The sequence below is a fragment of the Gossypium raimondii genome, chromosome 13 (assembly GCF_025698545.1).
Source record: "Gossypium raimondii isolate GPD5lz chromosome 13, ASM2569854v1, whole genome shotgun sequence".
NCBI classification, from domain to species: domain Eukaryota; kingdom Viridiplantae; phylum Streptophyta; class Magnoliopsida; order Malvales; family Malvaceae; genus Gossypium; species Gossypium raimondii.
The window spans coordinates 24328946-24401034 of record NC_068577.1 but is presented as its reverse complement, the minus strand read 5'-3'; the positions used below and the strand labels follow the sequence as shown (position 1 = coordinate 24401034).

Here is a 72089-nt window from a genome sequence, read left to right as displayed (position 1 = left end):
TTCAAGTTTTCAATAATTTCAAATTAAAAGTAAAATTAAACCATAAAGCTCAAAATATATTTAAACTTGAACTTGTCAAATTTATATCTAAAATAAAATCCAAAATGAGAATCCGAGTTAATTTAAAGAATGGAATGTGAAATTGACTCAAAAATCAAGCTTAATCCAAACAAAAATGGATCACAACAGTAGCAAACAAAAAAAAGGAGTCCAGTAATTTGGCCTTTCTTAGGTGCGAGAGGAAGGTTACCCTTGACAACCAGTTTGATTCGTAGGAGCTTGTAAATGTATAGAGCAATCCGCCCAATGAGTGGAATATTGAGGTAGAGCCTTAGTAGAGAAAAGATGAAGCCAATAGGAAGCCAAAGCAAAGTGGAGAGGGCAGCCAAGAGAGTACGTATTTGGACTAGGTGTTCTTCGAAAAATATGATGGGGATTAGAAGCTTGTTTCTTGGTAATGTATTGCATTTGGTTATTGGCACCATGTATCCTTCCTGAACATACAAACAATGAAATCAATGTAAAAATTGCAAGCAACTCTTCATCTGGTTTTTATCTACAGTGTCAGGTATTGGTGGATGCATGTACGAATTTCCATGCAGGCAAAATTCAAGCTGGTAAAACTTTTTAGTTATTTTCATGGAAACTTTTTTTCTTTTACTAGTCAAGGCATTTAAATTGGAAGCTGAGGGCCCATTGGGCAACGTACGGTACCTAATATCACGAGGACGGTGCTGCTAGAACAAATGGTCAGAAATGTTTAGAGGAAGTGTAATACGTAGATAGGGCATGAAAATATTGTGGTTGAGTGTAACAAAATCAAACAAAAAACATTATGGATCCCCAAATGCTTTCACCTACCCTATTGCCAAACCAAAATTAGTTTTATGGTCGAGGTATTCGTAACAGAAATCCCCTGCCCCCAACGAATGCCTCTCTATGCCCCACGTTTTTTAAGAGCATTTTTCTTTTATAAAAAAATGTTTTTTTCCTACCTCATTTTTCAGATTATACATTAATTCTAAAGGAATTTAAATTTAAAAAACATAAAAATTGTAATAACAAATTAGGAAAATTTAAATTAATACATCATAATATTTTTAATTTATAAAAAAATGAAAAAAATATTTGAAGATGGCCTCATATCAATTTAGTATGTCGAGTTTTGACAAATTAATTATTCAATTAAATCTAAACTATTAAACCAAATAATTATTTTTTATCAATTGAATTTTTTATTTATTTTTATGTATAAATTACATAATAAATATAATAAGTATTGTACAACTAAAAAAAATTAGATTTAAATAGACTTGTTCAAGGATTGGGCTAGTTGTCCAAACTCAAAAGCCCGTCTAAAATTTGAGAAGGTTTGAACAAAAATGTAATGACCAAAAAAAGAGTTTAAACAATAAGAATTAGGGTCCCTTTTGATGTGCGAGTTTACCTGCGATTAGTGTAAAAATAACGGTGGCGATAAGATTAGATACTGTAGCAATATTGTAGAGTGAGACAAAAAGAAAACTAAACGTACCATACTGAAAGTAAACACCCATCCAAAGGAGCCCTTATACTTGTTTAAAATATGAACCAAGCCTGATACGACTTGGCCTGACTTCAAATTTATAATATATTATTTTTCATTTAGGTTATATATTATATTACTTATATCATATAAAACATATATATTTAGAAATTTACTAAAAGTATCGACTAACTCTTAATTTGGTTGGTATTGGTATTATTGTCAATGCAATAAAACATGAGTTTGAACATGCTAAAGAACATTTATCTTCTTATTTAAGGATTGAGGGGTTATATGCAATTCTAGGCATTATATAAAAATAAAATTACTCAAAGAAAAATATATTTAATGGTAGTACAATATATAATTAATTAATCTTAGTAAAATTATTTATTTTAAAATAAAAAATTTTATAGACCAACCTAAATGAACTTGCGTTAATAATCTAAAAATATGAATGAGTTTGAACAAAATTGAGAATTATATTCGAGCCGAGCCAAATTTATATATGTTATTAACATCATGCATAGGCCTAACCTAAATCTGATTTAACTCAAGCGTTTCAAAACTTAAAACAAATCTCAACTCATTTTTTTTAAAAACATTTTTGAATTCAATATTTTTTGTCATTAATAAAAATTAAATTACATTTTAATGGAGAGAAAATATTGAATTCATATATATATATATATATATATATATATATATATATATTAAAAGCAGACTAGGTTTCATAGGGGCAAGAGATTTGCGTTCGGAACCTATATCTACATAGCGAAGAAACAACTTGTATAGTTGGACCATAACAGTAAGGAAGGAAACATCAGAAAACGAAAAGAGAAAGGAACGAGTGTTTGGTTAACCTTGCATAATGACATGAAATCATGGTCAGTTTCTCTGTCTCCCAGTCCTAAATCTGGAAAATGTGTGCCAAATTCCTTCAAGATGGCAGCCCTTTTGTGTTCCCCTACCAGAATTCCAGGGTTCAAGGTAAATCCAGTTGCCCTGCCTGATTTTGTCAATTGCAGCTCTGTTCCAATCACCTTGTCAGCGACTAAAATTGACTTGACAAATGGTTCCACCATAATTCTAGGAGTTGCAGTAACAATATATCTTTTGCCAAAGGAGCTGAAAACTCTCCAGGTCTCTGGATGAATGTCCTTGGCATAAAGCTTTGGCAAGACAGACTTGGAAACAAGCTCAATATTTCTTATTTTTAACCCAACAAAGGAGATGAAAATGAAGGCATTATTGGCTGCAGATTCAGAGATGAACAAGTAGGTCAAATACACAAATGGAAGGGATGCTAAGAGTACAAATGCTCGTATAAGGCTTCCGGCTTCAAGAGCAATAAGCATGAAATACGGGAAAGGATTACGTGATACAAGAAGGGTCCCGTTTAAATCTGCAACCACAGTCTGATTTGATCTTCCCTCGCCGCTACATTTCCAAATTGGTTCGAAAGAACGGTGAGCCCCCATCACCATGAATGGAAGAGATGTTAATTAATGTAACTAAAACTTATGAAGGTAGAAGGGAAAGAGAGAGAGAGAGAGAGAGAGAGAGAATATTTGAGAGGAATGAGTAAGATGGCAATGATATTGTTGAAAGCAATAGCTTGCAAGTGATTATCGTTTATAAAGACAAGTCAGTTTCTCTTTTCTTTAAATTTGGGCAATTGTGAAGAAGGTTCCCAATAGTTTGGAGGTCGATAGCGACCCCTACATTTCATTCAAGTAGCTCACTTTTTAGTTTCAACCCCTCGTTAAATTTCTTTTTGGCTCGAGTTGAAGTGAAAAGTCAGGCTTATTCGTGTATTTTTGCTTCTCTGTGCAAGGGAAATAGATATTAATTCTTAGTTATTAATAATTACACGGACTTCAACTTTTTATAAATAGCCTAAAGTTTAAGTGATTGGACAAAACTCTTCCACCCCTTTTGCCCTGCCTATAATATTTTGACATGTGTTTTTTTTAATCATATTAACTTTTCAACTTTCAATTTACTAGTCTTCTTTTAAATTTCTTCCGTATTGAAGCATTGGCATGTTTATCGGTTCTCCAATTTGTTGCGAATCTCATTCTTATTTAATAATATTAGGAGATGGAACAAATATAAAAAGAATTTTAGAATTTATTGGTATGATTTCTATTCATAGAAATTTTCATATTTCTTCATAGACATCTTTTTATTGGTGTCTTTTATGAATCATAATATCTTTAAAAGACACATAATTATTTATCTAATATTATAATTATTCAAGTAATATTGTTTGAATAGTTATAATTTTTGTTGAAAATCAAGTGATATAACTTTTGAGCAATAACCAAAATATTTAACTTTTGATTAATTACACATTTTCATTATAGTTATTGGAACACAATCAATATTTGAAAATGTTCCAACAATCTCCCCCCATTACAAAATATTTTAGATTTTTCTATTCTTGGAAATCAATTTGCATAAATGAAGGTGTCTTACGACTGAACATTCACTTAGTGAAAACATGTTAACATTAATCAAAATTGCATGGTAGACTAAGCTTTGAACCATTTGATTAACTCTCACACAATGATTTCAACATTAGGCAATGCATAGTATCTAGGGACACTATTATGGCCATGAGTGTTTTCAGAGTCAAGCCCTTAAAAGCGACCACACTTCCACTCACATAGGTAAATCCCATCAATAGTGTTCCCGTAAACATATTTATGTTAAGTGTCCATTAAATGTACATTACTCATCCTTCCCTTATCATTACGGGTACCTAACACTTTAATCTTAGTATGGATTTATTTACAGTGCTATCAGTCACATGCTAATGATGTACTTTGTCTCATTGAACTTAAAACATGACGTTATACCAAGCGTTGAGTCGAGTTTCCATCATGGGTGACTCTAATTAATGGCTTGAGCCTCATCCCTTTTGAGGTCTTGTTGAGTACATCTCTAGCAAGACTTTTTGTCAAAGGATCCGCCAAATTTCACTTGACCTCACATAATTAATAGTGATCACTCCATCAGAGATTAATTGTCGAACATAGCTATGTCTTAATCCAATGTGTCTAAACTTTCTATTATATACTTGGCTGTATGCCTTTTTGGGAGTAGCCTCACTATCACAATAGATAGAAATAAGTGAAATTGGTTTAGGCCATAGAGCCACTAATTAATTACAATTTAATTAAGCTAAAAGAGAAACAATGTTCAACCAAAAATCCATTGTATGTCTTCAATTGATCAGCCGTTCATTGAGGTGATCGAATGTGCCTTAATGCTTAAGCTGAATGATTAGGTTAATGTAGCTAAAACTTGAATTGAAAGCTGTCTTGAGGATGTTGAATGCATGTACAGCACATGTATGTGGATGAATCAACCGAACGGTCTAGGGTGTGAACATTAAGCATGGAATTGCTACTTGAATATTGAATGATCAGCTCACAACTATTGGCTCTTTGTTTTCATGAAAAGTCAGCTGGAGGATGCACCAAGCAGCTCTTAAGGTACATGCACAATCGGGTGCATGAATCCTTCATTAATTAGCTACAATGTATCGGCAAGATACATGAACATCCAGCTGAATAATAACTCCCTTCATTCATGCATATTCAGGCACGTTGCTCTTTATTTAATTGGCTTCAATGTATCAGCTAAGTACATGGATGTTCAGCTAAATTCAGCTCCCCAACATTCATGCACAATTCAGGTGCATGCTCCATATTTAATGAGCTCTAATGAATCAACAAGATTCATGTATATTTAGCCGCATAGATGGATGTGAGCTGCTCCTTTCCAGCAACTTGTAAGAAACAATTAAACACACACACGGTTAAGCTTCAATAGGACAAATTAAACACAAATAAATATGTATTTGACTAGGACAAAATTAAATAAGCTGATTAGCTACTCATGCATTAAATCGGTCCAAAAATGAGACACATTAATAAATCTGAAATAAACATGCTTTAGATGTCGTCCTAACTAGTACACATTTAATTAACTAAAGCAAACATTCAAAACTGGTAATTAAAACTGTAGGAAAATAAACTAAATAATTAAAAATGTCTAAGTTTAGCTAGCTGAGTTAACTAGCTAATTTCGAATTCAGCCTTAAACAAATTGTAGATGTTCCTTGTGGAATCATCTAACACTTGATTAGCAAACTCCTTTGCAGCTTTCTCCCACACTCGATCCACTAAAGTTGAGATTGACTCTTTAAACCGTTTAGCTCGAGCTCGAGTGATTGGTCCAATAAGAAGTTCGATAGAATCTTGATTGGAGTCAGCTGAGTCCTTGGGCGATTCAGTATCATACATCATAAAGAAAATTTATTAACCATTCTGCTTCTTTAAATGCATCAGCTAATGCAATAAATTCGACTTCCATGGTGGAATCAATAATCCATGTTTGTTGCTTGGAACCCCAAGAAATGACTCATCTGCCAACAATGAAGATCCTTTTTACTAGTAGAAGCATGATCTTCCAAACTTGTAATCCAACTAGCATCCGAATACCCTTCTAAAGCTAAAGGATATCCATTATAGCACAACTCATAGTTAATAGTTTTCTTTAAGTACCTAAGTACTCTATTCAAATCTTACCAATGCAAACTACTTGGATTACTTGTGTACCTACTCAATTTTCCAATGGTATATGCAATATATGGTCTTGTACAAGTCATTATGTACATAAGACAACCAATTAGACTTGCATATTTCAATTGATCAATTTTCCTACCAGCATTAGATACTAATTTTATTTGAGGACCCATGGGTATAGATGTTGGTATAGAATTGAAAAGATCAAACTTTTTAAACACCTTTTCAATGTAATGTGATTGTGATAAAACTATAGTGCTTTCCTTTAGGGTTATTTTAATCCCAAGAATAACATCTGGTACACCCATATCCTTCATAGCAAATTTGTTTGACAAGAATTTCTTTGTGTTTTATATTTGTTTCAAATCCATGCCAAATATGAGCATGTCATCTACATATAAGCAAATTATGACACCTTTTCCATTTTCAAATTTGCTATATATGCACTTATTAGATTCATTTATTTTATAGCTATTAACTAGAAAAACCTTGTCAAACTTTTAGTTCCATTGCTTTGGTACTTTTTTAAGTCCATATAGAGATGTAACAAGATTACATACCTTATGCTCTTATCATGAAACAACAAATCCTTCCGGTTGTTCCATGTACACTTCCTCTTCCAATTCACCATTTAAAAATACAGTTTTAACATCCATTTGGTGAACAACCAAATTATACATTGAGGTAAGTGATATTAAGAGTATATCGTAGCAATTCTTGCTACTAGATCATAGGTATCAAAGTAATAAATACCTTGTTTTTATGTAAAACATTTGGCTACCAGCCTTGTTTTCAATTTATCAATGGTTCCGTTGACCTTCATTTTCTTTTTAAAGATCTATTACAACTTATTAGTTTGGAACCCGGTGAAAGATCAACTAAGATCCAAGTTTGATTTCCCATTATTGATCCAATCACATCATTTATTGCTTCTTTCCAAAAAAGTAAAGTCTTGAGATATCATTACCTCTTCAAATGTAATAGGATCGATTTTGTATTATAACAATAATGTATCTTATTGCCTATACTTTCACTTTTTCCTTCTATAAGGAACATAATGAAATATGGTATAAAATCTTGGACCTTTTAATCTTTTTACTTTTTAATTCGTGGCAAGATTCATCATTATTATCAAATTGTTCCAATGGAATCTCATTCTTATTTGAAGAATGAATTAATTGTTGTGGTTATAATTGTCTTGAAATAGAATTAAATCTATTTTTATAAAAAATAACATCTCTTGGTTCACTAATAGTATTAATTGAAATTGAATCTGTAACACCCCTAACCTGTATCTATCATCGGGACAGGGTTACGGAGCATTATCAAAATTTACAGAACATGTAACAGGCATTTCATATCATTTAACGTTCATTTTAGAAATCAATCATAATGTCCCTTATATGAGCCCTCGAGGCCCAAAACATTCATTAGAAACAAGTCAGAACTAAACCGGGTACTCAAAATTTTTTCTGAAAAATATCAAAATTTTTCAAATGTGCAGGGTACACACGCCCGTGTGGTCAGGCCGTGTGTCTCACATGGTCAAGAGACAAGCCCGTGTCTCAGGCCATGTCGGTATTTGAAATAGGGACACACGGCCGTGTCCAGTCTGTGTCCATACCCATGTAACTCTCTGACTTGGGCCACACGGCCAAGTTGTGCTAGGCCGTGTGAACATAATAACTTGCATTAAATAGGTGCAGGGGTCACATGGCTGAGTCACACGCCTGTGTCCTAGGCAGTGTAAATACCTGGGCATTCTATTTTGAAATTTTAAAGATGTATGGGACACACGGCCAAACCACACACCCATGTGCTAGGCCGTGTGTCACAAACGGTTATGACACACACTCGTGTCTCTGCCCGTGTGGACGAAAATAGGTTATTTTCCAAGCCACATTTCTCACTCAATTTGCCTTCCACCTACATTAACACTTTAACACACTCACAAGCCAATACAAGATCCTCAATTCAAGCCAAAATCAAGTTTTATACTTAATATTTCATAACTTATATTCAAATATCCAAACTTACCAAATTAACCATATGCACATATATGCACATTTTACCAATTTCACTAACTCAAACCATGCTTCAATATACCTATTTTTTAATCATCATTTAGCTATTTCAAACACATATCAAGCATAATAATGACACACATGCACAAGCTATTTTTATAGCTATTTACAACAAAATACTTCAAATTTATGGGCTCGGTCAACCAGTACCACAAATTTTTTTAATTCAAGAATCCCAACTAACAACATTATGTATTTATTTAAACATTCTTCAAAACGTTTGCACATGGCGATTTCATTCAGGATAAATTCTCCGGCATTTTACTCAGTCAGACAAATTCTTGTTCATACTCAGATACAGTCATGTGACCCTGTTTAAGCTCTAAAAATTCCTTTCGTTTCTAATTAAGGAATCTCTGACTGATATATTTCTTTTTAAACTAAGTTTGGATAAATTCCCATGTGACCCTCTCTTTAGGTACAATAGAAATTAAGGTATTCCACCACTGGTAAGCTGAGTCTTTTAACAGAGATATAACACATTTTAGACATTCAACCGGTGTACAAGATAATTCATCCAAAACTCTGATAGTATTTTCCAACCAGAGTTCAGCTATTTCAGGATCATTTTCAGCGGTAGCTCTGAATTCTTCTGCCTTATATTTAAGAATTTTGTCTACAAGAGGCTTACCAGTTCTAACAAGTTCTATACCTTATGGCATATCAGGAACCAGTTGAGAAGCATGAGGGGATGGAGGTTGTTGTACAGTCGAATTTGTTCTTACAAATTTAGTAAACCATTCGTTCATCGTTTGAAAGAAGGCTTCTTTAGCCTCCCCTTCTCGGCCCTCAAATATGGGCTTTCTACTACTTGAGGTTGCTCCTTGTACAGAAGCTTTAGCATTACTTTCAGCTGTTTCAGATTTAGCTCGGTTGGATGACATTGCTATATGAAAAATATGTTTTAAAATGGTTAGGAGATATCACACTATCACAGGTTATATAATGGCATGTATAGCTAGACATGTAAATGCTACATTAGTCTGAGAATCAACTAAATCGTAGCTTTGATACCAATAAATGTAACACCCCTAACCCGTATATGTCATTGTAGTAGGGTTACAAAGCATTACCGAAATTTACAGAACATGTAACATGTATTTCATATCATTTAGCGTTCATTTTAGAAATCAATCATAATGTCCCTTATACGAGCCCTCGAGGCCCAAAACATACATTAGAAACAAGTCGGGACTAAACCGGGTACTCAAATTTTTTTTTGAAAAATATCAAAATTTTTCGAAGGTGCAGGGTACACACCCATATCTCAGGCCGTGTGGGTATTTAAAATAAGGACACACGGCCGTGTCCAACCGTGTAACTCTCTAACTTAGGTCACACGGCCAAGTCACACACTCGTGTGCTAGGCCGTGTGAACATAATAACTTGTATTAAATAGTTGCAGGGGTCACATGGCCAAGTTACACGCCCGTGTGCTAGGTCATGTAAAAATACCTAGGCATTCTATTTTGAAATTTTAAAGATGCATGGGACACATGGCCAAACCACACGCCTATTGACTAGGCCATATGTCGCACACAGTTGTGATACACGCTCATGTCTCTGCCCTTGTAGAAGAAAATAGGCTATTTTTCAAGCCACATTTCTCACTCAGTTTGCCTTCCACATACATTAACACTTTAACACACTCACAAGCAAATACAAGATCTTCAATTTAAGCTAAAATCAAGTTTTATACTTAACATTTCATAACTTATATTAAAATTTCCAAACTTACAAAATTAACCATATGCACATACGTGCACATTTTATCAATTTCACTAATTCAAACCATGCTTTGATATACCTATTGTTTAATCATTATTTAACCATTTCAAACACATATCAAACATGATAATGACACATATATATCAAAATGCACTGTGCACAAGCCATTTTAATGGCTATTTCCAACAAAATACTTATAAGCCAACACTGGCCAATTTACCCTATACATGTCATTATAACCAAATTTAGTTCTTTATATGTACCAAAATGCACCAATGGATAATGTGGTGATATCTCCGCCAAGCTTCCAACCAACGAGCTTCCGATTTACTATAAAACAGGGGAAATAAAACAAGGAAAGCTTTAAAGCTTTGTAAGTTTGTATAACAGGAAATTAACTTACCATTTAATTCACATTTAAGGTAAGCTAAATAAACATGCTCAAACCAATTTGGCCAAATGCCTAATTACATATCCTCATCAAGCATGTTAGTCATGTAATTCACATATAACTCATAGTCACAAATGTACAGAGTCATAGGCAAGTTTCGTACACATGTATCTTATATTTCATTTTTCAACACATCAAGTAAAATCATTTTTATGTATTACAGACATATATGGATAATATTTCATATCGGATTCACTTTTTCTTATTCAGAACATTGCCCGTTGAATTATTTTTAATATCGATTGATACACAGGTGGTACAGACGAAGTGTACAAATCTGTAATCCATCAATTCTTGTATTATCCGTCAATTCATATTCGGGAATGCTCATAAAAGCACATAAATAGGAAGCTCTCTCTCGAGCCATATAACGGAAAGCTCATGTGAGCCATGTAATGGGAAGCTCATGAGAGCTGTAATCAAGGAGTTCAAGCGAGACAATATCGGGAAGCTCCGGAGAGCCATGAATATGGAAGCTCATAAGAGCTGCGTTGTGTCCACAACACATGCAGGATCACAACCAATCGGGATGCCCTAGAAGAGCTATTAATGGGAAGCTCGCAAGAACCATATAATGGGAAGCTCGTGAGAGCCAAAATTGGGATGCTCATGAGAGCTAATAACGGGACGCTCTTTCAAGCTATGGTGTGTCCGCAACATATGCAGTACCAATTCGGGAACCCTATATCCATCGAATTTTATTTGTTCAAACGCGATTTCATACTTGTCGGACTTTGGCGGATATTATTGATTTTCATACATGGTAATTATATAATACACATACACAATTGTTCAGTTCAAACAAATAAATATACAATTTAGTTACACAAACTTACCTCGACAATGTTCGTGAACTTGTAAGCTACTAATCCGATACTTATTCTTTACCTCGATCTAGCTCCGCATTAAGTCTATCTGGATCTATACGAATGAATTTAACATCAATTTATATTCAACTCAATTCAATTCACATCTTTGGCAAAATTGCCCTATACTTTTAATTACTTACGATTTTATCCCTAGGCTGAAAAAATGAAATTCATGCAATTTAATCCTTATTCCAAGCCTAGCCAATTTTCACATATAACAATAGCAACCCATGTATTTCATAAAATTTATAATTTTTCCATAAATTTTACATTTTTTTCAATTTAGTCCCTCAATCTTAATTTCATCAAAATTCTCTTTACAATAGTTTTTTTTATCTATCAACAACCTTACATGTTCTACCATAAAACTTCATAATTCATGCATAATCATCCATCGCAAAACCCTAGTACTTTGATAACTTTGCAAATTAATCCCTGAGATAGCTATATTAAGCCATTACGATCTTGGAAACATGAAAATTATTAAAAACGGGATAAAAATACTTACCAAATTAAGCCAAATAAGCTTGCTACCTTAAACCTCTTCTAACTAGGGTTTTTATGTATTTAGTTTGGGAAAGATGATATAAAATGATGATATTTTTATTTTTAATTAATTTATCATCTTTTATTATTTCATCTTTCCAATTTATTCATTTTCTTTATTTAATTTTCCATTGATGAATCATCATACTTATCTACTAACACTTCCAAATGGTCTATTTTCCATATAAGAACCTCTAATTTTGAATTCCATAGCTATTTGATCCCTTTAGATACTAGAATTCAACTTTTGTATTTTATGCAATTTGATCATTTCCATCTAATTAGACATGTAACTGATAAAATTTCTTTACGAAATTTTCATACGACATTTCTACCATAATGCAGACCATGAAATAATATTAAAATAATTTTCTTCCAGACTCGAATTTGTGCTCCCAAAACTACTATTCTGATTTCATAGAAAACGGGCTGTTACAACTCTTCCCGTTAAGAAATTTTCGTCCTCGAAAATCTTACAAGTAAAGAGGTCTAGATATTGCTTTCTCATTGTTTCCTCAGGTTCCCAGGTAGCTTCTTCTATCCCGTGTCGTTGCCAAAGGACTTTTACTAAAGCTACCATTTTATTTCTCAATTCTTTCGTCTCACGTGCTAGAATTTTGATTAGTTCTTCACTGTAAATCTGTCAGGCTAAATTTCAACATTTCTTGGATAAATAAAGTGTGAAGGGTCTAAATCGATATCGCCGTAACATAGACACGTGAAAGACATTATGAGTCCTGTCAAGTTCTGGTGGTAGTGACAATCTGTATGCAACAGGTCTAATTCTTTCAATAACCTCATACGGCCCAATAAATCGCGAACTTAGTTTTCCGTTACGATCAAATCGAAGAACTTTCTTCCAAGGTGAAACTTTCAAAAATACTTTGTCACTAACTTGATATTCTATTTCTTTCCGTTTAAGATCCGCATAGGATTTCTAACGATCAAAAGTTGTTTTTAAACTATCTTGGATCACTTTCAATTTTTCTTCAGTTTCACGGATCAAATCAACTCCACATATCATTTTCTCACTGAGCTTAGTCCAATACAATGGAGTTCTACATTTACGACCATACAGAGCCTCAGACGGTGCCATCTTTATGCTTAACTGATAACTATTATTTTATGTGAATTCGACTAACGGTAGATACTTTTCCCAATTACCTTCGAATTCTAAAATACAACATCGGAGCATATTTTCTAAAATTTGTATTACATGTTTGGACTAACCATCAGTTTGAGGATGAAATACGGTACTAAAATGCAACTGCGTACCTAGAGCTTCCTATAGCTTTTCCCAGAATCGGGATGTAAACCGCAGATCTCTATCAAAAATAATAGAAACTAGCACACCATGTAATCTGACAATCTCATAAACATAAAATTCTGCTAATCTGTCCAGGGAGAAGTCCATACGTACCGAAATAAAGTGTGCAAACTTCGTCAAATGATCAACGATTACCCAAATGACATTTTTCTTTTTCAGAAATAGGGCTAACCCTGATACAAAGTCCATAGTGACTCTATCCCATTTCCATTCCGGTATCGTCAAAGGCTGTAATAACCCTGAAGGTACCTGATGTTCAGCTTTAACTAGCTGACATATTAAACATCTAGATACGAATTCATTGCTCGTAAAACAAACAGAGATTTTCTACTCAGAGCATCTGCAACCACATTTGCTTTTCCGAGATGATAATCAACAACCAGATCATAATCTTTCAACAATTCAAGCCATCTGAGCTGTCTCAGATTCAAATCTTTCTGTGACATCAAATACTTTAAACTTTTATGATCGGTGAATATATAACATTTTTCACCACACATATAGTGTCGTAAGATTTTTAGTGCAAATACAATAGTTGCTAGTTCTAAATCATGTATCGGGTAATTCTTTTCTTGTGGTTTAAGCTGTCTCAAGCCGTGTGGATATTTGAAATAGGGGCACACGACCGTGTCCAGCCCGTGTCCGTACCCATGTAACTCTATGACTTGGGTCACAATGCCAAGTCATACGCTCGTGTGCTAGGCCGTGTGAACAAAATAACTTGCATTAAATAGGTGCAGGGGTCACATTGCCAAGTTACACGACCGTGTGCTAGATTGTGTGAAAATACCTGGGCATTTTGTTTTGAAATTTTAAAGATGCATGGGACACACGGTCAAACCACACGCCCATGTGCTAGGCCATGTGTCACACACGGTTGTGACAAACACCTGTGTCTCTACTCGTGTGGACGAAAATAGGCTATTTTCTAAGCCACATTTCTCACTCAATTTGCCTTCCACCTATATTAACACTTTAACACACTTACAAGCCAATACAAGATCTTAAATTCAAGCCAAAATCAAGTTTTATACTTAACATTTCATAACTTATATTCAAATATCCAAACTTACCAAATTAACCATATGCACATATATGCACATTTTACCAATTTCACTAACTCAAACCATGCTTCAATATACCTATTGTTTAATCTTCATTTAGCCATGACAAACACATATCAAGCATGATAATGACACATATATATCAAAATACACTATGCACAAGCCATTTTAATGGCTATTTACAACAAAATCCTTATAAGCCAACATTAGCCAATTTACTCTATACATGCCATTATAACAAAAATTAGTTTTTTATATGTACCGAAATGAGCCGATGGATAGTGTGATGATATCTCCGCCAAGCTTCCAACCCAACAAGCTTCCGATTTACTATAAAATAGGGGAAAATAAAATAGTTAAGCTTTAAAGTATTGTAAGTTCGTATTATAGGAAATTTTAGCATTTAATTCACATTTAAGGTAAGCTAACTGAACATGCTCAAACCAATTTGGCCAAATGCCTAAACACATATCCTCATCAAGCATGTTAGTCATGTAATTCATATATACCTCATAATCACAAATGTACAGAGTCATCAAGCAAGTTTCGTACACATGTATCTTATATTTAATTTTTCAGCACATCAAGTAACATCATTTTCATGTATTACAGACATATACGGATAGTAGTTCGTATCAGATACACTTTTTCTTATTTAGAACATTGCCCGTTGAATCATTCTCAATATCGATGGATACACGGGTGGTACACACGAAGTGTACAAATCTGTAATCCGTCAATTCTTGTATTATCCATTAATTCATATCCGGGAATGCTCATAAAAGAACATAAACGAGAAGCATGTGAGCCATGTAATAGAAAGCTTATTCGAGCTATATAACAGGAAGCTCATAAGAGTTGTAATTAGGAAGTTCAAGCGATCCAATATCGGGAAGCTCTGAAGAGCCATGAATCGGAAAGCTCATGAAAAAGCCTTTAATCGGGAAGCTCATGAAATAGCCTTTAATCGGGAAGCTCCGGAGAGCCAATTATTGGGAAGCTCATAAGAGCTGTGATGTGTCCACAACACATGCAGGACCACAGCCAATCGGGATGCTCAAAAGAGCTATTAACGGGAAGCTCGCAAGAACCATATAACGGGAAGCTCGTGAGAGCCAAAATCGGGATGCTCATGAGAGCTAATAACGTGACTCTCTTTCGAGCTGTGGTGTGTCCGCAACATATGCAGGACCACAACCAATTCGGAAATCATGTATCCATCGAATTTCATTTGTTCAAACAGGATTTAATACTTGTCAGAATTTGGCAGATATGATTGATTTTCATACATGGCAATTATACAATACACATACACAATTGCTCAATTCAAACATATAAATATATTATTTAGTTGCACGAACTTACCTCGACAATGTTCGTGAACTTGTAAGTTAGTAATCTGATGCTTTTTCTTTACCTCGATCTAGCTCCGTATTAGGTCTATTCGGATCTATACGAATGAATTTAACATTAATTTATATTCAATTCAATTCAATTCACATCTTTGGCAAAATTACCATTTTTCCCCTATACTTTTAATTACTTACAATTTTGTCTCTAGGCTAAGAAATTGAAATTCATGCAATTTAATCATTATTTCAAGCCTAGCCAATTTTCACATATAACAATAGCAGCCCATGTATATCATAAAATTTAGAATTTTTCCATGAATTTTACATTTTTTCAATTTAGTCCCTCAATCTTAATTTCATCAAAATTCCCTTTACAATAGTTTTATTTATCTATCAACAACCTTACATTTTCTACCATAAAACTTCATAATTCATGCATAATCATCCATCGCAAAACCCTAGTACTTTGATAACTTTGGAAATTAATCCCCGAGATAGCTAGATTAAGTCATTACGGTCTTGGAAACATGAAAATTATTAAAAAAACGGACAAAGATACTTACCTAATTAAGCCAAATAAGCTTGCTACCTTCAAGCTCTTCTAACTAGGGTTTCTATGTATTTAGTTTGGGAATGATGATATTTTTATATTTAATTAATTTATCATCTTTTATTCTTTCATCTTTCCAATTTAATCCTTTTCTTTATCTAATTTTCCATTGATGAATCATCTTAGTTATCTACTAACACTTCCAAATGGTCTATTTTCCATGTAAGGACCTCTAATTTTGAATTTCATAGCTATTTCTTAGTTATCAACTTTTGTATTTTATGCAATTTGATCATTTCCATCTAATTAGACATGTAACTGATAAAATTTCTTTACGAAATTTTCATACGACATTTCTACCATAATGCAGACCATGAAATAATATTAAAATAAATTTTCTTCCAGACTCGGATTTGTGCTCCCAAAACCACTATTTTGATTTCATAAAAAACGAGTTGTTACAACCCTCCCTCTTAAGAAATTTTCCTCGAAAATCTTACAAGTAAAGAGGTTCGGCTATTGCTTTCTCATTGTTTCCTCAGGTTCCCAGGTAGCTTCTTCTATCCCGTGTCGTTTCCAGAGGACTTTTACTAAATCTACCATTTTATTTCTCAATTCTTTCGTCTCACGTGCTAGAATTTTGATTGGTTCTTCACTGAAAGTCTGTCAGGCTGAAATTCAACATCTGTCAAAGAAATAAGGTATGAAGGGTTTGACCGATATCATCGTAACATAGACACGTGAAAGACATTATGAATCCTGTCAAGTTCTAGTAGTAGTGACAATCTGTACGCAACAGGTTCGATTCTTTCAATAACCTCATACGGCCCAATAAACCGTGGACTTAGTTTTCTTTTACGACCAAACTGGGAAACTTTCTTCCAAGGTGAAACTTTCAGAAATACTTTGTCACCAACTTGATATTCTATTTCTTTCCGTTTAAGATCCGCATAGGATTTCTAATGATCAAAAGCTGCTTTTAAACTATCTCGAATCACTTTCACTTTTTATTCAGTTTCACGGATCAGATCAACTATATGTATCATTTTCCCGTTGAGCTCAGTCTAATACAATAGAGTTCTACATTTACGACCATACAGAGCCTCATATGGTGCCATCTTTATGTTTAACTGATAACTATTATTATATACGAATTCGACTAATGATAGATACTTTTCCCAATTACCTTCAAATTCTAAAATAAAACACCAGAGCATATCTTCTAAAATTTGTATTACACGTTTGGACTGGCCATCAGTTTGAGGATGAAATGTGGTACTAAAATACAACTGCGTACCCAGAGCTTCCTGTAGCTTTTCGCAGAATCAAGATGTAAACTGCGGATCTCTATTAGAAATAATAGAAACTGGCACACCATGTAATCTAACAATCTCAGAAACATATAATTATGCTAATCTGTCCATGGAGAAGTCCATACGTACCGGAATAAAGTGTGCAGATTTCATCAAATGATCAACGATTACCCAAATGGCATCTTTCTTTTTGGAGATAGGGGTAACCCTGATACAAAGTCCATAGCGACTCTATCCCATTTCCATTATGGTATCATCACAGGTTGTAATAACCCTGAAGGTACCTGATATTTAGCTTTAACTTGCTGACATATTAAACATCTAGATACGAATTCAAAAATATCACGTTTCATTCCCAGCCACCAGTACATATGTTTCAGATCATTATACATTTTATTACTCCCCGGATGCACGGACATAGTACCATTATGGGCTTCATGCAAAATTTTCTGTACAAGCTCCAAATTTTTTCGGTACACAAACTCTACATTGGAATAACAGACAATCATCGGGTCCAATTTGAAATTTTGAATCAAAAGTTAACTCATATTGTATTCGTTTAGCTTGTAACTCATCATCATTTTTCTGTGCTTCACAAATCTGCTGTAAAAATGTTGGTTTAGCTTTTAACTCAGCTAAAATTGAACCATCATCTGCCAATGACAATCGGGTATTCATTGCTCATAAAGCAAACAAATATTTTCTACTCAGAGCATCTGCAACGACATTTGCTTTTCCCGGATGATAATCGATAACCAAATCATAATCTTTCAACAATTCAAACCACCTGCATTGTCTCCGATTCAAATATTTCTACGACATCAAATATTTTAAACTTTTATGGTCGGTGAATATATGACATTTTTCACCAAACAGATAGTGTCGCCAGATTTTCAATGCTCTACAGCCCCTAACCTTCAAATTATTAAGGTTTGATTTCTTTTTTTTTTCCATTGTTCATAAAGGGTTATTTTAGTTTCCTTATTAGGAACTCTATTGAATGTATGATAAGTCATTAGAATAGCTTCCCCCAAAAACCTTGTCTAGACCTGAATATGATAACATTGAATTTGCCATTTTAATTAAGACTCCATTTTTCCTTTCAACTACACCATTTTGTTGTGGTGTATAAGAGGCTGAAACTTGATGGTTAATTCCAGTGGATTCAAAATAACTTGGATTATAGTATTTTCCACCTCTATCCGATCTTAAGCACTTGATAAATAATTCACACTCAAGTTTAACTTCAGATTTTTAGTGCAATAAATATAGACTTTGACATTTCTAGAATCTAGGTTCTGATCTTGCTTTTGATATTCTTCTTCAATACGAAGATGATTTTTCAAAACCTTAAGAGATATTTCATTTTTCTTATGTTTTTGACTTCTTTTAGGGCCAGTTCTTCATTGCTTAAAAAAAGTACTTCTGACTCCAAAAGCACTTTTGAAAGAAAAGCTATAAAGAACAAGCTGCTTTTTGCTGAAATTTTTAATTTTCTAAAAGTGCTTTTCAAAAGTACTTCTGAAAAGGAGCTGAAAAGGAGAAGCTAAGAATTTTAGCTTTTCCTCGCCCAAAAGCACTTTTGGTACTTAATTACTTTTCCACCCCTCCAATAGCATGGTTTTTTTTATTTTTTTTTCTTGGTGCTTAATTACAATTGTGTTAAAATCATTAATTAAAAATAAAAAAAATATTTTTTAAAATAATAATTACAAATATTTAATAGTTATATTTAAATATTTAAAATATAGTTTATATATTCTAATTAAATTTTATAAATAATTAATATTTATTACTTAAAATATTTAAAATTTATATTTCATATATTAAAATATTAACAACAAGTTATAATAATTTTTTATATTCTTACTAAAATATAATAATATTAACTAATTTAAATATTATTTAGATGCATATTTGTTACTTGATAATAACATGTCTAAAATGGACATTTTATTTCTCAAAAGCACTTTTTGACAGTAATGCTAAACACTCAAATTTTAAACCAAACTTTTCAAAAGCACTTTTCCACAACACTTTTTAAAAGCACTTTTCAAAAGCAATGAAGAACTAGCCCTTAATGTCTTTCCAAGAGGGAGGAAGTTTGTTTATAATGGAGGACACAACAATCATTTTCCATTTTCATATCATATTGCTTAAATTGATCTAATATTTTTTAATATCACGAAATTATTCCATAACAAAACGACCACCAATCATTTGATAATTATTGAAATGGCTAACAAGAAATTTCTTACATGTAGAATTTTTGGTCATGTATCTTACCTGCAATTTGTCTCATAATTCCTTTGCGGTGACCTTATTTTGTTAGGTGTCGCACAAACCATCGAATAAACTGTTCAATATGTGGCCTATGCACAAGTAATCAACATTGTCTTATTTTTGTATTTCTCGGGTTGCAGCAACATATTTGTTTTCAATGTCTTCCGATCTTGGAGTATCCAAAACATAAACAATCTTCAAAGTTGATAATAGGAAGTGCATCTTTTTCTATCTTCGTCATAAATTACCACCATCAAACCAATCAAGTTTGACAAATTTCGAAGCCAACTCCTTTAGTGTTCCACTTTCATGTGTTGTAGAAGTATCCTGATAATAGAATTGCAACACTCCTAACCCTTATCCGTCACCAAAACAGGGTTACGGAGCATTATTGAACTTTACGAATTAAAAATGAACATTTCCCAACCTTTGTTACACAACTAAGAATCAATCATATAACACTTATATTGTACATTAGATGGACCCTTGAGGTCCAATATTCACCTTAGAAGTGAATCGGGACTAAACCGGATACTTTGGGGATTTTTCCCAAAATCTTAAAAATTTTCTTAAAAGCAGGGGACAACGCCCGTGTCTCTACCCGTGTGGATGAAAATAGGCCATTTAAAGGTAACTTTTCTCACCCATTTTGACATTAACCTACACTCAACATTCACATACACCAATATATCCGAACCAAGCAATCAATAGAAACTAAAACATGTTCTCCACATGACATAACATCACAAATATTTCATTTACTTATACATACCTATCCAACTAATTTCATTGATTCATCAAATTCTACTACTAATTACATAAACATACATATAATATATATATCATTACCAAAAACTCATAGTGACCATACCGAATTCTGAAAGCAATCTTCGGCACATCACACTCTTTCACCTTTAACTGATAATACCCAGATCTGAGATCTAACTTCGAAAATACTACAGCATCTTTTAGTTAGTCAAACAAATCGTCAATACGAGGCAAAGGATATTTATTTTTAATTGTGACCTTGTTCAACTATCTATAGTCTATACATAGTCTCAAAGAACCATATTTCTTTTTACAAAGAAGGCAGGTGCACCCCAAGAAGACATACTCGGTCTGATGAACCCTTTGTACAATAACTCTTGCAATTTTGTCTTTAACTCCTTTAATTCAGCTGGTGCCATACGGTATGGTGTTATCGATATCAAAGCTATTCCCGGATCACATCAATTACAAACTCAACTTCACGATTAGGTGGTAAACCCGACAATTCCTCAAAAAACACATCAGTAAACTCATTAAAAACTGGTAATTGTTCTAGCTTTGATTCAAAATTCTGAGTATGAAGAATGTAGGCTAAAAATTCCTTATTACCTTTACACAACAATCTCTAAGCAGAAAAAGTTAAAATAATTTTAATAGTATCATTCAGATTCTCAGACTCAATTGAACTTACTTCTCCTATCTGACATTTCAAATTAATCCGTTTCTCTCGACAATTCACTACAGCATCATGCTTCGTTAATCAATCCATTCCCAAAATAACATCAAATCAACAGTGAATTCATAGCCTTTTACTTTCAGTGGACAATTTCGACACACTAAATTAATTATCACACTTTGGCCTAATGGATTAGTGACTTGAATATCATAATCAGTAAACTCAACAGGAATTTTCTTTTGTTACTAATGCAGTGCAAATATAAGAATGCGTGGATCCAAGGTCAATCAATGCATACACAATAGCATAAAAAAGATAAAATGTACCATTTATTACTTTCGGAGCTGTAGCTTCCTCCCTCGCTCGGATAGCATAAGTACGTGCAGGTGCCCTAGCCTCTAATATGGCAGTAGAATCTCTCATACCCGAACGAGTAGTCCCAGCGGCATTGTTTTGGCCCGAACATTTATTTCTTTTGGAAGGGGACATCTATTTCTCTTTCTGCTCTTATTACTTTCTTTACAACTGAGGGCAATCTCGAATAAAAAGATCGGTGGCCCCACATTTATAACAAGCTCCTGCCTTGCCTTTACATTCACCAAAGTGATCTTTCCCACAATATTTACATTTAGGCTTAGGAATATTTTGCACACTACCCACACAAGCCGTAGGTCTAATAGTCATCTCATAATCTTGTTGAGTCACCTTATTCTTATTTGATCATTCTGGCATTAGAGTGGCTCGACTAAAATCATCTCTAGACTTTTTAGCCAGAATTATTGGAAATGACTTGAAAGAACTTCTCTTGTAAGATTCTTTATTCCTTCTGTCTCTCTGCATTTTTTTGTTATATACCTCTTCCAATTTCTGAGCATGATCTAACAAAACGACAAATTCTTGTATTTCTATGCCCTCAATCATCATTCTGATTTAATCATTCAGTCATTCCTCAAGCCAAATACACATTTCTTCTTCGATTGGTACAATTTCCCGGGCGTATCTGCTAAGGTATACAAATTCCCTTTCATACTCAGCTACCGATCGATTACCTTGTCGCAAATCAAGGAATTCCCTATTCTTTTTATCTCAATACCTCTTGTTGACATATTTCTTTTTAAATTCACTCTGAAAGAATTCTCAAGTGATTTTCTCTTTTGGCACCACAGCCACTATAGTTATCCACCAATTATATGCTTCCTCTTTCAGTAAGGAAACAACACATCTCAAGTAATCATCTGGGGAACAAGTCATTTCTTTAAAAACTTTTATTGTGTTTTGAAGCCAGTACTCAGCTTTGACTGGACCATCATCTGACCTACCTCGGAATTCTTCGGCCTCACATTTTCTAAGTTTTTCGATCGGTGTATGTTTACTGGATCCAATCATCGGAGGAGGTGGAGGTGCTACTGGAGGCACTTCGGACGGTGCAATAGGGTGAGGAGGTTGTTGAGCCTGATTTCGTTCTTGCACAAATTCATTAAACCATTGATTCATAAATCCATAAAAAAATTATTTAGTTCTTGTTCTTGAGTCGGAGGAATTGGGACGTTACTGCTTGTCCCATGCTCAGATGTCTGTACTCTACTATTTAGCTCATCATGTTCAGCATGTTTAGATCTATCTGACGTCTTTACAATCTATAAGAAGAACAAGAGTTAGATTGGATCATACACATCACACTATCACAGATTTATATGACATGTATTTCTAGACACTTTACACATTACTATCATTCCGAGAATCAACTAAACCAAAGTTCTGATACCAATAAATGTATCACCTCTAACCCTTATCCGTCATCGAAATAGGGTTACGGAGTATTACCAAACTTTACGAATTAAATACGGACATTTCTGAAACTTTGTTACACATACTAAGAATCAATCATATAACACTGATATTGTCCCTTAGATGGACCCTCGAGGTCCAATATTCACCTTAGAAGTGAATCGGGACTAAACCGGATACTTTAGGGATTTTTCCCAAAATTTTAAAAATTTTCTTAGAAGCAAGGGACACACGCCCGTGTCTCTGCCTATGTGGACGAAAATATGTCATTTTAAGGCCACTTTTCTCACCCATTTTGACATTAACCTGCACTCAACATTCACATACACCAATATATCCCAACCAAGCAATCAATACAAACTAAAACATGTTCTCGACATGACATAACATCACAAAATTTTCATTTACTTATACCTACCTATTTAACTCATTTCATTGATTTATCAAATTCTACTACTAATTACATAAACATACATACAATATATATATATATATAATTCACAACCACATTTCAAATTATATCATTGCCAATTCAAACCTATACATGCCATATAAACCAAAATTTACATTGCAAAAACTACCAGATTAAACTGGATAGTGTAGCTTGATGTGTTGATCCGATCTTCCGACTACACGTTAATCTACAAGAACATTAAACAACACAAGTAAGCTTAATGAATCTTAGTAAGTTCAATAGGTTAAACATTGATCTTACTGAACTTAATATAATGTAATAAATTAAATTGTAAATAAATCATACATTTTTTCCTGTCAAATACAATATAATCAATAAACACACTTTCTTCATATCAATATTAATAATAATTTATAAATATTTCAATTCAATCACATATAGCTTATGGATATGAGTACATCGTTCTTTTTGTGCCATAGTCCAACTATGGTCTTACACATGCATTGCCATGGCCTTGCCATGGTCTTACATTTGTAGTGCCATAACCTAGTTATGGTCTTATCATCAGAATGCCATAGCCCAGCTATGGTCTTACATTTTGTATTGTCATAACCCAATTATGGTCTTATCATCAAAATGCCATAGCCCAGCTGTGGTCTTACACATGTATCTATATTGCCATGGTCCAACCATGGTCTTACGTTCAAGGTGCCATAACTCAGTTATGGTCTTTTCATTAAAATGTCATAGCCCAGCTATGGTCTTACATTTAAACATTGCTATGGTCCAGCCATGGTCTTATTTTTCAATTCATTCTTTTCCATGGAATGATCATACTCAATCTTGCATTCTACTTGTTTTAAACATTCAATTCAATTTTCATACTTTTAAAATAATCTTAATTTCAACAACAAAATATGAATAAATATATTATACCATTCCTAAATTAAAAAATAATCATGAAAGTTTAACCATATGAACTTACCTGGGTTGGATTGTAAAATTGGTAATAATTTAGAGACTACTCGGCTAATTTCCTTTTTTTCTCGTTGATCTACGAGCTCTTGACCTAAAATGCAAAATTTTTCATTCATTAGTGTATAATTTAATTTCAGTCCACTTCACAATTTATACCTTTCAAATTTCAAAATTACACAATTACCCAAACTTTTACAGTTTTTACAATTTAGTCCCTCACCAATTAACTCATCAAATGAGCTAATTTTTCTCAATTAACACTTTATCTAAATATTATAAGCTATATTACAAAGCCTTTAATAAACAAAATTTAATACCAAACCGTAAGATTTAGTCTCTTTCACAATTTAGTCCTAAAATCAATTTATATTGAAATTACTTGATAAAATCATCATATAACAAAATTAAAACTTAAAATCCATGTTAATTAATTATAAACATCCAAAACTCATCAATGGTAACTTTCAAAATTACCCATAGAATCAAAAACTAATGAATTAGATAGTTGGACCTAATTGTAAAAGTCATAAAAAGCACAAAAATTACAAGAAAAGAGCAAGAATTGAACCCACATGATGAAAAAATATGAAAAACCAAATTGGAGGACCTTCAATGGCGTTTTTGGACTGAAAATTAGAAGAAGAATAGCCTACAAAAGTTTAGAATTCAATTTATTAAAGTTAATTTTACAAAATTTATAATTTTGCCCTTTAATCACATGATTTTTGTTTTCTTTTCTGCTTATGCCACCTCATGCCTTTATTTTAGGCATAATTGCTCCTTAATCCTCCTTTGTTCATTAATTAAGCCATTTAATCACTATTTCTTTAATTAGCAAGTTTTGCACATTTTTTCAATTTAGTCTTTTTTAGTTAATTAACTATCGAAACGTTAAAATTTTCTAGCGAAAATTTAATAATACCTTAATGACACTCCGTAAATATTTATAAAAATATTTACAGCTCGGTTTATAAAGTTGAGGTCTCGATACCTCGTTTTCAAAACCAATTAATCGAACAAATATTTCTAAAGCATAATTCACTAATTCATAAGCCTTCCTAAATTCACAATCGACTCATAGCACTATATAGTAAAATTTATGAGCTCGTTTGTCGGATTTAGTGGTCTCAAACCACTGTTTTCGACACCACTGAAAATTGGGCTGTTACAAGAACCTTAAAATTGTTAGTACAAATCTTCGGTGGGGAAAATCTCGAACACATGAACGAAACATGAACAACAACTCGAACAGAAAATGAAGAAATAGGACAAGGCTCTAAAGTGTGTATCGAACTACTATCTTTAAGGTTCTATTCGCCCTTACCTATATTCAGTGTGCAAATGAACCTTGAGGATACAATGAAGCCTGATTACTATTTGTGTTTTGCACTGACGAAAATAGTCCACTAAGCACTGAGAAATGTATAATAAGAAAATCAATTTCTATAAAGAATTTCTTCAGTAACTCTGTAAAGAACAATCTAATAATATTAGAAGATAGAAGAAAGATAGAAAGAATTTTTAGAACTTGTTGGTATGATTTTCAAATGAAAATTCATTCCTATTTATAGGAATTTTCATGTCTCTTCACGAGACATCTTTCAATTGGTGTCTTTTATGAATAATATCTTTAAAAGACACATAATTGTTCATCTAATATTATAACTATTCAAATTATAACTATTCAAGTAATATTGTTTGAATAGTTATAATTATTTGTCAAAAATAAAGTGATATAACCCTTAACCAATAACTAAAATATTTAACTTTTGATTAATTACACCATTTCATTTGTAATTACTAGAACACTATAAATATTTGAAAATGTTCCAACAAACGTAATAGGTATTATGTTGTTTGGTTGATTGAATGGAATACACTTGTAATAGTATTCCATTGTTTGGTTGGTTAGAATCATGATATGGAATAGATTTGAAAAAGACTATTTTACATTTGTTACAATATTAATTTATTTACAAATTAAATTTACTATTGTTTTAATTTGTCAAATAAAATATTATTTTATGGGTATATCCATAAACACCCAATTTATTTTTACTCTCCCCTCCCTCACGTCCCTTCCTCTTTGAAACCCGCTCTCTCTCAAACCCAAAAGTTACTGTTCCTTTTTTCAGTTTATGGTCGTCAACCATCATTCTTACCACCTCCGATGAAATACCCAAAAATTAACAATCTTTATCCAAAGCTTTATCTCCACATCCTCTTTTCATTTTTTTTATTAGTTTGTTCTAAAAGCCCATCAAAACTAAAAACCCTTCCTTCCACTCTCTTCTCTACAACCCATTTTCCTTTTCTTCGAAAAAAATGTCGCCATTAACGTCTCTGCAACTTCTTCAGTTGCTTCACTATCGTGTCTCTTCGCCTTATCCCTTTCAACCCCATGCTTTGCTTTCTCTGAAACCTCAATTTATGCCCACCTAGTTCCCCAAATTCGATTGCTTTATCTCTTTTGGCTGGACTCCTTAAGTACTCTTCTTTAGACCCTTTCGCTATAACCCCTAGATTCCAACTTCACTTTTCTCACATCAAACCGATCCCTCTATTAATCTCCCAAACCCTTAATCTCTCCCTTAAAGCTGGCCGAACCATTTTAGGGTTTAACGATTAGGTTTCAATTTATGTTTCTTCTTGATTTTTCTACCATGGCTATAACTCATCGATTGAAATTGTGGTTAATCTGATGTTTTCGTTTCGGGTATTTTTGGAAAAAGAATTTGGTGGCTATTTTGTGAGAGGCCGGAATGGCTACTGTTTGATGGCAGCCTTGAATGCCTATTCTGTGAGAGCCAAAAATAGGCCATAATACTACCCCATTGTTTCACTTATTCAGTCAAAGCAAACAATGGAATAAAACTACTGCGCTGAATAAGACATGAATGGGAAGCCATTCATGCCAACCAAACGTACTGTTAAGAGCTTTTATGAAGCTAATACGGCTTGTTAACTAACTGCCTTAAGCCATATGAACAACCAATTTCACGTCTTCTTCTTACTGTTTTGTCGTCGTTCTTCACCAAAGTTAGAGGAAACCCAAACTCTTTCAATTCTAGTTCATTCTCCATCGAAACAACATCAAATCAAAGTAGAGAAATTTTTGTACGTTAAACTCATTTTAGTTAGATAAGTTTATTACAAACAAGATTCATAAAATTTGACTTGATTGTGTTTAATTCAATTGTATTTTATTTTTGAACATTTGTTCAACGTGGTGCTTTGAAGAAGTTGTTTTAGTAGAAAAACATACTTAAAAGTCAAGAAGCAATGAGCGGTGGATTACGGACATTTGAAGGGTTTTTCTTCAAACGTTTTTTTTTAATTAGACTTAACCATTGGTTTTCAAGAAAAATTCATTAGTAAATAAAGAAAGAGACGCTTTAGAGGAATAAGTTAATGAAATCTTGAAGGTGTTTTCAGCTGGCAGCTAGCAACTGACGGTGGCAGATAGTGGCCGGAGATGGCAGGTTTCGGCCGAATTTTGGATTGAAGAAGAAGTGCGAGCGTTTTTAAAAATTTAATCTTTAAATATAATAACTTAAGTAATTTTTTAAAGACACGGGATTCTGATAGGTTGAAATCATTGGTGAAAACCGAGCAACGAAAAGAAGCTTTAATATCAAACAATTGCGAAAATTTCTTTTAAGTACTAACTAGAAAAAAAAAATTTGAGAGAGAATAGGTATGAAGCCTTAAATAAAAAAATTAGTCGGGCTTGGGCTAAGGTGAGCTATATCTTTAAGTAAAGGCTATTTCTTACTTGAAGGAAGAATAGCTGAAAGTCGAACCTCAAGAGGAAGATACGGATAGACCAAACATTGGCTTTGAGAGAATGGTCCAAGGCAAAGCAATAGCTACCATACAGAATATATTCACACAGATGGGCCAAAGAACAAAAGGTTTGGTTCACAAACACAACTGCTAGATGCCTAATTTGAGATGATGCTCGTAAGTACAACCTTCAAACAGAATGCAAAGGAAGGATTATACAAACTAATTAATATCATAATCACACCGATTACTTGTCAGCCCTCGACAGCTTCATTCTGAAACTCAACCAAGCACAGCTCTCAAGCAGCGGAAACCGTCTCTGTATTAGTTACAGCTGCCACCTTTGGGGGTGGCGGCATTTGGGGCTTCAAGTGGGGAGGTGGACTGTGCTTCAGCTTCACAAGTATCTGTCGCATCCTTGAGAGATCAGTTGGCTTTCCAGGTTTAGGTCCCTGTATCACAATGATGGAAGGTTTCTTTTCTTTATCCTTCTTTCCCCGCTTCTCTATAGTTGGCACCTCATGCGGGATAAGCTCTGCAATTGCCTTCCAGTAATTTTTCTCAGCTACAGCGTGGAACTTCTCTCGGTTTTCCAAGCATTGCTACCAAATGTGATCCAAAATATGAAATATAAATTTGAGTCATCTCAATGGATACTTACATCGGAAAGAGCAACATACTATTACGAGTCAACCACCAAGAGGATTCAATTACACAAAAAGCTTCAAATCAGTTCCAACAGGTCAACTTTTGGACAACACTGACATACATATACACACTCCCATTAACTTCAGAACCAGCTCAGTTACCAGTTACATTCAACCCAGATCAACACCATATATTTTAGTTATTACCTTTATTTTCTGAAGAATTGAAGTTCATGAACTAAAAACAAACAAAATAATTAAATAATCCCCATTAGTCTTTCTCCACATAATTAAACATACCTGTGAAAACACTAAGCCTTGATAGAGGAGAAATAAAATCCCAAAATAAAAAATTGGAGTAGAAAAATTTTAAAAATATAGTGTGCTTGATAAAAGATAAAAATAACCAAAAATTAATAATTTTATTTCCATTCAATTCATTACTCCATAAAATTTGAAAATGGGAGAAAAGACTTTTTAAAAAATTCATAATTTGAACTAATTTAAAATTCCCTGATTTACTCTCTCTTAACATTCAAATTAATTTTTTTATACATTAGCATGACAAATAATTATGTTTCTTTGTTGTCCTTTTTCTCACTTTTCTTTTCTTGCTAAAACACACGTAATGATGAATGGGCTCACTCTAGCGGACTTCTCCTACATTTCCACTTCATCTTTGCTTTCTATGTTTTCACTCAACTAAGAAAACGCTAAACCTCGAAAAAGAAGCAAGGACTGATTACACTTACATGACACTATTAGTAAATCCAAGATCCTAACCCTTCAATCACAAAATTTGCAGTCTGACATACCATAATTACAACACCAAAATTTCATAATGTGAAATTGATGGGCAGAACATACAGTACATTCAATGGAGTTAAGAATTTTGATTGATGTATCACCTTCTCCTTGTCTCTGTTGGAGGCTTTTTTATTTTCAACAGCTATACTTATCTTCCTATAGAATTCAACTTTGTACTCCTCTGCTTCCTTTATTATTTGCTCCAACGTCTCCTTCTCTTTCTTTTCCTTCTCCTCCAGTCGAATCACGTTTTGCCTGGCAATCCATAAATCCAATCTCATCAACAACTCAACGTTAAAGCTAACTTTATCATCTTCATAAAAATAATGAATTATATAATTAATAAAAAAAGAGCCTTCCATATTTACTAATCATACACAATTTAGCTGGATAGTTTTAAAAGTTTGAACAATCAAATGAATGGAAATGAAGTTCAACTAGTGGTAAACTTACCTGCGCCACTCTCTCAAAGCAGAGCCTTCTTCTGGCCCCATCTCAGCAGGCGGTGGCAAGATTGGTCCATCCGATCCTCCGAACTCTCCGTTCAATCCTTTTTCGTTCTGCTCCGATGAGAAAGCAGAGTTTCCACCACCGCCACTGTAGATCGGAGGTGTTTCAGGTATTGATTGAGATGAGAAGACATCATCTCCGGTACCGTAGGAGAACATCGGAGGGGAATCAGCTACTGAGTCCTTAACCGAGTGGGCGTCGAAGGACTGGAACTGGTGGGAAGCGAGGCGAGGGTCGTAGCCTAAGTAGCCATCGTCATCAAAAGACGACATCGATTTTGAAGGGTTTCGTTGTCCCGACCCTACCCTACGTGATTGCTGCCGTTTCAGTAAATCTCTCTGTCTGTGCTTCTAGTTCCTCTGTGCGGTCTCCTAAGAAAGGCATTCTCGAACCAAAAAAGTAAGTGGCAGAGAATTGACAGATGGCAGCCAATAAATGGATGCAATCTAAAATTTTTTAATAATGAAATTGAGATTTTAAGTTATTCTTATCATAAAATATATATATTTTAATATTTTTAGCTGGATTTGAATAATAGAATTTTAATTTAAAATTAGAAAAAGTTTTTTCATTTAAAATTTAAAATTTAGATTTTATTTATTAGGTAGCTGGAAAAAGTGAAAGGTATATATTATGAATAAATGATTGAGAATAAAAAAAATAAAAGTATGGATTTATTAAATTTAAAAATATTATGGGTAGTGTTTGAGAATTGAAATTTGAATTTAGATATCAAAATTTTGAATTTTGAAATTTATGATTTTATTATTTTAAATTCTTTGTTTGAGAATTAAAATATTTGAAATTCATATTTTGAATTAATCTAAATTAGGTGTTTGGATAATTCTAATTTAAATTTGGATTTCAATTAAGGGTCCGTTTGTTTGCCAAGAAAATATTTTTCAGTAAAATGATTTACGGAAAATGTTTTACTTTTCGTAAAATGATTTACGAAAATATTTTCTAGTATTTGGATGAATCATGTAAAATATTTTCATTGTTTGGAGATTTCGAAAATATTTTAGGAAAAGTTGTTTTACATATATTTTCTGAAAATAACCAATTGCTCTTTGAAAAAGGTCACTAATGGCACAAGTGACTCCTCAATATGTGAGGCATTTAAATGTTTTTAATGTTTATTATTTATCAAAAGGACACAAAAGCCCGTAGACCATTGTTTAACCCATGGTGAACTAAAACATGGACTATATAGGCATTGAAGATATAAGTGCCCTAATCGCATAAAATGTTTTCAGTGAGGAATCAACACCTATGCATTCTTTCAGAAGTTTAAACAGAGATATACATTTTCCAGGAGAAAAAACATCCATCATTTCATATCTGAATACACTTGTTTGGTACAAAATTGCTGAAATGAAAATTCTACAAACCTCAGTAAGAGAGATTTCAAATGTAATTTTTCAACAGACTAAGGGGGCAACTAGGGAATGCAAAGAAAGACAGTAGTAGAGTAGCAACTACATCATGGCTAAAGATCCAGAGCAGCGTGTTGCGCACATGCCTCCTATTGTTGCACCAGGCCCTGCAGGTCAACATGGTTTAAGATGATAATGTTACACTCAAGCCAATAAATAATATATAATATAATATAATATAATATAATATATATGGTCCTTTCATCATGGAGTGTAGCTGAATGTTGCAATAAGTTATTTTTCATTAAGAAAATGATATGTTGCAAGGATAACTCTAACAAACTGACCTGGATCAAGAGGGAAAAATAAACCATAAGGCTCCAAGTATTCATTAAGTTCCATCCATCCAATTCCGGGCTCAACTACAACATCCATGTCCCGAATATGCAATGCCTTAACTCTCTACAAATTTAAAAAAAATCACTCCTAGTATCACAAATTAAAAAACCAAATGGATAGAATTGCAAATTCATTTTACACGATGGAACATTGATGATTTTATCACAAAAGTAATTGCAAATTCAAGTACCTGATTACAAGCATGAAAGAACAATTAAAATTTTATACTTGCTCAAGAAGAACCAAGACATTTTTGTAGTAGTTCCATGACATTACAAAACATCTTATTCAGATGTATGTAATAAAATACAATGAGACTCTGCAAATGGTTTATCACAAAGTACTGCTAGAAGCCGACCTATGTAAGAAGTTTCAGTTTTGCTACATGTTCAAGTTCAACATAATCCTAGTAGTAGTTCCATGACATTACAAAACATCTTATTCGAACATTTATTTGGGTGATTTCTTAGTTATCCAAGGAAAACAAAAGGGCATAAAAAATTTGAAAATTTTCATTGAAACAACAGTTGAAACTCAAATTTCACTCAATCAAAAATGACAAAAAGTTTCCTCGATACTGAAATTTACAATTGAACCCAATAAAACATAATATGAAACTAATGAAACATGTCCAAAATATAATCCTTCAATAAGCATGATAAATTCCACATCATTATCCCCTTAATATGAGAAAATGCAGGATCAAATGTTAAAGTATTGAAGTAAAAGAAATGACCAACATATCCTTGTACAAAATGCTAGCAACAGATATCCAAACTTTTATTGACACTTCCAATAGAACTAGCATGATCTTGTCCTTCATCACATGTAAGTCACCTGCTCTTAACTCTCTAAGAAGGAAGAGCAATTCTATTGCTAGGATAGAGGACGTACATAGAAAAACTAGCAGATCCCTAATGTACAAACATAGCATTGAAGGACAATTTCTGAAGCACACTATTAACCTTGCAACAAATGCCAACTCAACAAAGTCAAATACCTGTGGCAAAATTGTGCAGGTAAGCTCATCAAGCAAAATCAGAAATCAGGCAACTATTAGCAAGGAATTATTGTTAGATATTATATATGTATAGTTTCGTATTAAGAGATTATGGTGAACAGACTCAAATTCCTTTTTCTTCTCTGGCCTCTCTTCTCAATTCTTGATTAAGTAAAAATTTGGTTTTAGAGCTAGTCAAGATTCAGCATAGAAGCTGGAAAAGCACAAGAAATACAAAGAAATGGCAGAAGGAACTAGACTCAATACCCATTCTAGATTCAACTGGACACACTTAAGGACTCTAACAACCAGAAATATGCTAACTTTGTGGAAAATCAAGAACATATCACTAGAATTTTGGAGTTAATGGATAAAAAAGAACTACTAGCAAACCGAATCACGGGAGCACAATACCTATCTTGATTTTTAGATTCCATTGTAGCTACTCACCAAGGTGAAGGCAAGAAATCAGAGAAGTTACGGTCACTGATGCACAAGTTAAATATACCTATAAGCATCATAATTCTTGTTTACTAGACAACCATGCTTTACCTGAAACCAGTAAACTAGAAAATACTAACAGTTGATTCTAAAGTTAGTGTGAGTCCAAGCTAAGATCAAGCAATCATTTAAACCCAACACTCAATATCCACATCATAACACAAAACTGTAGCTCAAATTGATCGGGTAAGACAAAGTTGAAAAACGAAGGGCTTTGATTTTTCTTTTTTATTATTTAAAAAAATTTCGTATTACATGAAACAAAAATTAGAGAAAAGGAAGGAAAACATAAGAGTAATCGATCGAGATGAGACATTAGAGAAATATGCAGATACCTCGAGGAGATCGAGATGAATTTTTCTCATTGTGGACCCTAATGTTTTAGGGTTTCTTGAATCTGAGGCAAGGCCGACGGCCGATCGGCAGAGACGACGATGCAAAGATGGTGCGGTGAGGCCAACGAACGGAGATGAGGAGTCGGAGGAAGAGGGAGAACCACTACTTAGAAGAGAAGAGGGAAAATGTCTTACGGATTAGAAATCGGTAAACAATTTCCAAAATTTGCTTTTGATTTTACCCTTGTTTGTAAAATGTTTTCCTATGGGAATTCATTTTACACAAAACAAACACCGGAAAATTCGGAAAATGTTTTCCGGAAAACATTTTACACCAAACAAACGGACCCTAAGTCTAAATCCTAAAAACATTTTTTTAAAAAATAATTATTTAGGAGGATTTTTCAACATTGTTACTTGAATTGAGTTGGATCGGTTCGTCAGATTGGGAACTAGTCAAGGTACTAGTAAAGATATTAGATCAATTGACTCGAGAAATAGTACAGACTAGTTGATTGGGTGGTTGAACCAAAATCTTTTTATTTTATAATTTTTTAATGATTTATTTATTAGAATCAGACGGATCAATCAAACCGATCGAACCGGTTGGACTAGAAAACTAGTGATCTAATCAGTTTGACGACAAGTTTAGTTCTGAATACTTTAATTTTGAATGAAAAAAAATGCATTTTCCACTTTGTATGAACAATAGAAGAGAAGATTGATTGTTTCTATATATTCTTTCAAATAATTTTTTTGAATCATGCATTGGCCAACAAAATGTAACTTCCTAATTTAATATTTTTATAGTTTTCTAGGTTAAAATATTAAAAAGAACTCTCAAGTCATTTATACTTTGTTTACACTTGAATAAAATCATATTGTAACACCTCTCGCCGACCCGGTCGTGGGACCCAAGTTGTACAAAGCTACAACAATTACCAGAACATTCACACACAAATATGTAACACCCCTACCCAGTTCGATCGTCAGACTCGAGCGAGAAGATGCTATGACAAATTTTAGAACAATTATATGTAATTCCTAATAAAAATATTCAATTAAACATTAATTGATTACATACATTCACACTAAATTATTCTTTGCAAACCAAATCGAGTTTAAATTGAGCTTACGAAAGCTCTAGAATTGTAACACCCCTCACCCGTCTTCGTCACCGGATTAGGGTTACGGAAGGCTACAGTAAATAACAGAACAAAATCATGCTATTTCATTTCAAAATTTATTTAAACAATCATTAATCATCAAACATTCATTCAAAACATGTTAGTCATACTCAATCGGGATTAAATCGAGCTTGTGAAAGGTCTAAAAACAATTCAAAACTAAGCAAAGACTAATTTGAAACATTTCAGGAAAAAAGTGATAAAAATGCAAAACAGGGGTCATACGGCCGTGTGGCCAGGCTAAGGCTGTGTATTGTAGGGTCACATGATCATGTCGCCAGGATGTGTAACTAACTGTGGCCGTGTAGACTTAATTGTAAAACATTGCAAACAATCACACGATCGTGCAGCTGGGCCGTGTGAGAGACAGAGACTATGTCAATAATTTTGTATCTAATTTACCAGTGGCACATGACCGTGTGTGACACACAATCGTGTGGTAGACTGTGTAACATCAAAATGACCATTTTACAAATGATGCAATCCAAAACTTTTCACATTACCAAAACACAAGTTTAAGTGCATTTTATCCTACCTAAATAACTTCATAAACTCAATTCAAAACATGATATAATACAACCTAATAGTTGTAACAGCCCTAACTCGTCTCCATCGTTGGATTAGAGTTACAGAGTATTACGACACATATCAAATCAAATAACATCATTAAAATTTTCAAACATTAATTTAAATATCTTATTCAATCCACATATTAAGCATAACTTAGATACACTTATAGGCCTTAAATTGAACTTATAGGACTCTTGAAAAATAGTTTGAAAACAATTAGGGACTAATTTGAAACAAAACAGAAAAATATGGAAAATGTAAAAATTTTAGAAACAGGGGTCACACAGTCGTATGGCCAAACCGTGTACAATTCGAAATTGGGGTCACACGTCTGTGTTGCAACTTGTGTGCTCACCCGTGTACAAATCAAAATACGGTCACACGATCGTGTCTTCAGACCGTGTAACAACCTGTGACCGTGTGTGATAAACTTGCATCAAAATTAAATAGTCCACACGACCATATGGTGTGATCGTGTGTGGCACACATCCGTGTCATAGCTCGTGTCGCAGGCCGTGTGCACCTAAAATAGCTTCCAAAATAAAGCAAATTAAACCAATTTCTTAGAAGCCAAGCCATACAAAAAACAAGCATTCATATACCTTCAAAGCACATTAAAATAAACTAAAAACATACCAAAACATACAACCTAAGTGCCTAACTAATATGCCCTCAATGACACCACATTTTATACACCAACCAATTCACGTTCAAATCTCACAAATACATACTTTAAATACATGCTAAACTTAACAGTTCATACCTTCCATTCATGTTCAATTCTACCACAACCTATCCACTCATAAGTGGCTTAACCCAAAATGACCAAATCATCTACATATAGACCTTTACAAGCCATATGCCAAAAACACATACAAGTGAGCCAAAATCAAGTTTACACAACATCATCCAAGTATAAAATGCACTTCAAGTAATACATATCCAAAACATATACAAGACACCCATTACATGTCATATAACCCAAAGGTAAACATGTCAAAATCTACTGATAGATATCTAGATAATGTGATCTTCAAGTTGATCCGGTCGCTCGATTCCATAAAACGTTATCTACAAAAAAGTAGAAAAAATGACGCAAATAAGCTTCAATAAAGCTTAGTAAGTTCAACGGTCGAAACAATCAGGCTTACCTCATAAACATATCAATTATACAATAATAATCTTGTCAACCACAACCATTCCACAAAAGAGTCTTTATGTTTATACACATTGTATAATCTGATCAATTAAACTAGATCATTCAATACCAATTCATTTATACATTCAGAAGATCATTTAGACATTTATAAGATTAAATAACGAATCATATAACCATTGAAAACCTGTCCAATGAACGATATAATTAGATTCAAATATGCGGTTAACCATTTAGAACACACCAAAACGCTCAAACGAGCAAAACCAATCGGGAACACACTTAGGCACCAAGTGCCTAGCCCGTAGGCTAACATCCCTCCGGAACACACCTAGGCACCAAGTGCCTAGCTCGAAGGCTTTACATCTACCCCCGGTAACATGTCAAAATCACTGTAAATATAACACGATAGTCCGCAACAAATGCTGGACTCAAATATATTCAGTGGACAGTAACAAGTTAGGAATCATCATCTCATCACAAGTCAATCCCATAAAGCGCTCAATATAACCTATTGGCATGCCAATTGTATCCTATCCTATGTTCATCCTGGCTAGATACAAGTAATCACATAATATTTTACAAATCAATTACATTTCCCACATTGAATCAACTTTATGATTATAACATTACATAATATACAAATATTCAACAAATCATAATTCACAACTCAATATAATATTACAAATTATTCTAATTTAAATCGTACGCATTTACCAGGGCTAGATTGCAGAGATAGTAAAGGTTTAGAGACTAGTTAACAACTTTCCCTTTTCCCTGATTATCTACTTGTTCTTCATCTATAAAATTGTTTATTTCAACTTATTAGCCTCAATTTCATATAACATTCAATTTAATATATATGATTTCCTATTTATAATTTTTCACATTTGTCCCAAACTTTTACACTTTATTCAATTTAGTCCTTAATATTAAAACAAGTTTATTTTCACAATTAATTCATAAAACTGATTTTTACCAACGTTTAACCATATAAAAGTAGCCTTTAAATTCTAATTTTTTAATAAAACCCTTCCAAATTTCACATGCTTTTAATTATATCCTTTAACTTAAAAACTATACAAATTACTTTACAAACTAGCTCAAATTCACTATCAAGCTTCCAACTAAAACATTAGCAATTAAAAAGCTTCAAAAACAACAATGGTAAAATTTTCAAACTTTGACAACTTGACAAATTAGCCCCTAAGCTAGATAATTTAAGCTACAATGATTTCAAAAATATAATATTTACGAGAAATCGATAAAAATAACACTTACATGCAATGGCCAAACAAATCGAATGCTTCAACTTTCATTTCCATGGTTTCGATCACAGGAGTAAAAGAAGAAAATGATGTTTCTTTTTTTTTTCATGTTTTAAGTTTTGTTTATTTTATTTTAACTTTATTTTAATTGAAATTTCATTATAAAATTCACCTAATATTTTCCACTATTACCAATTATGGTCTAATTGCCATAAAGATCCTCTCACTTTAACTATTTAAACATTTTAGCTAATAATAATAATCAATATCAATTAACTTTTACGATTTAATCATTTTTCTTTAATTAGCTATAAATCACTAACATTTTCGACCAAACTTTAATATACCTATATAATTACTCCGTAAATATTGAATAAAAATATTTACGGGCTCAGTTTATAGAAACGAGGTCCCAATACCTCATTTTTTAAGACCACTTCACTTTAGGGACAAACCACTTGTACTTAACTATATATTCAAATAGCAAAAATTATTAGATAAAAATTCTATATAGTATTGTATTTGACTTTTAAATGTTAAATAATAATATTTACGGACTCATTTGTCGGATTTGTGATCCTAAAATCACTATTTTCGACACCACTGAAAAACGGGTTGTTACAATTCTCCCCCTTAGGAAATTTTGTCGTCAAAATTTTTACCTGATAATATATTCGTGTATTATGACTTCATCAATAGCCCAGTTTTTCCACATAGTTTATTCGATACGGTATTGATGCCATAGAACTTTTACTAACAATACCTATTTATTCTGATGTTCTTTTTCCTAACAAACTAAATTCGTTACTGGCTCCTCTAAATATGACAGATAACGTTCCGATGACAATCTTGAATAACGCAAATTTTATCTTCAGTTTATCTACTCAAGTCTATCCTAACTATCTTGTTTTCACTTAGTTCAACCAGTATAATGGGGTTCTACATTTCCATTCGTAGAAAGCTTCAAACGATACCCTTTTTATTTTGGACTGATAACTATTATTATAATCGAATTCTGCTAATGAAAAATATTTTTCCCAGCTACCTTGAATCTCGAGAATACAACACCGTAACATGTCTTCCAATACCTGTATTACCTGTTTTGATTATCGATCTACCTGCAGATGAAAATTTTGTACCGAAGTTAAGTTTAGTATCTAGGGCCTCGTGGAATTTACCTCAAAATCTTTAGGTGAAATTCAAGCCATGCTAAAAAATAATAGACAATGATACTCTATTTAATTTCACAATCTCTGATAAACATATTACTCAGCTAACTTTTCAAGCAAGTACTCTATTTTGATGGGTATAGAATGAGTCGTTTCGTTAATCTGTTAACAACAACCTAGATCTAGTCTTTCTTTCTCTATGTTGTAGGTGATCCAAATACAAAATTCATTGTGACTCATTCTTATTTTCATTCAGGAATCATAACAGACTTTAATAACCCAGACGAAACTTGATACTCGACTTTCATCTATTGACAACTAGACATTTAGCCACAAATTATGAAATTTCACGTTTCATACCCGACCACCAGTACATCTATTTCAAGACACAAAACATTTTTGTACTACCCGAATGAATAGAGTGCGTACTATTATGAGCCTATGATAATATGCCTTATTTTAATTCCAGATCATTCGGAATACACAACCTATTGCAAAAATACAACCTACCGTCGACACTGACACTGAACTCTATGAACTTATCATTCTGAATCTGTACTAATTACATTGACTTTTCCTAGAATATAATCAACTATCAGATCATAATCTTTCAATAACTCAAGCCATCACTGCTGTCTTAGGTTCAAATATTTTTGAATCATTAAAATTTTAGGCTTTTGTGATAAGTAAACATGTGACATTTCTCACCATACAAATAATGTCGCCAAATCTTTAGATCGAAAACAATCGTGGCCAGTTCTAGATCATGAGTCGGGTAATTCCTCTTGTGTGGCTTTAACTGTCGAGAAGCGTATGCTATAAATTTTTCGGCTTGTATCAACACACAACCTAATCCATTGAGTGACACATCATTGTAAACAACATATTCTTTTCCAGATTCAGGCTGAATCAATACTGGAGCTTCCGTCAACAGAGATTTAGGTAACCAAAACTTTGCTAGCACTTATCTGACCAAACAAACTCAAACTTTTTCTCTAAAATGTTACTTGTATTAATTCGTATGTCATCCACAGAAATCATGTGACCAAGAAATCTAATCAGTTTGAGCCAAAATTCACATTTACTAAATTTTGGTTACAATTGCTTATTATGCAAAATTTGTAAAACAATTCTTAAATGCTGAGTATGCTTGAATTTTATTTTAGAATAGATCAGTATATCATCAATAAATACAACCACAAATCTATTCAAATGAGGCTAAAAACCCGATTCATCAGATCCATTAAAGCAATAAGGGCATTGGTTAATCTGAACGACATCACTAGAAATTCATAATGACCATAACGAGTTCGGAAAGCAGTTTTTGGCACGTTGACATCTTTAACTCACAACTGATAAAAACCAGATCTGAGATCTATTTTTGAGAACATTGTCACAACTTTCAGCTGATTAAACAAATTGTTGATACGAAGCAAATGATATTTATTCTTTATTGTAATTTTATTCAACTGTAATTTTATACACTCGACTGTATAAAATCTCTGTCTGACAGCTCTTGCAATTGTGCTTTAAATTCTTTCAACTCACCTAGTGCCATTTGATACGATGCAATCAATACCAGTAGTAGTCCCAAGCATCAAATGGACCACAAATTCAACTTCACGTTCTAGAGGTAATCCTAGTAACTCTTTAAGGAACATGTCAGTAAACTCATTTACAATTAGTACTTGATCAAGCTTTGATTTTGGTTCCTAAGTATTAAGCATATAAGCTAGAAATGCCTCACAACCTTTACGAATCAATTTCTATTCTGAAATATCTGAAATAACTCTACTAATACTGTTTGATCTATCAGACTCAACTATAATCATTTCACCCATCTGACATATCATATCAATTCATTCTAGTCTATAGTTCACCATAGTATCATGTATCGTCAACCAATCCATTCTTAAAATGATATCAAATTCGTAGAAGGGTAACAACATTAAATCAGTAGGAAAGTCACAACCCTAAATTCTCAACGTATACTTATGACATATTAAGTTAACTATCACACTCTGACTTAGTGAATTTGTAACTTGAACAACAAACTCAGTTGACTCAATAAGTAAATTCTTATACGTTACTAATGCAGTGTAAATATATGAATGAGCTGACCCAAGGTCAATCAGTGCATACATAGTAATATCAAAGAGATAGACTGTACGAAAAATAACATCAGGCGTGATAGCTTTAGATCTAAGAACCGTGTCTTTGGTCCTACTACAATTAGCTCTAATATTACTTTTCTAACCAGGGCGTCTACCTTTCTAAGGCATAGACAACTGGTTAACACTCCGCTGATCAATGTTTCCTATTTTTCTCGGGCAATTTCTCATGAAGTGATCCACCGATTCACATTTGAAACATGCACCTAGCATGGTCCTGCATTCACTAGTATGAAATTTTCCACAATGCACATATACAGGTCTAGGGGCATTACAAACACTGCCAGCACTATCCACAGGCACAATTACTCGGATATATTTACTAAACTGTACAATTCCTTGCACATACTCTAATCGAAAATGTGCTCATATTGTAGTAAACATGTAACTATTTTCTATTTATTTAAATGATGAATTAATAAATAAAGTTAATTTCACATTTCACTATTATGTCTTTTGTATTTCTGTCTTTTATATTTTCCATGCATAGTGAAATTGTGACAAACAAATATTAGCTCATTGATTGTCTAAGTTCAAATTGAAGATAAGTGGCATTGTAAGAAAGTTTACATTACGAGAAAGAAAACTTACTTTAGTAGATAATCTAAATGAGTCCGTAATCCCATAAAAGAATCAAAGTGAGTATTTGATTCAAATAATGAGAAGGATTATTATGTCGTCTACAATTCCAATTGGGGAGACAGTCTTGGCTATCGGAGCAGTTGACTCCACGGGTGAAGACATAGATGTATTCATTTGTAACATCCTATTTTTTGGAAGTGACAGAATAATGGTTTCGGGGCCATAAATCTGACGTGTGAGTCCATAAATATTATTATTTAATATTTAAAAATATTATATAGTGTATTGATAAAATTTGATTTAATGATTTTTGGTTAAATGGTAGAGCAATTAGGTTCAAGTGGTATGACCTTAAAGTCAAGTAGTTTTAGAAAATGAGGTATTAGGACCTCGTTTCTATAAACTGAGCCAGAGCCGTAAATATTTTTATAAATATTTACAAAATATTATTAAGGTTGTAATAAAGTGTCGTTAAGAAATTTTAATAATTTGATAGTTAATTAAAGAAAAGGACTAAATTGTAAAAGGTGTAAAATGTAGTAAATATAACATTTTAGTGATTTAATAGCTTGATTATTAAATTAGAAAGGAAAAATGTAGTAAATAGTCCTTATTATTGACATTGGACTGCACTATGTATTCAAATTATAAAATATTATATGTTTTAATGGCAAAATGGTAAATTTTAAGAAATTAAAATAAAATTAAAAGAAGAAAAAGATATTTTTTCTTCATCTTTTCAATTCACCATGTTGAAACACCATGGCAAGAAGAACCAAGGTTCAGCCATGCTTCAATTTATACATGATAAGCCATTTTTCACCCTTTTATTTTAATTTTTATGTTTTTGAGATCGTTGCAATTAGGTTCAACTATCTCGTACCTTCGTTTTTGAAACTGTTAAAGATTTTGAATGTTTCCATTGATTAACCCTTGTGATTTTAGATGTTAAATGATGAATTTGTGGTATTAGTTGTTATTTATAAGTATTTTTTAAAATAATTTTTGATTAATTTAACGATTAGGGATTAAATTGTTGAAATAGTAAAAATACAAGGACTTGGTGTGAAATTGTTGTAAAATTGGGATGTAATGGAAGTTATGAACATTTTATTGGCTTGGTTTTTAATAAAATGGTTTATTTACATGATTAGGACATAGTGACTAAATTGAATAAAATGAAAAGTTTAGGGTAATTTTGTAAAAATGTCAAAAATGACTAAATTGTATAAAATGAATTTTTTATTGTTTAAATTAATAAATTGAATGAAATTATTAATTTAGATTAAGAACGAGTGGAAATCGAGGAAAATAAAAAATTACCAAATAGCCTCTAGACTTAGGCCTTTCTGCAGTTTAGTCAGGTAAGTTCATAACTTGATTAAATCAATTAGTTGTGGTTTTGATTGTACAATATCTAATTGTTTATATATGAATTGAGTTTATTGGCTTGAAGGAAATGATTAAGACCATAGTTGAAAGACACTATGGCACCATACCAGAAACGTGTAAGACCATGACTAAAAGACGTTTTGTCATCACAATTCTATCGAGTAAAACCATGACTGAAAGATGTTATGGCATCATGATTCTATTGAGTAAGACTGTGACTCAAAGACGTTATGGCATCACGATTCTATCAAATAAGACCATGATTGAAAGACGTTATGGCATCACGATCCTATTGAGTAAGACCATAGCTGAAAGACGCTATGGCATCATGAATCAAAGAAATAAGACCATAGTTGAAAGACATTATGGCAAGAAGATGAAAAAAAAGAATAAGACCATGGTTGAAAGACACTATGGCATCAAGACGAGAATAAATAAAACCATAGTTGAAAGACACCATGGCACAGTCCCATCGTTTGCTATTCAGGTAACACGTTTCAAGTGTGGTATGTATCGCAAATATGAATACAAGTTGAACGTTTGACTAGTATAGTCTGATAATGAATGTTAATGCCTTGGTGTAATTATATATTCTTGTTACGTCTAGAAATACATTGAATCGTGATGTTGTAGTGTGTTTAGAGAATTAAATGGTTACATGAGTAATTGCTTAATATTCAATGTTATTTCATTTGATTCAACTGGTATAATAAGGAAGGGATAAGTAAGTATTCAAATGACTTATGTCATGAATCTGTGAAAAGGAATGAAAAGGTAATGTTCAGTGAAAGTATGTTTATGTTCATGAAATTGATGATTTCAAACGATGTTGCTTATGTATATGACTTACCTTATGTTATTTCAAGTGATTTATGAGTTGATGCACTAACATGTGTTGTGGATAATGCTTAGGCTTGTGCCAAGATTATGATTGGATTTTATCATGCTTAACCTTAATGATATACATTGAAATAGTAACTGTCCAAATGGAAATATGCTTATATTCATGAAAATGTGGTATGAATCAAAAGATGTAATTTCTTATGAAATGGTTTATAATGTGGTTGATCCCAAAAGAGTTATGTATAAATGCACTAACTTGTGTATTGATGATGATGTTTAGGCTTGTATTAAACTTGTGATTATGGTTGGTGTTTATGCTTATGTCTTGTGTTCTGCAAATGAAATGGGTGAAAAAGGTAATGAAATGGTAAGTTTATAATTGAGATGTATTATGATGAAATAAAATGATTGATGGGTTAAAGGATTTACTTATATGTGAGAAATTTACTTATGCTATAGGTGAATTTACCAATTTTATGAGTAAACACACTAATTCGTGAATTGATAATGAAATTAAGCTTATGCTAAGTAAATGGAATAGAAAGTAAGTCAATGGAGTGGTAAATATGTAATGAAATAGTTCATCGTCTTAAGAAAAGGTTGATGATTATGTAGTACAACTTATAAGATCTTATTATGTTATGAATGGAAAGTATATTTGATGTTAGACCTACTCAATTCGAGTTGATGGTTATATAGTTTGATAAATTTTGTGGCATTGGTATAGCTTTATATTTTTCATATAAATTTCATATTTGAAATGGAACATTATGTTTAAATTTTATACGAGCTTACTAAGCATTCATTGCTTAAGTAGTTATCTTTCTCTTACTTTACAGATTATCAGAAGCTTGATCGGTTTGGAAGCTCATCGGAGATCTATCACACTATATAGAAATTATATCGGTAGTATTGATATGTTGGTTAAGGTTATAATGGCATGTATAGGTGGGCTTATGGTTGATGCTTAGTTGAATGTTAATTGATGAGTTTGGTATGTATATGTCATTTTGGTTGATGTAACCTTGGTACTTTTGGTGCCTTATTAATGTGTGTTATTTTGACAATGTGTTAATGCATGTTTGAATGACCAAAATGGTATGTGATAAATTGACTTCAACATGGTCAAGTTATGGTATTGTTTGGAAAGGTTTTGAATTAGATGTGCATGATTGAAATATGGTATATATATGTTGGTTGTTTGGTACCATTTGGAAATGGTTGGTTTGTGTCACTTATGTGATTTTTGATGCATATGAGTAATGGTCCAAATGGTAAGTTTATATTGACATGGTTTAGGTCAAATAATGTAAGTTTTGAAATGGTAGCAATGTGATTAAATATGCATATGCTTAGACATGTTTGATGATTGTGTTTGAGGTGCGTATATGGCATATTGATTGGATGAATAAATAGCCTTTTGAATTGGTCATATTATGCATGATTGGGGCATGATTTAAGGTCTTGGTTATATGTGCAAATGGCTTGTAGATAAATGCTTTAATTGGGTGAAAGAAATGGCTTGATTTTGGCCTATTTCTTATCCTTATGGCCTAAGACACGGGCGTGTGTCTCAGCCGTGTGTGAGACACAGCCATGTGACACGACCATGTGCCCCCTATAGGTTTTAAACGTTGCATTTTGAGTGTTACACGGCTTGACACACGGGTGTATGGCTTGACCGTTTGGTCCAAGTCAGAGAGTTACACGCACTGGGACTTGGCCGTGTGTCCCTATTTTGAATGTTACACGACTTGAGACAGGGGCATGTGTCTCAGTCGTGTGAGTCACACGACCTGGCCACACGGCCGTGTGACCCCTGCCACGTGAATTTTTCCAAATTTTTCCTTAAGGTTTCATATGTTTTTGATTTAGTCCCGAGTTATTTTTAAAGTGATTCTGAAGCCTCTAGGGCTCGAATAAGGGACAATATGCATGTGTTTGAATGGATTATGCTATGATTTATGAAATGTGTAGAAATGTTTGATAATTATTGGAAAGATGCTTTTAGACATAATTGCAATTACTAGAGCCTAATTGTATATGTCCAGTTGATCAATCAACTAGCTAAACAAAAACTCGATCGAACTGCATTTGAATCAAAAAAAATTCAATCACTTTGGAAATAATTTAATTGAGTCGATTTATTCGATTTGGAATTAAATTAGGTGGTCGTGAGAATTGTTCAACTAGAGAATTTGATTAAATTTTTTTTTTGAAAAATTAATTTGGAAAATCTAAGTGATTTTTGGAAAAATTAATTTTGATCAAGTAAAATTAAATTAATCAAATTAATTAAAATTAATATGATATTTTTGGAAATTAATTTTCTAGTCAGACAATTGGTCGAATGGGTAATAGAACTTGAAAATTGGACTTAAGATCGTAAATTGGGCCTAGAAGCCCAAAATCGAGATGAAGACCCAAAAACTGGTCAAACCAAGCCCGATATGTGAAACTGAGCTGATTGTCCAACCAGTGTCTAAACTGGATCGGTCAGGTCATCACTGACCCGAATCGAACCAACAGTAACCGAACCGCCTCGGGGTGTCATAAAGGTGTCGCACCTGCATCACCAGACATAGCGGTGCCGACGGTTGCGACTGCGATGTTCCGGTGGCCGGTAGTGGTTGGTCTTTGGTGGTTGAGTAGTGGAAGAGTTACACTCTTACTCCGACCCTACTAGATAATTTTATTTCAGATTAACTATTCCAAAAATAGTATTATTTTAATAGTTTAATATTAGATTTAATTTAATACTTATCTTAATAGTATTTTATTAATTTAATATTAAAGTGATTATCTTAATATTAAATTTAATTTAGATAAACATTCTATTATTTTTATAATATTTATTTTTAAGTTTAATCATAGTTGAACTCTCCTTATATAAAAAGAGCCTTAGGTAATTATTTTACACAAACTTGAATTTAAAAGAAAGTTGTAGAAAGAAAATTCTCTGAAGAGATTATTTCAAAAAAAATTTAGATATATTTTTTTGATTTACAACTTGACCCAAAAGTTTAAAGAAATTACAAAATGACTCCACTTGTAATTTTTGTGAAATAAATTTCTGATTCGAAGTGAGCCCACACTCAGTAGATGTGAGCTTGAGGATAGCGGAGAAGACTACTTGGTTGAAGTGCTTATCCTAGACGAATCGAAAAGGTACAATTTTGATTAAGTGTTTATTATTTTAGATATCACAACCAAGATCTTGTTTTTGAAAATTTTTAAAACTCTGATTTTTTCCTAAATTTATTTTCCGCTGCATTTTCTTAACCCATTTTTTCAATAATTGGTATCAGAGCCAGGTTGTGTTTTATCTATAAGTATAAATAGATAATCAAAATAAATTTCTCTTCTTCTTGAATGATTTGATTACATAGAAAGTGAAATTCTTTAGATTTTATACATGTTTTGAGTTATATATGGGCATGGATGCGATATTATATATTTGTTATATAATTGTTTTTGATTGCCGAGGTTGTGGTTCTTAGGAAATAGACTATAGACTATCATCTCCACATAGGGCTTTTTTTTGAAAATTTCATAGAATTATTTTGAGTCAGAAACAGACATAGGGCTTAAATGTATTTTTTCCAAAATTGGTCCATGATGAGGAAAAGATGCAATGGCGGTTAAAAACTCAAGGAATGCCTTGTGGCGAAAAATTATGTAATTTTATTTTCTAGAAATAGAACCATGGAAACATTGGCTGACAAATTTATTTTAATTACTTACCTCATTATATATTTATTTTATAATTGTTTATAATATTTATATTATATAGTATAAGTTTCGAGCCAGCTCCTACCATGGCCACACCTTAAGGTAAACTTTGTCATGTGGGTTTATTAGATGAGATTTCCTATTAAGGACAACTAGTCATGCATGACTTTTAGAGAGATTGTCCCAAGATGACTCACAAATGAGAACATCTTTATGATAGGTGTTGAGTCAATGGTTATACACTCAAGATCATCTCAACAGAAACCCGGTACTCTGTTCAAAGAATATATGCTTAAGCTTATGGGATTCTTTGCGGAAGTAGAGGACAATGGGGCTGAACTAGAACACTTAAATTGAAATAGTGTTTAAATCCTTAACCAATGAGTTTCCTAGTTTTAGGGCCGCTTCCAACTTGGGGAACAAGGCACTTACCTTGATTCAACTCATGAAGGAATTACAATTCTATGAGTTGATTTTGAATGGTGGTAAGTCAATTCAGGAGAAACCTGAAGTAAACTTAGCTGTGAGTCGCTCATCCTCTAAGGGGAAGCAAAAAGCTAAGGGAAAGAAGAAACCGGCTAAATCTTCGGTTCTACCTCGTGTGGATAGGAAGAAGGCGAAAAAGTCAAAAGATCCTAAAAAGATCAAATGTTTTTTTTACAACAAGAAAGTGCATTTCAAATCATACTACAAGGAGTATTTGCATTACCTAACCAAAAAGGACAAAGGTATAGAACTCTATGTGGTTGAAGCTTGCTTAGTGGAAGAATTAACTAAAAACTGGGTTATTGATTCTAGAGCCACTAAGCATGTGTGAGTTTCTTTGCAAGGGTTCAGCGAAACGAGAAGTTTGCGTGATAGAAGCCTCTCATTGCAGACCGGAAATGGGAGCTATGTTTCAGCCAAAGCAATGGGAGAAGTTATTTTACACTTTGATAATTTTAGGAAGATTGTTTTAAAGAATGTGTTTTATGTACCTCATTTTAAGATGAATTTAATTTTTGTAGCATGTTTATTTATGACAGTTATATCGTGACATTCAATAAAGGGATTGCTATTCACAGAAATCGTTCTTTAATCTATAATGGATGGATGGATGAAAAGCAATCTCTAATTTATTAAACCAAATAACTACTTGATGCTTCAAACTAAAATAGTGAATAAAAAACTTAAAACTTCTCACTCTAATGAGGGGTACCTATGGTACTTAAGACTTGGTCATATTAACCAAGAAAGAATGACTAGACTCAAGAAAGATGGTCCCTTAAGTATGCTTAACGAAATTAGTCTTCCAAAATGTGAATCTTGCTTGGAAGGTAAAATGACTAAGAGATCTTTTAGTGCGAAAGGTAAAAGGGCCAACCAAACTTTAGACCTTGTGCACACTAATGTATGTAATCCCATTAGCATCAATGCCTGAGGAAGTTATGATTATTACATGGCTTTTATCGACGACTATTCTATATATTGATATGTGTATCTAATGCACTGAAAAAGTGAAACAGTTGATAAATTTTGGGAGTTTCATGCGAAAGTGGAAAAACAGTTAGGTTTATCCATAAAGAATCTTCGATCTGACCGAGGTGGGCAATACTTGTCTGATGAGTTCTTCGGATACCTCATAGAGAATGAGATTTTATCCCAGTTGACTGTGCCGGACACTCTACAGTAAAATGACATAGCTAAGAGAAGGAATAGAATCTTAAGGAAACCTACTTTCCTCAAGAAAAGCTACATGGATAACTTTAAGCCTTGGAGTAAAGTGGTACTCGAGGAACTTTCGAGAGTGGTAAAACAGTCACCAAGTTCAATTCTTGAGAAAGTTGTAGAAAGACCTGCAAACGATCAACAATATAGGGGAATCCATCGTAGTGGGAGAGTTTCTAAGAAACCAAACTTCTTTATCTGTGATGTTAGTATTTATAATATGGAAGCCAATCATGAGGATGATGATCCACTCACTTATGAGGAAGTTATGTAGGACATTGATTCCAAGCTTTAGAAGCAACCCATAGATGTCAAGATGGATTCTATGACATCCAATAAGATGTGGGAACTTGTACACTTATCGGTTAGGATTAAGCCCATCGGGTGTAAGTGGATCTACAAGAAGAAGAGATATGCAGAATGGAAAGTGGAAACACACAAAGCTAGACTTGTAGGGAAAGGCTACATGCAGAAAGAAGGCATCGATTACGATGAGACCTTCTCTCCTGAAGCCATGCTCAAGTCTACCCACATGCTCTTATCCATTGCCACTGTTCTTGATTATGAGATCTAGCAAATGGAGTCAAGACAGTATTCTTGGCTGGCTATCTTTATGAGACCATTTACGTGGCTCGACCTACTGACTATGTTGTCAAAGGAAATGAGTAAAAAGTTTGCAAACTGCTAAGATCCATTTATTGACTTAAGCAGGCGTCCCACTCATGGAATAAAAGATCTGATCAGATGATCAAGACTTTTGGATTTTAGTAAAACACTGATGAACCTTGTGTTTATAAGTGTATAAAGGACAAAAAGTGGTATTCCTCGTTCTGTATGTCGATGATATTCTTTTTATTAGAAACGATGTAGGAGAATTCTCATCGGTTAAACTATGGTTAGCTCAATAGTTTAACATGAAGGACTTGGGTGAAGCTAGTTATATTATTGGAATTCAAATCCTTAGGGATCAAAAGAATAAAATGATAGGTCTATCTCATGCTTCATACATCGAGAAGGTACTAGAATGTTTTGCAATGACCAATGTGAAGCTAGGCTATAATAGCCCAGTATAGGCCCTAGTCGGATAGTGGTTTTGGGAGCACAAATCCAAGTCAAAAAAATATTTTAATATTATTCTTAGTGTCTATAGCATGTTAATTTATATGTGTGAAAAGTTTGTGTGAAAACTTTATCGTTTGTGTGCTTGATTTTATAAAAAGATTGAATCGCGTAAAATGTAAAAGTGGCTAGCTATTTGTTAAGGTGCTACATGGTCATAGCTTTTATAATGTGGGGTTCTTATGATGTAATTTAACCATTAGAAATATGCATGGACAAGTTTGGACAACCATTATATAGTTTATAATTAAATACTTAAGGTTAAAATAGTAAAAGTAAATTAAGATGTAATAAAATAAAACATGATAATGGATGATTCATTCATCTTTGTTGCCGAAACTTTAAAAGAAAAAGAAAGAAAAGAAGCAAGCTAGGTTCGGTCATTGCTATCTTTGATTAAGGTATGTTAGTTGATCAGTTTTTGATAATTTTTACATTTTTTAGATCGTTGCTTTGTGTTTTCGCAAGCCCATGCTTTAATTTTCAGAATTGATGATGAATTTGAGATTTTCCATTGGTGATAGCTTTATGATTTCTGTGTTTGATGATGAAAAATAAATATATGTTGTAGGCATGCACTAACTTGTGTAAGACCACATCGGGACGTTGGAATCGATTTGAGATTTACATGTAAGACCATGTCTGGGACATTGGTATCGTATAAGATTTCGTGTAAGACCCTGTCTGGGACAGTGGCATCGATATTGGATTACATGTAAGACCTCGTATGGGGCGTAGACATTGTACGAAGTTTTTGAACCATCTAAGTATCCTTATTGATTTCGAATGGTTTAGCGGGCAATTTTGAGATAAGATCAAATGTGAAATCGGGATAAATAGTTCGAGAACGTGTGGAATTATGTGTTCATGGAAATAAGGTAAGTATAGAATTTTAGATGATGATATAATTATGCATGATAAAATGGGTTTTTTTATGTGTATATGAGATAGTCTATATTCAACTAAGTTGAATTTATAATGCAACTGTTCAATTACTGATTTGTTTGCTTATGACTTACTAAGCTATCCAAGCTTACTGTGTGTTTTGTACATTCGTTGTTTTATAGATTTTGGAAGCTAATTACGAGCTCGGGACCATCAAGGATCATCGTCACACTATCGACTATCTTTTGATATTATTGAAGTTTGAATCTTTGAACATGTGGCATGTATAGGGTAGTTTTAATGTGTTTGTATTTTTGAATTTGTGTATACATAGCCATGTGAAAATGGCTTAAGTTGATGTTAATGCTTGTGTGCATATGCTTTGAACTTATTTGGGAGTGTGTTTTATGGTTTATTTCATGTGATATATGGACCTATAAATCGTTTGAGTTAATGTCATTGCATTTGATGAATGTGTTTTCGGTTGTGGATTAGTTGAATGAGTTAAGTTATGAATATATTGTTACTTGTGTAATTGAATTTGTTGGTGTGGATTTGGAGACAAGAATGATCATGATTTGTTGGTCATATAGTCAAGTATAACATGTTTAGTTATTATGACTATTTGGTTATGAAATTGATATAAATTTCTTTTTTATATAATTATCTTACTAGCCGAATAGATGAAAATCAAATTGTCTTTTGTAAATGACATTTTGGGTTGATGCATAGTATATGAAATTTAACATGTTTGATTCGGCATTGATATGGAGAAAATGACTAATGTTAGTCAAGTGAGTGGTGCATGAATTAGCTATAGAGACAATTGAAATTCGGCTATATGGTAATGCATGATTATGGTTATATTATTTTGTCTATTAAGCCATGTAGGGTAGTTTGATTTAGATTGATATACTAATGTGCATAACCAGTGAATTGGTATAATTATTAATTAGTAATTGGAATAGGATAGTATTAATGTGGTATTTTGAAATGGCTTTTGTTTTTAACGTAAGGTGTGCATAATAGATTAACATTAAAGGGATGTTAGGCTATGCTGTGATGTTACAATGTCGCATATGTGAAGGCATATTGAGTGGTGTAATATGATTTAATTAGTTTTAATATGCACATGTGCAGAAATTATAATCATATAGGCTTGTATGTACTTGTAAAATTTTGCTCAATTTACCGTTTGGCATAGTTCAACTTAAACTAATATGTACATGTACAAAGCTTATAAATAAATTATATTGGTATGAGTTAATGTTATGAAGTGATATGGTTAGTTGTGGTTTAAACATGCACAAGTGGGTAAGTTTTATATAACGGATGTATTGTTGTAAGTTGAGTGTATGAAAGTGACATATGATTGATGTTTATTTAAGTGTCCAAATGCTTTACTATATAGTCATAAGTTTTGCCATGGAATTTTAATGTATATGTAATTTGTTATGATATTTTATAATAAGTAAAATATGTTTAGTTAGTTTGATTAAACATTTGAGGTGGATTGGTTTTATGATTTATATTTTTCAAATCTAGTATAAATTATTCATGAACATCTGAGTTTAGTAATGTTACAAATGTATAGTTATTCATTGGTGCATTAAAGGTGATAAATGTTTATGCTGAATTGTGTCTTATTCAGTAATGTTTCGTAACCCTAATCTGGCGACAGTTACGGGTTAGGGGTGTTACATTGGTGTTTAGTTAACTGGATTAGGTTTTTATCTTTCTTTAGATGATTTCCCTAAGACAACAGAAGAAAGAGAGCATATGAGTAAGGTCCCATATGCTTCGACAGTTGGAAGCCTTATGTATGCGATGTTTTGCACTTGTCTAGATATTTTTTTCGCATTGGGAATGATTAGTTGATATCAAGCGAATCCAAATCTTAAGAATTGGCAAGCTATAAAGCATATATTAAGGTATCTTAAAAGAACCAGAGGTTATATGCTTATTTATTCTGGGTAGAACCTTACTACTGTTGGATACATAGACTCAAACTTCCAAGCATGTAAAGATTCGAGGAAATCAACGTCAGGAAATGTATTCATTCTAGGACGTGGAGCCATATTATGAAGAAGTGTAAAATAAGCTTGCACTGTTGACTCTACTATGGAGGTTGAAAATGTGACTAATTTTGAGGCAACGAAAGAATCAATATGACTTTGAAATTTCTTAATCCATCTTGAAGTCATTCCTGGTATGGAATAAGCTATAACACTGTATTGTGATAACAATGCTGTAATAGCTAATACCAAGGAAATGATATGTCACAAGAGGACGAAACACATTGATTAGAAGTATCACTTCATATGAGAGGTAGTAGCCGAAGGAATTGTAGATGTGACGAAAGTAACTTCTGAAGATAACATTGCGGATCCATTAACTAAGACTCTTGTAACTAGGAGTTTTATCAAACACGTTGAGGATTTGGGAATGCGAAGCATGACACATTTATTTTACAAAAGACAAGTGGGAGATTGTTGGGAAATGTGCCCATATTATAATAAACATGTAACAGTTTTCTATTTATTTGAACGATGAATAAATAAATAAAATTAATTTCATATTTTACTATTATGTCTTTTGTATTTTTGTCTTTTATATTTTGCATGCATAGCTAAAATGTGAGAAGCAAATATTAGCTCATTGATTGTCTAAGTTCAAACTGAAGATAAGTGGCATTGTAAGAACATTTACATTGCGAGAAAGACAACTTACTTCAGTAGATAATCTAAATGAGTTCGTAATCTCGTAAAAAATTTAAGTGAGCATTTGATTCAAATCCTGAGAAGGATTTTTAGCTCTTCTACAATTCTAATTGAGGAGATGCCTAGTCTTGGCTATCGGAGTAGTTGACTCCATAGGTGAAGACATAGATGTCTTCATTAGTAGAATGATACATTGGACTGGACCCAAGATAAATTAATTCTGAATCCATATGTGAATTAATTCACTTGTGACATTCATGGTGTGATTTACGTAAATCCCGAGTTAGTCATTGACCATGAGGATGCAACTCATGTGATTTGATATAAGTGGAAGGTTATGCTCTAAAGATGATCGAGCCCATAGCCGGTATGTTAGGTACATGACTTGTGTATGGGATGGCTTTACTAGCAACAGTGGAATTCATAGCTCAATTAAAGAGTTAATAATATTGTCTCGTGGCATTGTGTGGAATGATAAATATGGAACGTGGTCACTGGTCATTGGTTCTCAAACGAGCAATTTATCACAATCATTTGTTAACATTAATCATTAAGAAGACACAATGGTGACAATGAGATAAAATAAGATTGTATTGAGTGGACGGATTTAATTTAAAGGAATCAAGGATATCATATGAGAGTAATACACACATGACGAGGTCATTGGACAAAACAGTTGGATGAATTGTTTTCGTATATAGTATACAATAAGGAGTTTTAAATTATGGTACTTCTTGTGGACTGACATTGCGAATTATCGGAACGACGCTTCTGGACATAATTGCAATTACTAGAGCCTAATTGTATATGCCCGATTGATTTATCCGTTAGCTCAACAAAAAATCGATTGAATTGCATTTGAATTAGAAGAAAATTCAACGACTTTGGAAATAATTTAATTGAGTCAATTTATTTGATGTGGAATTAAATTAGGTGGTTGTGAGAATTGTTCAACTAGAGAATTTGATTAAAGAAATTTCTTGAAAATTTAATTTGGAAAATATAAGTGATTTTTGGAAAAATTACTTTTGGTCAAGTAAAATTAAATTAATAAAATTAATTTTTTGGAAATCAATTTTCAAGTCAGATAATTGACCTAATGGGTAATTGAACTTGAAAGTTGGACTTGAGATCGTAAATTGGGCCTGGGAGTCCAAAACCAAGATCAAAACCCAAAAACTGGTCGAACAGGGCCCGATATGTAACACCCCTTACCAGTGTCGGAAGCTAGACTAGGATACGAGGCATTGCCGGTCTTAAACATAAGTAACCATACAAAATCGGGCCATAAAATTTCATTTTGTTTAAATCTATCTATACACATGCATATCGTCCCTTATAAGGGCCTACGGGGCCCTAAACATACATTGGAAGTGGTTCGGGACTAAACTGGAAACTTTGAAACACTAATAAAATTTTCATGTTTTGGAGGGTCACATGCCTGTGTGCTAGGTCATGTCCTCCACACGGCTGAGATACACGGTCGTGTCTCTACCCGTGTGGCTGAGAAATTGGTTATTTTTCCCAACCATTTGTTACCCTCATTTGCACATACTTAAACATAACTTCAAAGGTACATTTCATGGCATAAATAAGCTACTAATACATAAATAATAATTCAACTTTAGATTTGTCATTTAAAACCAATAAACTTAGTCACACTTAGTCACATTCAATATGCATCATCAACAACTCTTATACGTGCATAATTATATCTAACTAACATAACTTACCATTAAGCAAAACTTAGCCATTGGGCATCAAGGCTTCTAGCACATACAACCATTAGGAATTTAGGCCATACCCACAACTCATCATGTATCATGCAAACACAACTCACATCACAAGACATTGGTATATAATTATATATATATATATATATATATATATAGGCTTGCAACCAATTAGCCAATATAAGCCAAGTTACATGGCTACACATAAATCAAACCTTTAACCATTACAAGTCAAAACATTTGGCCAAAACATAATAACTCATACACAAAATGACTGAGTCCCTATACATGCCATAAACTTAAAATGCTTGAATACATTGATACTGATCAATAGCTTGATAGTGTGATAGAATCTCCGACAATTTCCAACCCGAGCTAGTATCTGTGACACTATAGGAAAAAGAAAGAAAGGGGGTAAGCTATATAGCTTAGTAAGTTGGTATGTAAATAATATGCAATCTGTTAACATGCTTTTACCAATCCTCACAGTATGTTCTCAAGATAATACAATCATAAATGCACATAGTTCCACTATTAACTCATATACATATCAAGCTGTCTACTCGAGTCATAGTCATTAAATTATTTATATCTTGCTCTACGAAACTCCAAATTAAGGTCTGCTTGATTTTTTTGAAACTAGACTCACATATATTCTTACCATAAAATTTTCATAATTTTTGGTTTAACCAATAAGTACAGTTAATTCTTTAAAGTCGTCTCTGTTCTGCTGTCTGATAGTTCCGACCCTTCTTCACTAAAAATTAATTATCTCTTAATACGAGACTCAGATGATGTTACCATTTATTTATGTTGAAAATAGACTCATTAATATTTAATTTCATGTCTTATTCAACCTCTAATGCGATTGCCACAATTTTTGGTGATTTTTCAAAGTTATACAATTGCTGCTATCCAAAACTATTTTATTGCAAATTTTACTCTTTCATGATTTCCTTATTTTAATTTGCATTTCTTTACTTTCCACGCTTATTCCATATACGTGACACACAAGTCAGAAACTTATCATTCAACCATGGTCACAAGCTAGTGCATATAATCAAAGCCTTTTTCGAATTGATCACTTGATAAGTCATTTCATAATAAATTTTATAATTTAACCTTACCACTCTTTCAAGAGCACTAGCATATTTTCACTTAAATACTTACCATTTCAACCAATAACCTGACATTTGCTTAAGCATCAAGCAACAACACTGGTTAGTATACTTGCACATATTTCTTATAAATTCAACATTGATAAACTTATTTTCTCAACATGTCACACTTGAGTTTATTACTCGTCTCAACATACATAATTTCTTTTTCAAATACAATATAATCAATAAATACACTTCCTTCAGATCAAAATCAATAATAATCTATAAATCTTTTAATTCAATCACATAAGTCTCTTACCATTTCTTACTGAATCGAAGAATGGCTTACAGATATGAGTACATCGTTCTTTTTGTGTCATAGTCCAACTATAGTCTTACACATGCATTGCCATGGCCCTGCCATGGTCTTACATTCGTAGTGCCATAACCTAGTTATGGTCTTATCATCAGAATGCCATGGCCCAGCTATGGTATTACATATAAACATTGCCATGGTCTAACCATGGTCTTACGTTCATAGTGCCATAAACCAGTTATGGTCTTATCTGTCAATTCATCCTTTGCCATAGAACAATTGTATTCAATCTCTCGTTCAATCCAAACTGAGTATTAAATTCGACAATATATTTCCAATAATAATTTAATTTCAATAATGGAACACACATATATATAATATCCATCACCAAATAACATTCACTTTAATCAAAATTATACAGAATATAGTTCATACGAACTTACCTCGGTAGCATAATCGGTGAAAAAGACTTATTCATCATATTCTTTGTTTTTCCCCCGTTCTAAGTCCGAATCTCGTCTTCCTTGATCTATAACAACAAATTAGACTTATTTATTCATCATGCTACTCAAATTAACTCAATTTCACATTTTTGGTAAAATTACATTTTTACCCTTAAACTTTATCATATTTACACTTTTGCCCCTAGGCTCGTAAAATGAAATTCATTAAATTTCTTTACTACCCATGCCTAATCAAACCTTTTTCATGCTTATAGCAGCCCACATATTTCAATTATTCACTCTTTTACCACACAATTTATCACATTTATTAATTTAGTCTTAAATAGACATTTTTATCAAAAATCACTTTACCAATGTTGTTTATCTAACAACAAGGATGCATTTCCTATTAGCAATTATCAAAATAAACATATATTCATCAATGGAAAAATTTTCAAACTTTAACAGTTTTGAAAACAAAGGTACGGAATAGCTAAATCGAGTAACCACGACTCTAAAAACGTAGAAATCATTAAAAACGAGACAAAAACCGTACCTAGATGGGCCATAGAAGCTTGGCCGAATGTTTGCTCATCCATAGCTGCCCATTTTCTTCATAAGCGGTTGCAGAAGAAAGAAAAAAAAGATGATAGCTTTTAAATTTTGTCTTATTATACCTTTATTAACTTAATTACCAATTTGCCATTTTATTTTCAAACTAATTTCAAAAATACCAAACAAATATCTTCCACTAACTTATTAACGGGCTAATTATCACATAAGGACTTCCACTAAAAATTCTATAGTTATTTAATACCTCTAGCTTTTAGAACTCAAGTTTTACACTTATTATGATTTAGTCCTTTTGACTAAATTGAGTGCCTAAACATCAAAATTTTCGTGCAAATTTTCATAGAATAATTCTGTAAAATTATAGACCATAAAAATATAATAAAAATAAAATTTTCCTCGTCAGATTTGTGGTCTTGAAACAACTGTTCCAACTAGACCCAAAATCGGGCTGTTACACGATATGTGAAACTGGGCCGATGGTTCAATCCGTGTTTGGATTGGACTGGTTGGGTCGTCATTGACCCGGACCGAACAGGTAGTAACCAAATTGGCTCAGAGTGCCGTAAAGGTGTTGCACCTGCATCACTAGAGACGGTGGTACCGGCGGTTGCGACCGCGACGTTTCGGTGGTCATCGATGGTTGAGCAGTGGAAGAGTTACGCACCTACTTTGACTCTACCAAAGAATTTGATTTTAGATTAATTATTTCGAAAATAATATTATTTTAATCATTTAATATTAAATTAAATTAAATACTTATCTTAATTGTCGAAACCATTTTTTAAATTTGAAAAAAAAACGGGGATCGACTTTGAAAATGAAAATGGGAGTCGCCACCGATCTTTTATTGAGGTGTGATCGGTTCACCATTTAAAAATATTTTTAGGTCTGCGAATTTTGAGGAAACAGGATTGGGGACCGGTTACGCACGAGGAAGGGTTAGCACACTCGTAGCGCACAAAATTCGTACCAAATTGATTGTTTAATGTCTTAATGTCGAAATTTTGAAAAGATTTTAAAATACAATCCTTTGAAGTTTAAATTTGAATAAACCAAATTGAATAATAAGACGCACTTATTTCGAAGAAATAAATTGCCACACTCAGTAAGTTAGGGTGCAACAATTCAATCGTCAAAATTAAGTATGTCTTTTTAATTTTTAAATTTTAAAATTCATGCATTTTGAGAAGGTTATTTGGTTATTTAAGTCAAACGAGAAATCAGAAGCCAGTAAGTTAGGATTCAATTTCTCGAAATTCCTAAACATCAAACATTGCCTTTATTTTAAAATCGAGATAACAAAATGTCATATCTAGTAAGTTAGGATCCAACATTTTGAAGTTTCAAAAGCTTTATTTTAAAATTGTATGGTTTTACCAAAATAAACACTTGGCTATTCAAATTCATCAAGAAGAATGAAGCCCAGTAAGTTAGGGCACAATTCTCTCGAGAACTATTAACACCAGGTCTTTTTGAAAATTATGAAATAGAATGATTGTTGTGCTTAAAAAAATATGATTTTTACAAATGTAGCATAATGGAATGGTAATAAACAATGTTCAAGATAAATGGTAATCCAAACACACACACTAAAAACAAGTAAATAATAGGTAAATGCAAATAGCAATGTTAATTTTAATCATATCTTACAACCATCAATATTAACAATTTAACATCCAATGAATTAATAACCAATTTTCTAAAAGATAAATCAAGACAATGAGAGGAAAAAAATTAATATATCCTATAAATAAAAGTTCTAAAATAAATTAAATACACGATTTCAAAATAACTCGAGAAATATTAAAAGAATAGTATTTGAAATGAATTAGGAATAAACTTAAAGTAAGCAATATGCCTTTATTAGTTTGACATGATAATACATATAAAAATATAAAAAGTAATGAGGCATACATACCAATATATGAAAAAAAGTAAGCAAACTGTGTCAAAAATTTCAAAAGAAGTTAATTACCTATAAATAAAATAGGTTTGGAAGGTATATACAAATAATTTAAATAAAATTAAAAATAAAAAGAAAATAAGAATGATCTAAATAAAAAATACGTAGCGGATTCAAAATATTAATGTATGATGAATGAAAATATTAATAATAGATTAGGATAATAATTTATTATATTTTAAGCTATAATAATAGTATACTTAAAACTATCCGATTTAAATATTGAACTAATATTTATTTTTTAAAAATAATGCATCAAAATAAGACTTATCACATTAAAAATCAAGTGCTAAAAAAAACTAATTAAATACTAAATTAAAAAATGAAATACACAAATTCGGACAAAATTGATGAGTGATTAAACTCTACGGGACTAAAATAGCAATTAAACGCAAAATTTGGATGCTCAAATCCGATCAGTGAACACGTGGATCTAAATGAAATCAAAATTAAACATGCAGTTCAAATTAAAAAAATGAATAAAATCAAATTGAAACTATACAAAACATAAAGGGATTTGTTGAATAAATAGACCAATCGATCCATAATGCGTGGATCCTTCCCGGATTGGGTCACCGTTCGGATCGGGTCTTCAAAATGACATCGTTTTGTAGCCATTGCATTAGCAACAAACGGTGACGTTTTAAACTCTGTGCTTAAGACTAAAATAAACCTAAAAACCTATCACTTTCATTAACAAAACCTAAACTAAAAACTCTGCGCCGTTCGACGAATCAACTCCTCAGACACTCCAATCTCCGCTCAACTCCGATGACGACGGAGAGAGGGAGAATGTAGTCACCAGGTACGTCTTTTTTAACTACTTCCCTCTTTAGGAAACTATTAGCCAACGTGAAAAGCGAAGAAAAAAAGAAAATAGAGAAATAATCTGCAAAAGAAAAAATAAAAGAAACCCCCCCGGAAATCACTTTTCAATATTTTTTCTCTTTTGTATTCTGAATGCGTAAGAAAGGATCCATTTACAGAATTTAGAACGGCTTTTTATAGCCGAAAGGAAAAAAAACTAATAAGAAAAATACAGAAAACTCTCCTCCCTTTTCTACAATGCGTATTTGGCTTTTATATGGCCAGAACAATGAAAATTACAAAAGAAATCCCTATTTTTTTTGTTGTTATCCTCTGGCCTTTTGTTATTGGCTTTTCTTTGCTGTTGTTTGTGTGTCTGTTGCAGGTACAGTCGCATGGAGGAGCGTGGCGTGGAGGCACACGTGTGGGAGGCTACTGTTGCGGCGCGCAGTAGGGCTGAATGCTACTAGGGTTTGCTGCTGTGTATTCTGGTGTTGGGCCATTTGGGCTGAGTTGATTTGGTGGGCTTAGAATCGAGTTTAGGTCGGGATAGATTAATGGGTTGTTTATATTGGGCTAGGTTAATTGGGTTAGATTTCGGGTCTGTAATTTTGCATTAACCTAGACCTGTACTATGTAAATGGACTTTGAACTTGGTTTTATTTATTTATTTATTTAGGTTTTAATATTTGGGCTCGGGCCGGGCAAAATTTGGGTATTACATTAATAATATGTTATTAATTTAATATTAAAGTGATTATCTTGATATTAAATTTAATTTAATGTTTATATTGTAGATAAAAATTCTATTATTTTAATAAGATTTAATATTAAGTTTAATCTAATATTTATCTTGATAAATATTATATTAATTTAATATTAAAGTGATTAAGTTTAATTATAGATAAACTCTCTAAACTCTCCCTATATAAAAAGAGTCTTGGGTAATTATTTTACAAACACTTTAATTTAAGAGAAAGTTGTAAAAAGAAAATCCTCTGAAGAGATTATTTCAAAACATTTCTAGAGATATTTTTTGATTTACAACTTGACCCAAAAGTTTAAAGAAATTATGAAATTACCCCACTGGTAATTTTTGTGAACAAGTTTCTGATTTGAAGCTAGTCAACACTCGGTAGACGTGAGCTTGAGGATAGCGGAGAAAACTACTCGATCGAAGCGCTTATCCTAGACGAATCGAAAATGTACAATTTTGATTAAGTGTTTATTACTTTATATATCACAACCAAGATCTTGTTCTAGAAAATTTTTAAAACTCTGGTTTTTCCCTAAATTTATTTTCTGTTGCATTTTTCAAACCCATTTTTTCCAACATACTCGACTACAGATATATTTCTCTGATTCAATTCAAGAAAATCTATCTTTTTCCTATCCAAATATCATTTGCTGACATATTTCGTTCTAAACTTAGATATGAAGAAATCCCAATCTTTCAGTATAACCACTGTTAATGTTGACAACCAGATGTAAGCTTCATCTTTAGCAATGAAACAACACATCTTAGATAATCATTAGGAGAGTAGGGCATTTCATCGAAAATTCTCTGGATATTTTCAAGCCAGTACCCAGCCCTAGTTGGATCATTATCTGTTTTACCTCTGAATTCATTATCATCATACTTTCTAATCTATCAATCGAGAGCCATCGAACTATTTTAGTTGGTTGAGGACACGAGTGCCACAAGATGCACAATAGAGGGTGGTGGTTGCTGAGCCGCAAAATTCGCTCACATAAATTTCGTGAACCATTGACTAATATGGTTGAAAAAGACATTTTTTTACTTCACTATCTGAAATTTATGGAACCATAAAGCTATGAATCACTTCCTGTTCGAAAGTCAGGACACTAATATTTTCTTCATCAGGTCATTATGATTAAATTCTATCGACATTCATTAAATCTATAATAAAAACAAGGGTTAGATCGGATCAATTAGTATCACAGTATCACAAGTTTATATGACATATAATTTCTAGACTTTAACACGCTACGTTCAAAACAAGAATCGACTAAATAATAGCTTTGATACCACTAAATGTAACACCCTAACCCATCTCCATCGCCGAATTAGAGTTACAGAGTATTATGTGTAACACCCCTAACCCATATCCATTGTCGGAATAGAGTTACAAAGCATTACTGTGTAAACGCCTCTTAAAAACATACATTTCAAACATTAATGTAAACATAATTTAATCTATTCATATACATGCATATTGTCTTTTAACCAAGTTCTCGGGGCCCTAAAAATAAATTAGAAATAATTTGGGACTAAATTGGAAACATTTGGAATATTTAAGAAAAAGTTGGAAAAATTGAATTGCAGGGGTCACACGGCCATGTGACTCATACGACTAAGAAATACGCCCATGCCTCAGGTCGTGTAACTTTTGAAATAGTGACATATAGTCTCAGCCCATTTTTGAGCCCATGTAACCATCTGAGTTGGGTCACACAGCCAAGCCACATGTCCGTGTGCTAGGCCGTATAACTCTCAAAATAGCCATACACACCTGTGTACCAGGCCGTGTGCTAGGCCGTGTAACAGCCTGCCTTTCATGCCCGACACATGGTTGTGTCACACGCTCGTGTCTTAGGCCGTGTGGACATGAAATTGGTAAAATCAAGCCATTTCCATCACCAAATCAAGCATGTAGTTATAAGAATTTTGTACACATGATCAAGGCCTCATAACATGACCAAAACCAAAGTACAAACAGAGGCACGTATGTGCAATTCAAGTGTACCGAAGTACAAACAGGGGCGCGTATGTGCAATTCAGGGAATAATTTACTATAATTATTTAATTACATAACTATATTATGAAAATACATGTAAAAATTCAATTATATACTGAAATACTATGAACTTACCTTGACAACTAAAGCGTAGAAATACGATCGAGCTAATCTGTGATTTTTGCCTTTCCTCGATTTAGATCTGGTTGAGATTTATCTTGATCTAAATAAACAATTATATTCAATTAAGTATTTCAATCAATCTCAACATTCAATCCAATCTAATCCATAATTCACATTTATGCATAATTACAATTTTGCCTCTAACATTTTAACTTTTTACAATTTAGTCCTTAAGCTCATAATTTAAAATCTAAGCATTTTGATCCCAATTTCATGCTAGTCAAATTCATTAGGGACCCATATCAACCCATGTAAATGTTAGAGTATGCCCAAAGATCAATCATGAGATGGTCGTAATAACATACTTGATTTATCATGTTTATTAATACAAGGCGTTACCATTATTATTTCAGTTTCTTTTTTGTGTGTATAAATAAACTGTTTTATAATAATGTCCTGAGAATAATATGATTATTCTTAAAAGGGTCCTTAGTCAAGTATTATTGTTGGCTAGGACAATAATAATGCGTTAAGACTAACATGTAGTTGATTGATGATAAAGAGTTGTCATTGATATAGAGTGTCAAAATCAATGCATGAATATGTATGTTAGAGAACAAAATATTGGACTGACCCATTATGATTATGTTTCTTGGATTATTATTTAATTTTCACAACATTACTCATAGTGATTAATATGTATATGACCCTCAAACTTGAGATCATCTTTATTCCAACATCGTGAGTTGTATATTTTGATACAGTCACATGTACATCGTAACTGGTTGTTCTATAAAGGCTGATGTTAGATATACCACGATCTATGTAGAGGGATATGGTTGGTCGATATAGGATAAGTCCCTCCTACATAATGGGAGTAATATCTTAGGCCACTTGATTGAGTGAGACTAGAAATACATGGCCATGCTCAAATAAGCTGATATGAGATGTCGTACTTATTTATATATCATAGTCTACTTAAGATATCAAGGAACAAGGGATGGACTATGCAAGTGTGACTATTCCATGACTTGTGTCTAACCCAGAGATAAAGGACTTAAGGATTAATGCATGAAAGGTTAATCGTAAAAAGGTTATGTCGAATCATGATTTCTTGTAACTTAGGTAGCAATGATGCATTGCTAGATGCCACTCATTTTTTGTAACATTAGAATCATTCTAGTATTTTTGCTAACATTACAAGAACCTACAGGGTCACACCCTATGGTTGAAATGAACGGAATAAAACATAGTTATATTTGTGTTTGGTTGTCACATGAATTAAATTAATTGTAGAATTAATTTAATTGGGTAATCAAATATCGAACATATTATATGTACAAGGTTGTTGAACACATAATGAGAACATATTATATGATTTTGGTTCAGATATAAATTCAAATAAATATAATTTACCGAAATCATTATTATAATTAATGTAATTATAATTTTCAGTTTAAAACATTGTTATATTTATTTGATTTATTTAATGAATTATGAGTCATTATATATACCAATTATAAGAGGGATATATCAGACAGTTTTTAAAAAAACCCTAAAAATATATAAAATCCCTTTTTTCCTTTGCTTGAAAGTTAGTAGCAGTCAAGCAAAGTCTTCTTCAAAAACAGTTTTAGGGATTTCTTCCGTTCATTGTCAACTGGATGGATTGAGTAGAGGCCGGAGTCACTAAAGGTTGCGGCTTGGTTTGATAGTAGAACAGAATACTCATTGCCGAGGCATCACTGTCTATTCAGTTTAAAGATTCGATAATTTCAAAACCTTATTTCATCCCGATTCGTTCCTCACACATGGACACATGGTTTGGATTGCCGAATGTATTAATTTTTGCTGCGCCGTGGGGGTGCCCGACGTTCCAACAGTAAACCATTATTTTACAAATTTACCTTGAATTTTACTATTATTTTAGATAAGCCCCTAAATGACATTTTCATCAAAAATCACTTTACAAAACATGTTTATTTATCGAAAAAGACTCATAATAAACCATCAAACATCAAGAATCATGCAAGAAAATTTATGCAAAAACCCTATATCTTTAAAAATTTTGCAAATTAGTCTTCGGGCTAGCTAGATTAAGATACAACGATCCCAAAAACATAAAAATCATTAAAAACGGGGCTTGAAAGCTCACCATGCACACAACCTAATGCTCCCTCTTCTCCAATGGCCAAAATCGGTTTAGGTTAATGAAATGAAGAAGATGGACATTTTGTTTTAGTTAATTTAACCTTTATTTACTCATTTACCTTTTACCCTTTAAAAACATTCAAAATTTCATTAAAACCTTTCCATGAATATCCACTAAATACATAAATGATTTAACTACCATATAAGTCCTCTTAATTTAAATTTCCATAGCCATTAAACCCCCTTAACTAATAGAATTCTACTTTTACACTTTTTACGATTTAGTCTTTTTTACTTAATTAGGCATGCAAACGTCAAAATTTCTTAACAAAATTTTAATATGACCTTACTATCCTATCATAGACATGAAAATGATAGTAAAATAATAGTTTATTCGTTAGATTTGTGGTCCCAAAACCACTGTTTCGATTTCACTGAAAACTGGTTGTTATAACTCTCACCCTTAAAGGAATTTTCGTCGCCGAAAATCTTACCAGAAAAGAGGTTCGGGTATTGTATTTTCATAGCTTCCTCTGGTTCCCAGGTAGCTTCTTCTATACCATGGCACTGCTAGAGAACTTTCACTAAAGCTATACTTTTATTTCTCAATTCTTTAACCTTTCGAGCTAGAATTCTGACCGGGTCTTCACTGTACATCATATCTGGCTGTATCTCAACATCAACAGGTGAAATCACTACGTGGCACTGGATACTTGCTCTTGATTGTCACCTTGTTGAGTTTTTAATAATCGATACATAATCATATAGATCCATCCTTTTTCTTAAGAAATAACACAGGAGCACCCAATGTAAGTGAGATATGGTTCACTGCCTTTTTAACTATGTTAGCGAGATATGCTTCATAGCCTTTTTAACAGATTTTTCTGTCGTCATAGCTGAGATTATATTAAATGAACCACCCAATCTGTCTGACTCAATTCAGATCAGTTTACAATCCTGACATTTTAGCACAATATGTTTTCTTCTACAATTCACAATAGCATCTTGTAGAGTCAACCAGTTCATACCCAGAATCACATTAAACTCATCAAAGGGTAACAAAATCAAACTAGCGGGGAAATCGTAACCCCTAATTTTCAGTGGACATGATCTACATAATTGATTAACTGGAACACACTGACCTAAGGGATTTGTAACTTTGACAGTATATTTAGTGAAGTCAATATGTATTTTCTTTTTGTCTACTAATTTAGTGAATATATACGAATGAATTGATCCAGGATCAATCAATGCATATACATTAATATCAAAGAGAGAAAAAGTACCCACAATAACATCTGGAGCAGTTGTCCTCTCGAGCTCAGATTGCGTAGGCCCTAGCTGGTGTTCTTCCTTCAGACCTTTTGTTCATTTTGTTTTTCTTTCCTCGACCAGAAGTAGCATTTCTAATGTTTCCAGATTGTCTACCTTTCTGAGAAGTTACTTCAGGTTTGTTTGATTGATTTTCGAAGTCATTTTGCTTCTTCGGACAGCTACGAAGAAAATGGTCAATAGACCCAGAACAAAAATAAGCTCCGGATTTTGATCGACACTCACCAAAATGTCTTTTATTGCATTCAACACACACAGGAACGATTCTCTCAACATTTCTTACACTTCGAACACTAGTCGCTGGAGAATTAACTGATTGAAAATTGTTTTGCCTCAGTTTCTCTCTACCAACGAATTTTGAAGAAGCAGTTGATCGACTGGTGTCATTCCTGGCTTGAATGATCCCCTTTTGTTATAGTCTCTGAATTTCGAATCTGACTATCGTTTGCTTTTACAAATTTTCTCAACTTCCTGAGCCTGCTCTGAAAGTTCTATAAATTCCCATAACTTTAATGCTGCTACAGCCATACGGATATCGTCATTCAACCTATGTTCAAATCTAATACACATTTTTTCCTTATTTGATATGATGTTACGAGCATACTTACTTAACTACTCAAATTCACATTCATACTCAGGTACAATAATGTGAACATAATTTAATCCATTCATATACATGCATATTGTCCCTTAACCAAGCCTTCGGGGCCCTAGAAGTAAATTAGAAATAATTCAGGATGAAATTAGAAACATTTGGAACATTCAAGAAAAAATTGGAAAAATTAAACTGCAGGGGTCACATGGCCGTGTGACTCACACGATTGAGACACATGGCCGTGTCTCAGGTCGTGCAACTTTCGAAATATGGACACACGATCATGTCCCAGCTCGTGTTTAAGCCCGAGTAACTCTCTGAGTTGGGTCACACGGCTAAGCCACACGCCCGTATGCTAGGCTGTGTAAATCTTGAAATAGCCATACACATCCGTGTGCTAGGCCATGTAACTCTCGAAATGGCCTCACACGCCCGTGTACCAGGCCGTGTGCTAGGTCATGTAATAGCCTGACTTGCATGCTTTAAAACTTACAGGGGGAACACGACCGTGTCACCTGGCCATGTGTCACACATGGCTGAGTCACGTGCACATGTTTCAGGCCGTGTGGACATGAAATTGGATAAAATCAAGCCATTTCCATCACCAAATCAAGTATGTACCTAAAAGAATTTTGTACACATGATCAAGGCCTCATAACATGACCGAAACCAACATGAAATGATCAATTCACTAGTCTAAAATCATTCAACCAATATGCCATATAAGGCACCTCAAGAACAAACATACAAACTTACCTAAACATATGCATTACCACATTTAAAACATACACTTCTAGTTCAATATCATCTTAAAGCATAACATAATTGAGACCATAAGTAACTCAACATAGACATACCATTTTAGTGTTCTAAAAATAGCCAAGCAATATGCCCTTCATAGAAACCACAATTATTTCCAACATCAACAACTAAAACATGTTAACATTGATCCATTTCTAGCATAGCAACTTAATTCACTCACAAGCCAAATCAAACCACAACTGTTCACTTTCATACTATTCTAATTGTACCAAAAAGATACCTATTTACAATCATAATAAGGTACCTAACAACTTAGTTTAGTATATTGTCATATTGTACCAACACAACCTATATAGCAACATATACATGCCACTACCGCTAAGGAGCATAAGAACTATCAACATCAATGGATAGTGTAAGCTGAAGGTTCGATCTGCCCAAAAGTCAAAAGCAACGATCTACAAAACAATCCACAAAAACGAATAAGCTTATAAAGCTTAGTAAGAACATAGTATATCATTTAACTTAACAAAAATTGAATACAATTCATATTTTACCTAGATTCAAAGTTACCAGAGTGTAAACCGGGGCACGTATGTGTAGTTCGGGGGTTTCGAAGTACGAACAGGGGCATTAATATGCAATTTAAGGGTACTGACGTACAAACAGGGGCACGTATGTGCAATTCAGGGGTACCAAAGTACAAATAGGGGCACATATGTGTAATTCAGGGGTACCGAAGTATAAACAGGGGCATGTATGTGTAATTTAGGGATTAACTAACTATAAGATTTTAATTACATAACTATAATGTGAAAATACATGTACAAATTCAATTATATAGTGAAATACTATGAACTTACCATGACAATTAGAGCGTAGAAATACGATCAAGCTAATCCGTGTTTTTCGCCGTTCCTTAATTTAGATCCGGTTGAGATTTATCTTGATCTAAATAAATAATTATCTTCAATTAAGTATTTCAATCAATCTCAAAATTCAATTTAATCCATAATTCACATTTATTCATAATTATAATTTTCCCCCTAACATTTTAACTTTTCAAAATTTAGTCCTTAAGCTCATAATTTAAAATCTAAGCATTTTGATCCCTATTTCATGCTAGTCAAATTCATTAGGGACCCATATCAACCCATGTAAACCATTATTTCACAAATTTACCATGAATTTTACTACTTTTACATATAAGTCCTTAAATTACATTTTCATCAAAAATTAGTTTACAAAACTTATTTATTTGTCCCCAAAGACTCATAATATACCATCAAACATCAAGAATCATGCAAGAAAATTCATGGCAAAACCATATAGCTTTAAAAGTTTTGTAAATTAGTCCTCGGGCTAGCTAGATTAAGCTACAACAATCCTGAAAACATAAAAATCATTAAAAATGAGGCTTTAAAACTCACCATGCACACAACCAAAGCTAAACTGAATGCTCCATCTTCTCCAATAGCCAAAATCAATTTAGGTTAATGAAATGAAGAAGATGGACATTTTCTTTTAATTAATTTAACCTTTATTTACTCATTTTTTACCCTTTAAAAACATTCAAAATTTTAATAAAACCTTGCCAAGAATATCCACTAAGTACATAAATGGTTTAATTACCATCTAAGTTGGGGCAATTTACTAAAAAAAGCCTAATTTTTCTTAAATTTACCGAAATGGGCCCGGTATTTTATTATTTACCAGAATGGGCCTTTTCCCCGAAATCACGTCCACGCCGGTAGCGATGTCGAGATGCGTGCCGAGAATCATGACCACGTCGGTGCGCTTTTTCGACGTGGACACAAATCTCGCTTCAGAGGACGCGATTTGGGTCCACGCCAAGAAAGTTACCGACCGGCCGTGATTTGCCCTGAGCGTGAACAATGCAACGGTTAAAATATTGACTGTTGCCCCACCTCAACGGTAAAAAAAACTATAAATACCCCACCCCTTTTTTTCACAAACTAATCCTCTCTCAAATTTCCTCTCAAATTCCTTCAAAATTTCTCTCAAATCCATATTTATTTTCGATTTGCTCTCAAGTTCCTCTTAAATTTCTCTTAAATCCCTATTTTAAATAATTTTAAATTTTTTTTTATTTTTTTAAATTTTTTTAAACTGTAAAAATTTGTACGATTTCAGCAATGGCTGGAGAATTGACTTGTCTTGATAAACATCACATATCGGTGGAACAAATGAAAATGGTAAGCGTTAAATTTAATTTTTAAATATTATTTAAGAATTTTTTATTTATGCATTTTTAGATAATTATTAATTTATTATTTGTTATAAAAGTCTGTAGATCGAATATTGGAATGTAATATTCGGAATATGCATGCTCCTCCATCACTGTTGGTAGAGAACTACTTGCGGGAAGTGGGTTTTTGGCACGTGGCGACGGTAGGCCGGGGATGCAAGGTGGACCCGGAACTAATCAGTGCATTTATCGAGAGGTGGAGACCCAAGACGCACACATTCCATGTTCCATGTGGAGAGTGCACTATCACTTTGGAAGATGTCAGTCTGCAATAGGGATTGTCGGTGGAGGGGTACCCAGTCACCGAGTCTGCCCAATCTAGCGATTGGCTTGCGGCGTGCTACGAGCTTTTGGGCGCTATTCCAGAGAAAATAAAGGGAGGTAAGATCGAGATGGGCTGGTTACGAGACACATTCCCGGATCCAGATGAAGATTCAACCGAAATAGAAAGAATCCAATATGCTCGGGCATACATTCTTCAGTTAATTGGAGGTTATCTGATGCCCGACTTGTCACGGAGCCGCGTACATCTAAGATGGCTGCTGAAACTCGTTGATTTTAGAGCAGCTGGTGAATTGAGTTGGGGGTCTGCCGTCTTGGCAACGTTATATAGGGAGATGTGCGGGGTGACGCAACCGAGGAAAGCAAAAATCGGAGGTTGCCTATCCCTACTGCAGTCATGGGCACGGTTTCGGTTTCCATTTCTACGTCCTCGAGTGGACCACCCATATATTATATTTTACAATTATTATGTAGATTTTTAAAAATAAAAGTATGCTAAAATTTTATTTAATTAGGTGGAACCATCTGGCAAGTCATGCTCGATTACCTACCTCTCTTGAAGATATACGACTTCTATTAGACCAACAGTTAGAAGCACATGTAAGTATTAAATAAAATTGATACTTCCATCATTCGCTAGTCGATTGGTATTTAGTATTTAGTATTTAGTATTTAGTATTATGTATATAACTAATATTTCTATC

General features: G+C 33.0%; 2 protein-coding genes and 2 long non-coding RNA genes across 4 annotated transcripts in view; all 4 read right to left on the bottom strand.

The window, feature by feature from the left end:
• LOC105786890 (glycerol-3-phosphate 2-O-acyltransferase 6) overlaps window positions 1-3108 on the bottom strand; it is a 5826-nt gene extending 2718 nt beyond the window's left edge. The window contains exons 1-2 of the mRNA XM_012613364.2: window positions 2389-3108; window positions 198-494 (exon numbers count right to left, since the gene is read on the bottom strand). Of these exons, the coding sequence (XP_012468818.2) occupies window positions 198-494; window positions 2389-3012 (921 nt within the window). The 5' untranslated portion in view covers window positions 3013-3108. The remainder of the gene's footprint in view (window positions 1-197; window positions 495-2388) is intronic.
• Window positions 3109-28163: 25055 nt separating this feature from the next.
• On the bottom strand, window positions 28164-30445 carry LOC105785364 (clathrin light chain 2). Its single transcript, XM_012611436.2, has 3 exons — window positions 30009-30445; window positions 29657-29810; window positions 28164-28703 (listed from the first exon to the last, which is right to left on the bottom strand). The coding sequence occupies exons 1-3, from the start codon at window positions 30335-30337 to the stop codon at window positions 28401-28403; spliced, it is 786 nt and encodes a 261-aa protein (XP_012466890.1). The 5' UTR covers window positions 30338-30445; the 3' UTR covers window positions 28164-28400.
• Window positions 30446-31372: 927 nt separating this feature from the next.
• Window positions 31373-32046, bottom strand: LOC105785365 (uncharacterized). The gene is made up of 2 exons (XR_008192459.1): window positions 31789-32046; window positions 31373-31608 (listed from the first exon to the last, which is right to left on the bottom strand). It is a non-coding gene; the product is annotated as an uncharacterized LOC105785365 (long non-coding RNA).
• Window positions 32047-56081: 24035 nt separating this feature from the next.
• LOC105785366 (uncharacterized) lies at window positions 56082-58393 on the bottom strand. The gene is made up of 3 exons (XR_001130935.2): window positions 58326-58393; window positions 57770-57855; window positions 56082-56300 (listed from the first exon to the last, which is right to left on the bottom strand). It is a non-coding gene; the product is annotated as an uncharacterized LOC105785366 (long non-coding RNA).
• Window positions 58394-72089: the final 13696 nt, after the last annotated feature.

Excerpts from the sequence above, each read along its gene's own strand:
- LOC105785364 (XM_012611436.2), bottom strand. The coding sequence starts at position 30,337 with ATGTCGTCTTTTGATGACGATGGCTACTTAGGCTACGACCCTCGCCTC. Across the intron at positions 29,811-30,008 it reads GCTTTGAGAGAGTGGCGCAG|GCAAAACGTGATTCGACTGG; the intron begins GTAAGTTTACCA and ends ATGGATTGCCAG. Across the intron at positions 28,704-29,656 it reads CCAACAGAGACAAGGAGAAG|CAATGCTTGGAAAACCGAGA; the intron begins GTGATACATCAA and ends CACATTTGGTAG.